The following is a 72,089-nucleotide window of genomic DNA, read 5'->3' as shown; positions in this document are numbered from 1 at the left end:
TAGAAAGGAACTGCTATGATCACCCTTCTGAGAAACTTCTTATATAAATCAAACCCAACAGAAAAGAAATATAATTTTCAAAATCCAACTCGGGGAAAATCCAATTTGCTATGATAAAGGACATAAAGGCGGGGAAGGTGTCAGCCTTATACATTCAGATATTCAAAATGCTGCTCTGCGGTCTGTACACTGCGAGTCATCTTAATCTGGAACCTTGCATGTAATTGTAGTTTGGCACGGTAAGTAATTTATCACATGCAAATGGCTTTTAAAAACCTACACCAACGTGGTAATAAATAAAAGAGCCTTCGCACTTTCTCCTCATTGTTCATGCTTGTCTTCTTCTATCTTTACAAATGTTCCGGGCCCAACAGGTGTTCAGCAGCCATCTGGGCAAAGTCAAGAGTTGCACCGCCATTGGGGAAACAGCTGTGCTACATACTCCAGCGTTGCAAAGGGAAACATCTTGGGCTATGACTTTAATGTTGCCAGATGTGTGCATTCGGTTGAAGGGAGATTCGGCTGGAATTCTAAACAGCAACAGCGTGGGGATTGCAGGATCCATGTGGAGGCAGCAGATGCATCCCCATCGAACCTTCGAATTCCAGCAGTCTGAAAATAAAGCTTGGTGTCAACCATGGCTGAGCGGGCGGCACTCTCTCGCCTGCCGAGTCAGAAGGTTGGGGGGCGGGGGGGGATTCGAGCCCCGCTCGAGAGACTTGAGCACGTAAATTGAGGCAAACACTTCGGTTCAGTTCTGAGGGAGCACTGCACTGTCAGAGGTGCCGCCTTTCAGATGGAGGTGTTAAACCGAGGTCCTGACGACAATCAATTTTAAAAGGGACACATGGGTGTAGTGTGCACGCTACACAGATACGTTCTGGTGTTCCGGTCAGGAAACTACGTCAAATAGCCAAAGTGGCTCCCCTGACACCGCGAAAATACTGTCGGCTGCTATCAGCCCACCCCAGCCTGGCATTGTCCCACCCTACAACCCCCCCACTTGAGGACTAATTTGAGGGTCTCTGCCAGCATCCCGGATGCCCATTTGGCTTGCACAGCTTGCCGGGCGCTCTGCCCACCAGCCACCCAATTCCCAAAATCAATCCCAAAGTGACATTGCCAATTTGCATCAAGTTAGTTCCACGCTCACTGGAGGAAGCAGATTGAGATTGAGACTGCCCAAACTCCATTCCAACAAAACCCTTACAACCAGCAGAGGAAAAAGATTTAGCAGCTCTGGACAATATTTATCCCTCAACCATAAGATTACATCGGATATACAGCACAGAATCAGGCCATTCGGCCCAACCAGTCCATGCCGGCATTTATCCTCCACTCGAGCCTCCTTCCATCTTTCCTCATCTAACCCTCTATTCCCTTCTCTCTCATACGCTTATCTAGCCTCCCCTTAAATACATCCATACTATTTGCTTCAACCACTCCCTGTGGTAGCGAGTTCCATATTCTCACCACTCTGAGTAACGAAGTTTTTTCCTAATTCCCTATTTGATTCCTTTACTAAAGACAGATTATCAGGTCATTATCACATTGCTGTTTGTGGGAGCTTGCTGAGCGCAAATTGGCTGCTGTGTTTCCCATATTACAACAGTGACTACACTTCAAAAGTCCTTCAGTGGCTGTAAAGCACTTTGGGACATCCCGAGGTCGAGAGAGGTGCTATATAAATGCAAGTTTTTCTTTCAGCGTGGGCTGGATTTCAACAGAGATCCCAGAGCGGAGAGGCGAGTATCTAACTCACTGCGCCACCCAATTCCCCTCCATTTTGTTGGAGGGACGACCAAGAAAGAGAATGTGAGGACCTTGAACATCACGATTATTGGATATTTTTCACAGGTAAGCCTGATTCAGATAAAGAGAAAAGGGAAAAAGGGAAAAGAAAGAGAAAAAAGAAAGAGAAAAAGGAAAAAAAAAGAGAAAAAGGAAAAGAGAGAGAGAAAGAGAGAGAAAGAGAGAAAGAGAGAGAGAAAGAGAGAGAGAGAGAGAGAGAGAGAGAGAGGAGAGAGAGAGAGAGAGAAAGATAATGATCAGATAATCTGTTTCAGTGATGTTGATTGAGGATAAATATTGGCCAGGACACAGGGAATAATTACCCTGCTCTTCTTTGAAATAGTGCCATGGGATCTTTTACATCCACCTGAGGGGGCAGACGGGGCCTCGGTTGAACGTCTCATCTGAAAGACGGCAGCTCCAACAGTGCAGCATTCCCTCAGCACTGCACGGTCAGGCTAAATTTTTGTGCTCATGTCTCTGGAGTGGGGCTTGAACCCACAACCTTCTGACTCAGAGGCAAGTGCTACCCACTGAGCCACCGCCAACACTAGATATCAAGCATATCGCGCAAGCAGTGTCTGAATGCAGCAAGCTTCTCAGGCTGCTTCCTTAACCATCTACGATCCCCACAACTTGCATATTAAAAGGATTAGAGTAAACTGATCCATCAAGAAAAAAAAAAGTGGTGACAAGTTCACAAAAAACTGTGGGAAATTCATCCAAAGTCAATACTGTAAAGCTCGAGGGGACAGTGAAGTTCCCTTTAATTTTTTTGTTGGGTGCGTGGCCCCTTTAAGGGGCTGCGAGGCTCGTACAAATAACCGCGCATGCACGAGCTTTGCCGATTTAAAATCCGGTGAGCGGCCTGCAGGGAAACTCCAGATGGCCGCATAGCTCAACAGGAACATTGGTGATGAGCCATAAATCTTAATCCTAACTGACCTTCAATTTAATATTCATAACTGGACGTGCCTACCCCTAAGGAATGTTTTCTACATCCTTTGGAGTGCGGTCTGTTTAAAAAAACAACATTCTCGCGACGTTGGGAAAGTTGCATTTATTGCCGATCCCCGGGGGGCCGAGGAGATGTGTTCTTATAACAGTCAAGCCAAACACCAAGAATTAGGAGCAGGAGTAGGCCATTTGGCCCTCTGAGCCTGCTCCGCAATTCGATATCATGGCTGATCTTCTACCTCAATTCCACTTTCCCGCCCGATCCCCATATCCCTCGAATCCCTCATCTATCTTTCAGATAAGACATTAAACCGAGGCCCCGTCTGCACTCTCCTGACGTAAAAGATCCCGAGGCACTATTTCGCAGACGAGCAGGGGAGTTATCCTGGCCAATATTTATCCCTCAATCAACATAACAAACAAACAGATTATCTGGTCATTATCACATTGCTGTTTGTGGGAGCTTGTTGTGCGCAAATTGGCTGCCACGTTTCCTACATTACAACAGTGACTGCATTGCAAAAGTGCTTCATTGGCTGTAAAGCACTTTGAGACATCCGGTGGTCATGAAAGGCACTATATAAATGCAAGTCTTTCTTTCATTAATTTCCAAAAATCTAATCGATCTCTATCTTAAATATACTCAATGGCTTTGCAGCCGAATGCATTGTTCGGCTACCTCAGCAGGCAGCAGGAGTCCACCATACAATATAGGATTGGAGACATGCGCAGGGGTTTGATAGGGCAGGATCTCTTCCCCGAACCAGTTGGATTTTTAAACTGACGGCATTTCATGGTTATATTTCCAAGTGCCAGTTCAGGGAATGCCAACAATGTTCCCCAAAGGGTGCGCGGCCCCTTTAACTGGCTGAGCGGCCCATTCAAATTAATGGGCATGCGCAGACTTTCATATTGTAAAGCCGGTGAGCAACCTGTGTGGGAGCTCTCGACTGCCACGCAGCTTAAAGGGAACATTGGTTTGCCAACCTTCCAGGATTGCCCTGGAGTCTCCAAAAATTGAAGATTAATCTGCTGGACCCAGCTGTGAGTAACTCGAGAGAAAAAAAATCATAGGGGCATTAAAAAAAACATTATGCACTTTTAAAAAAAAACGTAAGAAATAGGAGCAGGAGTAGGCTGTATGGCTCCTCGAGCCTGCTCCGCCATTCAAGGTGACAAGGTGGATGCAGAGAAAGAATGTTTCCACTGATAGAGGAGACGAGAATGAGGGGATATAATCTTAGAATAAGGGGCCGCCCATTTAAAACTGAGATGACGAGGAATTTCTTGAGGGTTGTAAATCTGTGGAATTTGCTGGCTCAGAGAGCTGTGGAAGCGGGACATTAAATAAATTTAAGACCGAGATAGACAGTTTCTTAACCCATATGGAATAAGGGGTTATGGGGAGCAGGCAGGGAAGTGGACCTGAGTCCATGATCAGATCAGCCATGATCTTATTAAATGGTGGAACAGGTTCGAGGGGTCGTATGGCCGACTCCTGCTCCTATTTATGATGTTCTTATAGCTGAGCTTCCATCTCAACTCCACTTTCCCGCCCTATCCCCATATTCCTCGATTTCCTTAGTGTCCAAAAATCTCACGATCTCAGTCTTGAACATATTCAACTGCTCAGCATCTGCAGCTCTCTGGGGTACAGAATGTCAAAAAATTGCAACCCTCCGAGTTAACACCTTCGTTAATTAGTTATAAAAATATTGGTGATCGGGGAACAAAAAGGTTATTTGAGTGGGCGGGTTAGTTGGAGGTGATGTGCTGAAACCTCCAGGATTATGTTCCACTCGAGTTGGCAACTCCCGTGCCAGTCCACAGGTTTTTTGAAATCAATCCACAACCTGTAGGTTGTTACACGAGTACTATAAACCACTGGCCTTGCTAGTGACGTTTATGTCCCGTGCATGAATAAATAAGAAAAAAAAAAGTTACTAAACTACTATAAATCACAGTCGGGAATCCATTCACTCCGCATAATTCAGTCATTTGTTTCAGAGCACGAATAGAAAAAAAAGCAATATTTTACCATCTAACCCAAATCTTCGCAAAGCACACTACTCTTGACAGGTATTTCATATTCGGCAGGCAGGAAAGCATTCAAACTCCAGCATTCAAATTCACATTCCAGTGTCAGCTGTGGCTCAGTGGGTAGCACACTCGCCTCCGAGTCAGAAGGCTTGTGGCTGCACTGTCGGAGGTGCTGTCTTTCGGAAGAGACAATAAACCGAGACCCTGTCTGCCCTCTCAGGTAGATGTAAAAGATCCCATGGTACTATTTTGAAGAAGAGCATGGGAGTTATCCCTGGTGGCCGGGCCAATATTTATCCCCCAAATCAACATAATTGGTCATTATTATATTGCTGTCTGTGGGAGCTTGCTGTGTGCAAACCGGCTGCCGCATTTCCCACGTTACAACTGTGACTACACTCCAAAAAGTACTTCATTGGCTTTGAGACATCTGTTGATAAATGCAAGTCTTTTTTTTCTTTTTCTGGGAACCTCAATATTGCTGCCCAGTATCACACAATTGCCACCAATATAATGGTTTATGCTAACTGTAATTTCTAGGTTACAAGAGTAACATAATATTTATGATATCATTGGTTGGTTAAATATTGAGTTTTCAGGAAAGCAGAGAAAATAAATATGGAAAGATACAATTTTTTTTCCAATACCTTCATGGATTTTGTGCTCGATTTAGTTCTGCTCCATTATTTCCAATCTACAATCTGCTCAGAACGCATCACTTCTCTTCAATTTTAGAAGTTTTGAATATTAATGACTTGGATTTGGGTGCACAGGGCACAATTTCAAAATTTGCAGATGACACAAAACTTGGAAGGAAGTATAGTGAACAGTGAGGAGGATAGTAATAGACTTCAAGAGGACATAGACAGGCTGGTGGAATGGGCGAACATGTGGCTGATGAAATTTAATGCAGAAAAGTGCAGAGTGATAGAAACATAGAAAATAGGTGCAGGGGTAGGCCATTCGGCCCTTCGAGCCTGCACCACCATTCAATAAGATCATGGCTGATCATTCACCTCAGTACCCCTTTCCTGCTTTCTCTCCATACCCCTTGATCCCTTTAGCCGTAAGGGCCATATCTAACTCCCTCTTGAATATATCCAATGAACTGGCATCAACAACTCTCTGCGGTAGGGAATTCCACAGGTTAACAACTCTGAGTGAAGAAGTTTCTCCTCATCTCAGTCCTAAATGCTTACCCCTTATCCTTAGACTATGTCCCCTGGTTCTGTACTTCCCCAACATCAGGAACATTCTTCCTGCATCTAACCTGTCCAGTCCCGTCAGAATTTTATATGTTTCTATGAGATCCCCTCTCATCTTTCTAAACTCCTGTCGATCCAGTCTCTCCTCATATGTCAGTCCTGCCATCCAGGAATCAGTCTGGTGAACCTTCGCTGCACTCTCTCAATAGCAAGAGCGTCCTTCCTCAGATTAGGAGACCAAAACTGAACACAATATTCCAGGTGAGGCCTCACTAAGGCCCTGTACAACTGCAGTAAGACCTCCCTGCTCCTATACTCAAATCCCCTAGCTATGAAGGCCAACATATCATTTGCCTTCTTCGCCTGCTGTATCTGCATGTCAACCTTCAATGACTAATGTACCATGACACCCAGGTCTCGTTGCATCTCCCCTTTTCAGATAATATTCTGCCTTCGTGTTTTTGCCACCAAAGTGGATAACCTCACATTTATCCACATTATACTGCATCTGCCACGCGTTTGCCCACTCACCTAACCTGTCCAAGTCAACCTGCAGCCTTTTAGCGTCCTCCTCACAGCTCACACCGTCACCCAGCTTAGTGTCATCTGCAAACTTGGGGATATTACACTCAATTCCCTCATCCAAATCATTTAGTTTATATTGCCTCTCTTGTTCTTACAATATACATTAAGAGGACACTCCTAAAGGGGGCGCAGGAACAGAGAGACCCGGGGGTCGTTGAGCACAAATCATTGAAGGTAGCAGGGCAGGTTGAGAAAGTGGTTAAAAAAACCACGGAGGATCCTGGGCTTCATAAATAGAGGCATTGAGTACAAAAGCAAATACGTTATGAACCACCTTTATAAATCACTGGTTCTGCCTCAACTGGAAAATTGTGTCCAATTCTGGGCACCGCACTTTAAGGATGTGAAGGCCTTAGAGAGGGTGCAGAAAAGGTTTACGAGAATGATTCCAGTTACGTGGATCAACTGGAGAAGCTGGGGTTGTTCTCCTTAGAGCAGAGAAGGTAGAGAGGAAATTTGACACAGGTTTTCAAAATCCTGAGGGGTTCAGACAGAGTAGATACAGAGAAACTGTTCCCATTGGCGGAAGGGTCGAGAACTAGAGGACACAGATTCAAGGGATTGGCAAAAGAACCAAAGGCAACATTGAAAACATAGAAACATAGAAATCTACAGCGCAGAAGGAGTTGTGTACAGACCTCCAAACAGTAATAGGGATGTTGGGGAGGGCATCAAACAGGAAATTAGGGGTGCATGCAATAAAGGTGTAGCAGTTATAATGGGTGACTTTAATATGCACATAGATTGGGCTAACCAAACTGGAAGCAATACGGTGGAGGAGGATTTCCTGGAGTGCATAAGGGATGGTTTTCTAGACCAATATGTTGAGGAACCAACTAGGGGGGAGGCCATCTTAGACTGGGTATTGTGTAATGAGAGAGGATTAATTAGCAATCTCATTGTGCGAGGCCCCTTGGGGAAGAGTGACCATAATATGGTGGAATTCTGCATTAGGATGGAGAACGAAACAGTTAATTCAGAGAACATGGTCCAGAATTTAAAGAAGGGTAATTTTGAAGGTATGAGGCGTGAATTGGCTAGGATAGATTGGCGAATGATACTTAGGGGGTTGACTGTGGATGGGCAATGGCAGACATTTAGAGACCGCATGGATGAATTACAACAATTGTACATTCCTGTCTGGCGTAAAAATAAAAAAGGGAAGGTGGCTCAACCGTGGCTATCTAGGGAAATCAGGGATAGTATTAAAGCCAAGGAAGTGGCATACAAATTGGCCAGAAATAGCAGCGAACCTGGGGACTGGGAGAAATTTAGAACTCAGCAGAGGAGGACAAAGGGTTTGATTAGGGCAGGGAAAATGGAGTACGAGAAGAAGCTTGCAGGGAACATTAAGGCGGATTGCAAAAGTTTCTATAGGTATGTAAAGAGAAAAAGGTTAATAAAGACAAACGTAGGTCCCCTGCAGTCAGAATCAGGGGAAGTCATAACAGGGAACAAAGAAATGGCAGACCAATTGAACAAGTACTTTGGTTCGGTATTCACTAAGGAGGATACAAACAACCTTCCGGATATAAAAGGGGTCAGAGGGTCTAGTAAGGAGGGGGAACTGAGGGAAATCTTTATTAGTCGGGAAATTGTGTTGGGGAAATTGATGGAATTGAAGGCCGATAAATCCCCAGGGCCTGATGGACTGCATCCCAGAGTACTTAAGGAGGTGGCCTTGGAAATAGCGGATGCATTGACAGTCATTTTCCAACATTCCATTGACTCTGGATCAGTTCCTATGGAGTGGAGGGTAGCCAATGTAACCCCATTTTTTTTAAAAAGGAGGGAGAGAGAAAACAGGGAATTATAGACCGGTCAGCCTGACCTCAGTAGTGGGTAAAATGATGGAATCAATTATTAAGGATGTCATAGCAGTGCATCTGGAAAATGGTGACATGATAGGTCCAAGTCAGCATGGATTTGTGAAAGGGAAATCATGCTTGACAAATCTTCTGGAATTTTTTGAGGATGTTTCCAGTAAAGTGGACAAAGGAGAACCAGTTGATGTGGTATATTTGGACTTTCAGAAGGCTTTCGACAAGGTCCCACACAAGAGATTAATGTGCAAAGTTAAAGCACATGGGATTGGGGGTAGTGTGCTGACGTGAATTGAGAACTGGTTGTCAGACAGGAAGCAAAGAGTAGGAGTAAACGGGCACTTTTCAGAATGGCAGGCAGTGACTAGTGGGGTGCCGCAAGGTTCTGTGCTGGGGCCCCAGCTGTTTACATTGTACATTAATGATTTAGACGAGGGGATTAAATGCAGTATCTCCAAATTTGCGGATGACACTAAGTTGGGTGGCAGTGTGAGCTGCGAGGAGGATGCTATTAGGCTGCAGAGTGACTTGGATAGGTTAGGTGAGTGGGCAAATGCATGGCAGATGAAGTATAATGTGGATAAATGTGAGGTTATCCACTTTGGTGGTAAAAACAGAGCGACAGACTATTATCTGAATGGTGACAGATTAGGAAAAAGGAAGGTGCAACGAGACCTGGGTGTCATGGTACATCAGTCATTGAAGGTTAGCATGCAGGTACCGCAGGCGGTTAAGAAAGCGAATGGAATGTTGGCCTTCATAGCGAGGGGATTTGAATACAGGGGCAGGGAGGTGTTGCTACAGTTGTACAGGGCCTTGGTGAGGCCACACCTGGAGTATTGTGTACAGTTTTGGTCTCCTAACTTGAGGAAGGACATTCTTGCTATTGAGGGAGTGCAGCGAAGGTTCACCAGACTGATTCCCGGGATGGCGGGACTGACCTATCAAGAAAGACTGGATCAACTGGACTTGTATTCACTGGAGTTCAGAAGAATGAGAGGGGACCTCATAGAAACGTTTAAAATTCTGACGGGTTTAGACAGGTTAGATGCAGGAAGAATGTTCCCAATGTTGGGGAAGTCCAGAACCAGGGGTCACAGTCTAAGGATAAGGGGTAAGCCATTTAGGACCGAGATGAGGAGAAACTTCTTCACCCAGAGAGTGGTGAACCTGTGGAATTCTCTACCACAGAAAGTAGTTGAGGCCAATTCACTAAATATATTCAAAAGGGAGTTCGATGAAGTACTTACTACTCAGGGGATCAAGGGTTATGGCGAGAAAGCAGGAAGGGGGTACTGAAGTTTCATGTTCAGCCATGAACTCATTGAATGGCGGTGCAGGCTAGAAGGGCCTATATTTTCTTTGTTTCTATGTTTCTATTTCGGCCCATCATGTCCGTGCCGGCCGACAAAGAGCCACACAGCCCTCAGTCAGCAGCCCTGAAGGTTACATATAAACCTATGAACAATGAACAATGGCGGAAAGGTAAAGGAACACCCAGCCCAACCACTCCGCCCCACACAACTGCGACACCCCTTACACTGAAACATTCTACACTCCACCCCAACCGGAGCCATGTGATCTCCTGGGAGAGGCAAAAACCAGATTAAAAACACAGGCCAATTAGGGAAAAAAAAAATCTGGAAAAATTCCTCTCCGACCCATCCAGGCAATCGAAACTAATCCAGGAGGAACATGAAGAAAAACTTTTACACACAGCGAGTGCTTAGGATCTGGAATTCACTGCCTGAAAGGATGGTGGAGCCAGACTCAATCGCGGCTTTCAAAAGGGAATTGGACCTGAAGGAAAAAAACTTGCAGGGCTACAGGGAAAGGGCGATGGGGTGGTGGGTTGGGGACTAGCTGAAGTACTCTTGTAGAGAGCCCACATGGGCTCGAGGGGCCGAATGGCCTCCTTCTGTGCTATAACCATTCTATGATTCTATGTTAACCACCAGTAGCAGTACAGTTGGGCTGATCTGGGAGTGGAGATGGTAAGTAAGCAGATTACTTCACCCAGTTCACTACAATTCTGCTTTATTGAACAAGGCATAAATCGATGCTCGGCTAACCAAAGGCCATTTCAAAAAGGTATAATCAAACCAGTGAGACACCTCGAACTATGAATAGTTGGATGTGAATAAGAGGACTGCAATTTAATCCGAGGGTTCAACTGACCATTATGTGGATCACCTGAACCCAGATATTGAATTATCGGTGTCACATCACTCATGTTTCAAACTAGGCAGTGAATTGGGGGTTAAAAACTGCAGGATAAACATAGCAGGCAATGACTGTGTATTAACCAATTACAGCACCAAAACAGGCCCTTCATGTCACAAGTTACGACATACCCAGAGGACGTCTGTGATTACTGCTGTTGTGTGCCCTTAATCAGGGAACTCTGACCTCCTCCAATTCTGGCCTCTTGCACATCCCTGACTTCCTTTGCCTCACCATTGGTGGCTGTGCCTTCAACTGCCTGGGCCTTAAGCTCTGGAATTCCCTCCTTAAACCTCTCCATCTCCCTCTCCTCCTTTAAGACGCTCTTTAAAACCTACTTTGACCTCTCCTAATGTCTCCTCCTTTGGCTTGGTGTCAATTTTTTAAAATCCGATTATGCTCCTGTGAAGCGAAGCACCTTAGGACATTTGAGGCACTGTAGAAATGCAAGTACCTGTAGTTGCTATCTCAGTATACAAGACAACATGGTCCCATCTTCAGGAACTAAATAAGGCGGTTTTAAAATTAGTATCACAGAAAATGGAGAGAATAGGTATGTTGTAATTTTTTTTTTAATTCATTTTTAAATATTCAAATGCACATCATCTGAGAAGAAAAGGAAAAACAAAGGCATAATCTGAAATACAAGAGAAGATAAAAAACTGAAAATGCACAGGTCAGTCAGCATTTGAATGAGAAAGATAGGTTAATGTTTTGGGTAGAACCTTCAACAAAACCAGTTCTATTTTCTCAATTTGGTTAATCAAGGGGTAGAATTTGCCCTCCGCCCAAAACGAGGCACACCCACCATTTCTGAAGTGTTCTGGCCGCCACATAGCCGTCAAAATTCAGCTCTTCGTGGGTTTTTTCCAGCAGAGTGGCTGTCACTAGCAGGGCGTAAGTGGGGGCGGGACGGAAAGGCCGCCACTGTCTGTCATCAGCCCGCTGACGGATCACGACGTCTCTCCCCTTCAGTTAAAGGGGAGAGCCGTTGAGAGCTCTGCATTCATTTTAGTTTGGTCCACTGGGCCATCAGGGAAGGTTTTGGCCGGGCCAGTGGCCTGGCACCCAAGGGGTACCGGGCTGCTTGGCTGCCTGTTGCCGGTCTGGCCGAACCCCTGCAGCCATAATTGGTCGGCCCAAACTGACAGTCAGCCGACAAAATAAAAGTCGGCGGCGGCAGGACCGCCATTTCACAGAGTGCACCAACGGCACCGCTCCGGCAGGACAATTTCAGGTAAGCAGCAATTTCGGGAAGGGGTCCCCAAGGAAGGACAATTCACAAAATGGCGGCCCCTCCACGGAGAGTCGGCGGCCATTCCGCGCCGCTCCGTGGCCGCCGATTTCAGGCGATCAGGGGCCTTATCAAACGCCACTTTGGAACCAGAGAAGAACATCATTTAGGTTGTCACGTCAGTGCAGTACTGAGGGAGTGATGCAGTGTCAGAGGAGACGTTAAACTGAGGGTTCTTCTGCCGGTTCGGGGAGATGTAAAACATACTGGGATGGAAATTGCCCTTCGCCCCAACTAGGGGTGGCAACCTTCCGGGGACGGGACTTTCTGTGCCTGGCCCAGAAAGTCCCGCCCCCATGGCGGAATTGGGTCGTACTCCCCACAAAAGGGTGACAGCACGGCGCCGAGTCCAACACTACGCAGAGCATTCACGTCGCGCTCACGGGCTACAACGCCTCTCCCCTTCAATTACAGGGGAGGGCCGCTGCGCACTCTGCAGGCCCTTTGGTGGCCGCCACTGGGCCACGATCGACCAGGCCAGGAGCCCGACCACCCATAATGGAGTGCCGGGCTACACGATGGCGGCCCGGTCGATGAGGGTGCCGCCATTGTCCCTTGGTGACCTTCGTTGACATCCGCCTGCACCAGCCTCTTGGCCCCACAGGGCAATTCCCCCCCCCGCCCCCCAAACCTCCAGGGCAATTTCCCCAGAGGTGTTAGTGCCCCTCCCCCTCCCCTGGACGAAAACACCATTGCGCCCTGTTTAGTAGCCCCCCATAGGCACGAATGATGCAATAAAAAGTGGCAATTTCGGCACCACTGTGTCACAATTTGAAGAGGAACAGGGAAGTTTTTCCAGGTGCCCTGGCTAACATTTATCATTCAAACACCACCACAAATACATTAACCGGTCTTCTATCCAATTTGCTGTTTGTGGGAGCTTGCTGTACACAAGTTAGCTGCTGGGTTTGAATACAAAACAACAGTGATTACACTTCACAAGTAGTTCACTGGCTGTGGAAGCACATCGGGACGTCCCGTGGACATGAAAAACATGATATACCTGCAAGCTATTTTTCTCAGAGATGATTCTGAAGTAGAATTCAGTATGCTATAATGGAATAAAAGGAGGAGAACAGTGTATGGATATGACCTCCTTTAGTCAGTGTAAATGAGATACATCAATGCCGGAATATCTTTTCATATTGACAACATGACATGAAAGAAAATTGGCAAGTTAGAGATGACTTGCCTGGAATCTAACTTTTATTTTCAAAGAACCTGTCCATTTTGGGCAGAGGTGTTTTCTAATTGACTTGACACCTTCAATCAAAAGACAGGCATGTTCAAGGGCAGAAATTCTCAATGACTTTGCCATTAGCTAGATCTTGTTCAAGGGAAAGTCAAATCATTTTATGAAAGTATCTGATAAATTACCACTCATAAATCATCATACATTTCATTATAATAATGCTGAAGTGTATCCCTACATATTAAAAATAATGGAAGCTATGGGACAGATTTTTGGAATATTACCCAGCATCCTTCAAAGACTGATGGCATGACAATTTCTGCAATTAAACTTTTAACAACTTAAAAAAAAAATTTGAACAGAAAGTACAAAGTTCGAAGGGAAGGTCAAACATCTAAGCACAAAATAGTGCATAATTCAGGACGTTCCCGTGTCAGCAATGTTTGGCATTCTCGGAACTCCTACACAGCAAGCGAGCCCCAGGTGGGCAGAGGAAATGTTTCAAGGACACCCTCAAAGCCTCCTTGATAAAGTGCAACATCCCCACTGACACCTGGGAGTCCCTGGCCTAAGTGGAGAAAGAGCATCCGGGAGGACACTGAGCACCTTGAGTCTCATCGCCGAGAGCATACAGAAATCAAGCGCAGACAGTGGAAGGAGCGTGCAGCAAACCAGGCTCCCCACTCACCCTTTCCTTCAGCCACTGTCTGTCCCATCTGTGAGAGACTGTAATTCCCATATTTGACTGTTCAGTCACCTGAGAACTCACTTTTAGAGTGGAAGCAAGTCTTCCTCGATTTTGACTGCCTATGGTGATGATTTTGTGGATTGTGAGTGTAATGTATGCACCTGTGAGCATGCTCACAGGTTGATTGAGCTGTTAAGTTGTGAGTGGGTTAGCCAGTCACATGATGTTCACAAGACTCAATAAAACCCCAGCCAGTTGGGTTCAGGGGATTCACGATAAGGTAGGTGGTTGTGAGCCTGGTGGATGAACTGCTAATGTCTAATGTGATTGTTAAACCTTTTGCTAGTACTCAATAGCAATGCGTTGCTATGAATTCTTAAGCGAAGAACCCAAGAAGCAAATACATTTATATTTACAGCGAGGACAGTGCCAAAGGATCCTTACCTATCCAGTATCAAAAGTGGGCACATATGGTACTAATGGCTCTTCCCCTTTGACTCGTGTGTGGAGTTAGAAGCAGTTTTATTATTTCAGTCACTACACCGGGATATCATGTTGCTCAGAACGCATTACACGGAAAACAAAATGGAGCCCCTTTGATGTAACGAACAGAATCTCTCTATGAAACATGACAACGTGTGGCTTCAGAGAGGGTTGGGTAGGTGAGCAAGTGAAAGGGAGCTTAAGAATGGAGGCGATTTGCTGACTAAAGGCAATTCTGATTTGTGAAACAAGGAACACATGGCATGAAGCTCAAGATGAGTTCAAGGAGTTTTTCTGCAGGCACAAGAGGAGAGACAAAAGATATTTCGGCATTTGAATATACATTTGACTCTCGAGCTAAACTGAGTTTTTCTTGCAATGAAATCCTGAACAACCTTGTCGTTGCCCAAATTGGTACTAATTCCATTAATGCACAGCAATCCGGATGAAAGTAGGCAAGTTCAAAAGGCTGAAGTCTAATATAATTTACTCTCTTTTTCCAAGAATGGCAATTTGTTTGGGGCTGTTTCTTGAAGCACTTCCTACTCAAAAGTCCCCAGGAGGGTAACTGCTGTTTATCTCCTCTGGTTAGGGTGTCTAGAATGTAAATTATTTATTTGGCTCTAAACTACACAAAACCAACACATTTAATAAGATATTTCATTGCAAAAGTACATTGCAGCAAGCCTCCTGCAACACTCAACTACCCAGGGAGAAAAAACAACCGAGCATAGATTGCAAAATAAGCCGGAAACAGCCTTCGGAAAGGCTGGGGAAACCAGGCAGGGTCCTCCTCTCAACCTGACGGAACGGCAGGGATCACGTAACCATATAAATCTCGGCGACCCTTGACCACACGTCATTATCGGCTTCTGAATAGCCATACCTGGAAAACCCTTCATACCAGTGCATGCTTTCAGAATAAGGGGCTGCCAATTTGAGATGAGGAGGAATTTCTTCTCAGAGGATTGTGAATCTATGGAATTCTCTGCCCTAGAGAGCTGTGGAGGCTGGGTCATTGAGTATATTTAAGGTGGAGATGGACAGATTTTGTGAACAATTGGGGAGTCAAGGGTTATGGGGAGCAGGCAGGGAAGTGAAGTTGAGGCCAAGATCAGATCACAGCCATGATCTTATTGAATGGCGGAGTAGGCTCGAGGGGCCAAATGGCCTACTGATTCTATTTCTTATGTTCTTATGTTTTTCCTGCAAGGATTCTACAATCACAGCACACTGTCTTCAGGAAAAAAATACAAACTTGAAAATACAACCAAAAAAGGACCATATATTTGAAAGGCAACATTTCTGTTTAACGTTCCTCTTGCTACCTTTCAATTTCCATGGAGAACTCGAAGTTAACAGTAACACACAATTCTGAACAGGTTGGAGCAGCACAGATGGAGGTTCTCCCCCCATGCATGCATACAATCTGCTTGGAGGTTTGTGATTCAGATCAGATCCAGAGCCACAAACACTGGGTGAATTGACAATTCTGTATGAGAGTACAGGAGGAAGTTTGGAGAAAAAATAAATAATTGATAATGAAAAACATATTGAAAATCATTTCCATTTTATTCCCTTGCCAGCATCACCACCACCAACTTGCATTTATATAGCGCCTTTAACGTAGAAATGTCCCAAGGCACTTCACAGGAGATTAAAAAATTGACACCGAGCCGCACAAGGAGAAATTAGGGCAGGTGACCAAAAGCTTGATTAAAAAGAGGTAGGTTTTAAGGAGCATCTTGAAGGAGGAGAGAGAGGTAGCGAGGCAGAGAAGTTTATGCAGGGAGTTCCAGAGCTTGGGGCCTAGGCAACAGAAGGCACGGCCACCCATGGTTGAGCAATTACAATCAGGGATGCTCAGGAGGGCAGAATTAGAGGAGCGAAGACATCTCGGTAGACTAGCTATTGAAGCTAGCTTGCTCAGTGCCACGCCGAGCCAAACTGATCCCTACTCCATTCAGTGATAGTTCATTACAGCCAGGAAAGTAGCTCTATAGCTACAATTGGCCTCAAAAACTCTGAAAATGCACAAGAAAAGGGTAAGTGGCCATGTGTGCATCTTAATTGCTATCCAGTGAATCCTGGTGGGACACTGTAGGTCAGGTATTGAGAGAAAGAGAAAGAGCAAGTGAAAGCTGCCATGTAACAATTAACAAAGTACTTGCATTCATATAGCGCCTTTCACAACCTCAGGACATTCCAAAGCGCTTTACAGTCAATGCAACTGTTGGCACTGTTGTAATGTAGGAAATGTGGGAGCAAATTGGCAACAAGGTCCCACAAACAGCAATGTGATAGTGACCAGATAATCTGTTTGTGATGGTAATTGAAGATGATCTTTTCGAATACTGTAGTCCCATCCACCCAAGAGGGCAGGCTGGGCTTCATTTTAACATCTCATTCAATGGCACCTCCAGCAGTGCAGTACTCCCTCAGTACTGCATTAAAGGTGTCTGCCTAGATTATGTCCTCAAGTCTTGAAATGGGGCCTAAACCCAGGAGCTTGTGGCTCAGAGGAAAGAATGCTGCCACAGCAAGTCATCAAATAAGCTTACTACTTTACTGTAATATCAACAATGATAACTTTACAGCGCCTTTACATAGTAAAACATCCCAAGGTGCTTCACAGCAGTGTTATAAGATGAAAGAAAGAAATTTGACACCGAGCCACATAAGTAGAAATTAGGGCAGGTGACCAAAAGCTTGGTCAAAGAGGTAGGTTTTAAGGAGTGACTTAAAAGGAGGAAAGAGGGGGAAGAGGTTTAGGCAGGGAGTTCCAGAGCTTGGGGCCTAGGCAGCTGAAGACATGGCCACCAATGGTTGAGCATTGGTTATAATCAGGGATACTCAAAAAGGGCAGAATTTGAGGAGCACAGATATCTCGGGGGCTTGTGAGGCTGAAGGAGATTACAGCGATAGGGAGGGGCGAGGCCATGGAGGAATTTGTAAACAAAGCTGAGAACTTTGAAATCGAGACGTTGCTTAACTGGGAGATATCACTGGTACCCCCTGTATGAAAACAGGAATGCACGATTACCGTGAGCTGTGGGACTTGAACCCACAGCCAGGTAGTTAGGAAGCCAGTAATCATTCAGCCAATGATTGGTCATTTTCAACAATGCAGTGGTTCCTGTGTATTTTTTCTACATTAACTAGAATGAGTAGCTCCTTGTTTTTTAAAAAAGGCCATTGTGGCCTGCAGCATTTGGCTCGATACACATCAATTCCTCCAATTTATTTTTAAACTCATTTTTTTCGTTGTCCATCAAAAAGTTTTTTAAAAATAAGTAGCTGACAAATTTAATTAAACCAACAATAGCTCTTGCTCTTCCTTCTGGTTTGACAACTTTGTGCTAATGTAAAGTGGCATGAAAGACTGCTCTTCACCCTAGCTTATCTACACAGGAATAGCCCTATTGGCCCTTCGAGCATGTTCCATTCAGGTCAGATCATGGCTGATCTGTACCTCTACTCCATTTACTCACCTTTGCTCCATCTCCCTTGATACCCTTAACTCAACAAAAATCTCTCACTAATTTTTCACTTTCCCACGCCAACTGTTAAATGATTATGCCATCTCCACTTACACCCTAGCTAGACTCATCTTTTGTTTCTTAACTTGTCCCATTACCATCTCCTTTTGCCTTGCACGGTCATCCCTTTTGCCTCTTAATCTCTTCAGGTCAGGAGCACAGATGTGGTGGCTCGTGGCCAGGATGCAGCTTTGTTTAATCTGGGCTGACCCTTTAACTGCACTGCACAAGGACACACTGTGGTGAAGTGATCAAAGTTTACAACAGCTTGTAAATTTCAGAGCCTAGCTCAGAAGAACTGGGCAATAAATGATTGGCTTTCTTCCTCCCTTTTTAATGTTGTTTTTTGTGACACTTTGCAGCATGATGGATGTGCACTCGACACAGGACTTTTCTATATTTAATGCTTTTGAGGAGATCCAAGGCAGATTTTGGGCTTTGAAAGATTTCTCAAAACTAAGACATTCATTCTGTAGAGCTGACCAATCCATACATTTTTAATCAAACTATGCCAGCAGGGGCCAAAAAAAAAGCCAGACTAAATTTGAAATTGCCTTTTACACAGAGAGCACTGTGAAACAGAAGTTCAACAATGGCAGCAGATCAGACCTGCAAACAAGGCTTCCCTGGAAACCCATCCCTCCATCGACCGTCTGCCGACAGGTGGGCTGTACGATCCTCCGCTGCTTCCCACCGACTTCCTGCCCAGAATGGGTGTATCAAAAATAAAAGACAATTGGCCAGTGGGGATTGGAATGAGGAGTTCAAATCACCAGGGCCTCATTACTGGAGTAGCAGGCAAGTTTGCAACTCAACTTGCTGCCCACCTGCCCAGAGTTAAAATTGGAGCCTAGATGTTGCTAGTATTGTTTCGGAGGAGCCTGAAGGGCTTATGAAAATCAAACTTAGACATTTTTATCTATATATTATGAAAACATTTCAATTAGCATTGAAATGCACAATCTGTGACCAATTGCAAGTTTTCTCTTCGCATAGAAAAGGACTTGGATTTATATAGCGCCTTTCACAACCACCGGACGTATCTAAGCGCTTTACAGCCAATTAAGTACTTTTGGAGTGTAGTCACTGTTGAAATGTGGGAAATGCGAGAGACAATTTGCGCATAAACAAGCTCCCACAAACAGCAATGTGATAAAGACCAGATAATCTGTTTTTGCTATATCACACTACACATTACCAGTTCATCCACCAGGCTCACAACCACCTGCCTCATCGTGGATCCCCCGAACCCAACTGGCTGGGGTTTTATGGAGTCTTGTGAACATCACGTGACTGGCTAAGCCACTCCCAACTCAATAGCTCTACAATTATTTTGTTGAATCTATAAATCAAGTGCCCTCTTATTAAAGGGGCACTAGAACCAACAAATTAACAAAAACATTTTTGTAATACGGTCAAATTGCCGGGGGTGATGATGCACTCCAGTCCCTCTGGTGCCCGCGAGCGTACTGGTGGACACCGCGTGCTCCATCGCAAGGGACACCTTGGCTCGAGTGTAATCATGGAAGAGGGGCAGGCAGTCGGGCTGAACGGCTCCCTTGACCGACCACTGCCTGGACCGGTTGATGGCCACCTTGGCTCAACAGCTTGACAAACCTGTAAGCATACTTTATACCCGCGGACTAATCAATGTGGGGGGGAAAACTTGAAATGTTTTGAACAGTGCTTGTATTGGATGATTCTTACTGACTGCACGGCTCTGATGTTTATGATCCCAGGGTCTGCGTATTTTTAAAAACACGGTTTGGATTTTTGAGCAGTGCAGCGCAACGGCTGCAAACACATGAGGAAGGAACAGTGTCGAGAAATGAAAAAGCAATGGTCAGCAGGACAGTGTGCACAGCAGACTCGCAATGTTACAATAACCAGCTCAATAAGTTCACTAAAGTCAAAACACCTGGGGCAAGATTAATCAATTATAATATCAAAAGAGCTGATAAATCGAGGCCAAAAAGTACAGTAGTGAGAGTTTTGAGAAGAACTGAGCCAGTGAACCGACCCATTGAGGCCTGATATTTGCAAGACTGCTTGGAACCAATACAGGTGAGTGATGGGAATTACACAAAGAACGGTCTTTGGTGTGATTACCAAGTCTCTGAATAACACGTCCAGTAGCTGAAGTTACATTCTAAAATGAGTTTCAGTAAACATTTTTAACATGAACTTTACTTTTAAACCCAGGCTGACAACTCAAGATATCTGTGCTCCTTAACTGTTTCTCTATCACATCCCATCGCAGATTCCCAAGCATTTCTTCTCACTATTGATGTTGGTCTAGCTGGCCTGTTATTACCAGATTAACAGCTCAACCAAACCATCAATAACTACCCATTTGGCCCAGAAGCAGTGTACGTGGAATTTTTCCAGTTTTCTTCATTATAAATTCTTTACTAACTTTGACAATTGCTTTGGATTGTTTAGCTCCACTTACCACAAACCTCCTTATTACCATTACTCTCCAGCAAGCTGGAGGGATAAATGCACTGTGAATAATTGATTAAACACCACATTGCAAGGTCCAGTGGGATCTCTGTGGAAAGATTCACAGAATACTGCAGTGGGTTGGGTGTAATATACTCCCTCCTGCAGTATCATGGGCACCATACTTTTGGAGTGTAGTCACTGTTGTAATGTGGGAAGCACTGCAGCCAATCTGCGCACAGCAAGCTCCCACAAAACAGCAATATGATAATGACCAGTTTATCTGTTTTAGTGATGTTGATTGAGGGATAAATATTGGCCAGAACACCGGGGATAACTCCCCCGCTCTTTCAAAATAGCGCCATGGGATCTTTTACGTCCACCTGCGAGAGCAGACGGGGCCTCGGTTTAACGTCTCATCCAAAAGACGGCAGTGCAGCATTCCCTCAGCACTGCACTGGAATGTCAGCCTAGATTTTTGTACTCAAGTCTCTGGAGTGGGACTTAGACTTGAACTCACAACCTTCTAGCTTAGAGGCGAGAGTGCTACCCACTGAGCCACAGCCGACACTTTTTGGAACTAGATGGCAGCTGGTAACTGCTGAACCTTTACCCCCAGTAAGAGTCAAGGCTTTTGGAAGAGAAAGAAAAAGCATTCTAAATTATTCACTCATATTTCAGCTTCGACAGAATAATTGTGAAGATTGACAAGGATACATTCACCATCTGACTGCCTGCTCCCCTCAACGTTGCCATCTCAACTACAGTGTGGAGTTTCTCAATCCAATATAAAATTGCGCTTTTCATTTTTACAAAATATAATTTACTTTCAAGTATATGCTGGGCTTGTAGCCAATACTTCCCCGACAAAACAAAAGATCAAATACTGCCCTGACAGCCTTTGAATAAGCCCACTTGTTGCTGTTCGCTAAAAGGCCCTTCACCTTGCAGCAATGAAAATGGAATAGTGTGTACAAGGTTTATTCATCTCCAAGGGGAGTGACTATCATTAACATCTCCACAACAAAGCAATCTTGCAGCAAATAATATAGTCCCCTCACTGCCATCGGTCATGGATCTGATCAGTGCAATGGGAGAATATAAATGAGGCAATCCCAGTGCCCCCAGAAGCAAGATGTGCCACCTCAAGTGATTTTTCTGCTGCACCAGTATAATGTATGCACCGGTGAGTATGCTCGCAGGCTTGTAGAGCTGTTGAGTTGGGAGTGGCTTAGCCAGTCATGTGATGTTCACAAGACTCAATAAAACCCTAGCGAGTTGGGTTCGGGGGATCCACGATGAGGCGTGTGGTTGTGAGCCTGGTGGATGAACTGGTAATGTGTAGTGTGATTGTTAAACCTTTTACTAATAAACCAACTAATTCTCAACAGCAATGTGTTGCTATGAATTCTCAAGCAAAGATCATCATAATCATCATCACAGGCAGTCCCTCGAAGCGAAGATGACTTGCTTCCATGCCAAAAAGGGATGAGTTCACAGGTGTTTCAATGTTCCAGATCCCTACATCTTGAAGGGTGGAAGATGCCTGTGCATGGATTTTTTTTTACGTGTGGTGACCGTTGCACACCAGCCACTACATGTGCTCGACAGAGCTAGGTCTTGGTCCAGTCGCAAAGATGACTGGAGACCAGCTCTGCTGCACGGACCTAGCACACACACATATTGCAGTGTGGGCTGGCCTGTGCTGACCCTGGGCCCCCGTCTCTTCTGAGCCCCAAAATCACGCCTCTCCTGGGCCCCAGTCACTTCCATCTACAAACACTTGCCGCTCCTTCTCCCCTGCTGCTGTGCCTGCCCGCACTGCAATCAGTGACCTGGCTTCGTAGCCATCGCCCTCCTGCAGCAGCACGCGCTGCTCCCTGCAGTGGTATGCCACCGCACGCTGCTCCCTCCAATGGCCCCGGCCTGCTGATGGTCTTATATTACCCTCAACTGAATACAAATCCCTCCAGTACCAAACTGCAAAGAACCCATGAAGCAAATACATTACAACCAGAGATACATCTGAGGAGCCACCGATGGCAGTAGGAGCCACCAAAGGCTGCCATTTTCTGGCTCAGCCTTCAGCCCATCATTGCCGGTCAGCCATGTAGCTTTTGTGCAGCCAATGTCTGATCTCCAGGACTGGTTTTGATCGTCAGAGAGGGATTGAAGAGAGATTTCCCCTTTATTGGCCCTGGGTATTTCACGTTTCCCAGGAGATGAAGTGGTTTCAGCATTGTCGGGGGGAGGGAAATATCTAATCATGATATCCCGGACACAATACGCATGGGGCAAGCTTGACGGACCAGCTAGTCTTTGCCTGCCCATGGTGTTTGTATGTTTTTGTCATTTCTAGCCTGTGCTTTTGCATCCCTCGTCACTGAGGAAGTGTCAAGAACATAATAGGAGCAGGAGTCGGCCATTTGGCCCCTCGAGCCTGCTCTGCCATTCAACAATATCATTGCTGATCTGATCACGGACTCCGCTCCACTTCCCCGCTCGCTCCCCATAACCCTTTACTCCCTTATCGCTCAAAGATCTGTCGATTTCCACCTTAAATATATTCAATGACCCAGCCTCCAGCTCTCTGGGGCAGAGAATTCCACAGATTTACAACCCTCTGAGGAGAATTTCCTCCTCATCTCAGTTTTAAATGGGCGGCTCCTTACTCTAAGACTATGTCCCCTATGAGTGGAAATATCTGCGCTGCATCCACCTTGTTGAGCCCCCTCATTATCTTTTATGCTTCAATAAGATCATCTTTCTTCTGAACTCAAATGTGTATAGACCCAACCTACTCAACCTATCTTCATAAGTCAACCTCCTCAGCTCCGAAATCAACCTAGTGAACCTTCTCTGAACAGTCTCCAATGCAAGTATATCCTTCCTTAGATACGGAGACCAAAACTGTACGCAGTACTCCAGGTGTGGCCTCACCAATATACCCTGTATAGTCTGCAGTAATGTATTAATGCAATGCAGAGAAGCAGATCTTCCTCTCTGTATATGGAGATGAAGGACATGGTTGCAGCTGGCACCACTAGCATGGGTCTTGGCACAATGTGAAGCGTCTCCATAAATCTACTGTCATGCTACAGGAGCAGAGGTGGAAACAGACACATTGTTCGCTGCCCGCTAAACTCTTCAGTGCAAATGAGCAGAGATCCATGGAGCCCATGACAGCACAAACAACAACAACAACAACAACTCGTGTTTACACAGCGCCTTTAAAATGGCAAAATGTCAAGGCGCTTTGCAGGTGCATTGTCAAACAAAATTTGGCACCGAACCACACAAGGAAATATTAGGACTGATGAGGTAGGTTTTATGGAATGTCTTAAAGGAGGAAAGAGAGGTAGAGAAGTGGAGAGGTTTAAGAAGGGAATTCCAGAGCTCAGGACCTTGGCAGCCAATGGTGAAGGGATTAAAATCAGGGACGTGCAGGGGCCAGAATTGGAGGAGCGCAGAGATCGCAGTGGACTGTAGGAGGTTACAAAGAGGGGTGGGACCATGGAGGATTTTGAACATAAGGATGAGAATTTTTTTTTTTTTTTTAAATCGAGGCATTGCCAGACCAGGAACCAATGTAGGTCAGCGAGCGCAGGGGTGATGGGTGCAAGGTAGGATATGGGTAACAAGAGTTTTGGATGAGCTCACATTTACAGACCCATGGATCATTGGGTCTACGAATGCCGTGTCTGTTCAAGACCGCTGGTTTCAGTGAAGTAAACTTAGAGCTGATTCCATGTTTGCATTCTGGTGCATTACATAAGGGTGCCCAAAAATAAAACACCCCAAATCAACGTTGTAAACTACAGGTTGAACCTCTCTTATCTGGAACCCTCGGGACCTGGCCTGTTCCGTCCGGATAAGGGATTTTTCCGGCTGAGGGGAGGTCACGTTAAATTGGATGGTACAGGTACTGGGCAAGGGGATATTGGGGCTGGCTGGCTTGGGGCTGGGAGTGCGGCAGAGAGATCATGGTGGGGGAGAAACGGTGGCTTGCGGGATCAGGCCAGCGATTGCGGGAGTCGGCAGCGAGGAAGGACTTCAATTTGTTCATGTCGGAATTCTGCGCATGCGCCGGGAATGGTTTCAGACGAGGTGTGGTTTCCAGATAAGGGAGTTCTGGATAAGGGAGGTTCAACCCGTACCTGTCCCCTAAGCAAGGAAAGTACGCTGCCATTGTACGCACAGAGTCACATCAGCACCCGCCCCTACTTATACAACCCCCCCACCATTTGTTCTGTCCATTCTTATCAAAGATAGCTGCTTATATCACGTAAATGGCCCTAAACATGTCAGTACTTTAGGAGTCAATTACAAGGGCCCCCTTCATCGGAAACAATTGTGTTATTCTGCACAAATGCATATTCTTATAAGAATCACTTACTTTCTGTAAACTAAATCAGATTGCAAAAAGAAAACTACATAACATGTGGACTTGAGGAATATAAAGATGCAAATCTCCTACATAGCAGACAATGTGGATCATTAGCTGAAAGCAGGAGATGTTGCAGCTCCACAATCCCTACACGCTAAGTAATCATGACAGAATACCTGCTGAGACAGTACAAGGCAGAGACGGAAAGACTAGAGCCCCCTCCGCATGGCCCTTAATTGCAATTAATACATATTGCACTTGAAATTTGTTGAATACTGAATTTTAAAAAAGGGATGGAGATCAATGTTTTACTTTTTGTGTCAACTCTGCGGGCTTTGGGAGTCAAACAATTTGCTACTTTTGCAATCATCACACAATATCCACAACAATTATAGAGTATGCCTGTTAGAGAATTATTTTAAACCAAAAAGAATAGTAAACATACTAAACAGTGTAACAGTATGTTGGAGCACCCTCACCCCCCCCCCACCTCTGGCTAAACACCAAGGTTGCAATTATTCTATACAATAGCCACAAACGACGTTGATCTACCTTAACCTCAATCACACCCAATAACCTGAAAGTGAGAATATGGGTTGTTGCCATACAAGTTCACGTTCCTATAAAATTATGCCTCTTGTTTCAATAGGGCCATTAAACCATTTATTTTTCATAGAGGTGTACAAAATTATGAGGGGCCTAGATAGGGTGGATAGGAAGGACATATTTCCCTGAGCAGAGGTGTCAACAACCAGGGGGCACAGATTTAAAGTAATTGGTCGGAGGGTTAGAGGGGATTTGAGGGGAAATTTCTTCACCCAGAGGTTGGTGGGGGTCTCGAACTCACTGCCTGAAAGGGTAGTAGAGGCAGAAACCCTCACCACATTTAAAAAGTACAGGTATAATGTCCCGAAACCTCGGGACCGAGGCCATTCTGGTTTTTCCCTGATTTTGGAGAAGAAATCAGACGTCCCGAATCGGGAAACTCCTGGGCTGAGTCGCGGGCATTTCCGGATTCTGGAGCATTACATCCGACGGCCTGAATCCAGGAACCTCGAGGCCGGGTCGGGCTGCGTATTTTTTTGGATTCTTGCTTGGAAAAAGGTGTGGACAGCTTAAAAGTCTGGTTTTCGGGAAATATTTCCGGATTCTGGACAACGACTTGCAATCCGCACAATGTCCGGTTTATGGTCAATTACGGTTTTTAGAACTCCGGATTTTGGACGTTCTACCTGGATATGCACTTGAAGTGCGGTAACCTACAGGGCTACAAACCAAGAGCTGGAAAGTGGGATTAGGCTGAATAGCTCTTTGTCAGCCGACACGGACATGATGAGCCGAAATAGCCTCCTTCTGTACTATACATTTCTATGATTATGTACATATTAATTAGTGATTTAATCTGAGAGTAATTTCTAGGCTATGTTCTTCAGATTGTTGGGAGATATTTTCGTGCTGGTAGTAAAAGCTGATGCAAGAAGAACTTTGCTTCAAGGTATGCTGTCATGCTGTCTTAAGACCCACAGCCCCGACAAATCAGTCAAACTTACGTATTGTCCAATAAATATCAATGATTTGCATGTGGACATCACTCGCAAGTTTGTATTTTTACTATTTTATTCTTGAATGTGGACAACACAGGCAAGGATGCATTTATTGCCCCTCCTTAATTGCCCTGAGCTGGTGAGGGTGGGCCTTCTCTTTGACCCGCTGCAGTCCGTGTGGTGAAGGGGCTCCCACGATGAGGTTAGGGAGGAAATGCCAGGATCATCATCGGCGGTCCCTCGAATTGAGGATGACTTGCTTCCACGCCAAAAAGAGATGAGTTCACAAGTGTTTCAATGAAGGACCTAATATTCCAAGTCCTGAACTGCATATTGAAGGGTGGAAGATGTCTGTGCGTGGATTTAAAAAAAAACGTGTGGTGGCCGTTGTACACCAGCTACCACATGGACTTGACAGAACTAGGTCTTGGTCCAGTGGCAAGGATTAACCAGGACGACTGGAGACCAGCTCTGCTGCACGGACCGAGCGCGCACACATATCGCAGTGTGGGCTGGCCCGTGCTGCCCCTGGGCCCTCGCCTCTCCTGGGCCCTGATTCACTAAAATATACACAGGCTGGGTATAGTCATTCTTTTCAGCTCCCTGAAACATGGATGATTCTAACCTATTCATTGATACAAGTTGCAGATACAGAAGAGTACAACAGGAGGCTGCCAGCGGGAGTCTGTATCCATGGATCAGTGGTGGAGGTCAATGGAAAATTCAGGCGCTGCCCTTGGCACTCAATTCCTTGATCCCTGCTCCCACTCCCAGTGAGGGTCCACACTTGGTTCCTGCTCCCATGGATATGCCAGGATACTGACCAGTCAACAACAAAGGTACCGCTATCTGGCCAACTCAGAATGGTGAGTGACTGGACGTGGTGATGGTCCCACAACAGCAAAACATAAGAAATTTGGCCCCTCGAGCCTGCTCCGCCATTCAATAAGATCATGGCTGATCTGATCTTGGCCTCAACTACACTTCCCCGCCCGCTCCCCATAACCCTCGACTCCCTTATGCCAAAATCTGGCAATCACCACTTTAAATATATTCAATGACCCAGCCTCCTCAGCTTGCTGGGGTAGAGAATTCCAAAGATTCACAACCCTCAGAGAAGAAATTCCTCCTCATTTCCATCTTAAGTGGGCAACCCCTTATTCTGAACCTATGCCCCCCTAGTTCTAGATTCCCCCATGAGGGGGAAACATCCTCTCAGCATCTACCCTGTTGAGCCCCTCATTATTTTATATGTTTCAGTAAAATCACCTCTCATTCTTCTGAACTTCAATGAGTATAGGCCTAACCTACTCAACCTATCTTCATAAGTCAACCACTTCATCTCAGGAATCAACCTAGTGAACCTTCTCTGGACTACCTCCAATGCAAGTATATCCCTTCTTAAATACGGAGACCAAAACTATACACAATAATCTAGGTGTGGTCTCACCAATACCCTGTACAGATATAGCAGGACTTCCCTACTTTTATACTCCATCCCCCTTGCAATAAAAACATGGCAGTTCTTGTTCTCGCCAGTAGAGGTTGCCAGGGGGAACAAGGTGCTTTTAGAAGTTAAAACAGAGACTCTGCAATGCTGTTGCACATTTAGCTGACATATCTGACTATTCTAGAAGACTGTGGCGATGTTGTTTACCTTCATAAAGTAATTAATCGTGTGTGAAGGATGGAGGAATGTTGCAACACTAGATAAATGCAAACACCATTACGATTATTCATCCACGTGCAATAATCGCATATTAAAATTGTAAAAAATTATCTTAAGCCTATTTTTTCTGATTAATTGTTCAAGAATAATCATAAAATGTAGATTTTCAGTTACGTGCTAGACATACAGCTCATGATTAATTCAAAAAGCTGTTCTCCCAATAATGATATAAAATGTGCCAATTTCCTAAGAAAGTGACTAATTCAACCACAAATCAATTAATATTTAGAACCAGTTCAGAATTTACTTGTGAATGACTATTTTACACTTTACATCTTAAAACGAAAATTGTGGAAGATCACATCAGTAGTCAAGGTTAAAGTTGGCCAGGCTGCATTTATCATTTATCCCCAATTGTCCTGATCGCAATGGTTTTTGAATTACTTGCTTGGACAAGGGTGGTGGAAGCAGATTCAATAATAACATTCGAAAAAGAACTGGATAAATATTTGAAGGGAAAGAATTTACAGGGCAATGGGGAAAGAGCAAGGTTTTTATGGACAGCTCTATCAAAGAGCCGGCATAGGCACGATGGGCCAAATGGTGTCCTGTGCTGTATCGTTGGGCACTACAGAGGGCATTAATTGTCAGCCCTGTTGTACAGGGCTGGAGTCATGCGTCAATCAATTCAGGTAGAGGTGGCAGGTTCCCATCCCCAAAAGCCATGATTAACAAGTTGGGTTTTTACAACAATCCAGCAGGTTTTGTGCTGCTGTCCTACAAGTTACCAGATTTTTCAAAAAAATTTCACAACTTTCCATGGTGGGAATTGAACTCACGACCTCTGGCTTACTAGTCCGTTAGTATTACCACCATCATACTACAGATATTTAGGTGGACTTTGTTGTCTATTGAACTAAATCAGAAATTACTGATGCTCCATGTACAACTATATAATTATTAACCCATTTGCCCCATGTAATGTATTTGCTTCATGGGTTCTTTGCTTAAGAATTCATAGCAACACATTGCTATCAAGAACTAGTTGGTTTATTAGCAAAGGTTTAACATCACACTACACATTACCAGTTCCTCCACCAGGCTCACAACCACCTGCCTCATCGTGGATCTCCCGAACCCAACTGGCTGGGGTTTTATTGAGTCTTGTGAACATCACATGACTGGCCATGCCACTCCCAACTCAACAGCTCGACAACTATTTTGAGCATAACTTTAAATCAAGAGTCCCCTTTTGATAAGGGCACTGGAACCCACAAATTTCCAAATAAAACTTTAAAGGAAACTTAAACCAAATTAAAATTTGGTTGCTGGGGGTAATGACAACATCTCCACAACTATTTTGGTAGAAACTTTCATTCAAGTGCCCCCTTTTTTGTGGGCACCAAAAACCACAAATTAATAATTGAACATAAAAGGGAATTTTTGTCAAATCAAATTAAAATTCTGTTCCTGGTTGAAATGACACACTCCAGTCCCTCCAGTGCCCACCTCTCGCGGAAGGCCACGAGCGTACCGATGAACACCTCGTGCTCCATCTCCAGGGACACCCTGGCACAAGCGTAACCGCTGAAGAGAGGCAGGCAGTCGGGCTGAATGAGCCCCTGCTGCCTGGACTAGTTAATGGCCACCTTGGCTCAACAGCTCGACAAACCTGTGAGCATACTCAAAAAGGTGCAGACATTATACCCTAGAATGCTAAATTGAAAATGAAAGCATGCATCATGGCACAAGAATCAACAATATTTTCTCAAAAAAAAAGGTAAAACCACACCCCTGAATTTGCGGTCGGTGGGTGTACCTCCGGAGTACCCGTTCGACCCACGAAACATCCACGAACTTACCTGCTGCCTCCAAAGCTATGGAGAATTCGGGTCTCGGGCCTGTGTAAAGGCCCAAGGACGCAGGCGGTTCGGAAACATTCCTGGGATCGTGTGGGCCAGGACCTCCAATAAGAAAGGAGGATTCCATTTCCGAACAGAATCACCAAAAATATCCCCAAATAATTAAACAATTTAGATATCTCTAATGAATAGAAATGATCTGCTTCTCAAATTTAATAAAAAGTCCACTTCATTACAGCAAATACAATAAAACATTTAATTCTTTGAAAAATAATTTCAAATGTTTTAATTTGGACCAATATTTGCATAAACTAATTTCAAGTAGTTGTGCATGATTTTTAATTTACGATTTATAATCACCCTTACACTGGCGAAAGCAGGACCTATGACTGCTTTTATCAGCCACAAAAATCTTGAGAGCAAATAGCCCGACTCTGCACCAGCAAAAGTGATTTGCTTGACAGATGGAAACCCGGAACTTGCGGGGCCTTTCAGAAGGCTTCCGCTGAGTGTACGCCATTGAAGACACAGGCACCTAAAATCCGGTCGGAGGCTTCTTTCGAACAAACGCCTTTGATCGGAGAATTTTAACTAAATTGCCTGGTGGTCCCCAAGTCCGGTGAGGAGACCTTCTCTTCCCGTGCTGCGGAGTGCGCTCCCGTCCTCCCGGTTCCCACGCAGACGGTGCAGTCACGTGTGACTGCTCAACCAATCAGGTAAAGCATTCCACAACATTCTCATTAATAGCAATGAGAACTCCGTATCTACAAGTTCTCATTGCTATGAGAAAAAAAAACACTAAACACAATAAAAAAATAAACACACCTCACAATTAAAATTAATTGAAATTAAAGTTAATAAATGTCTTAGAAAAAATATATATTCAGATTTTTTTAAAGTTTTGTAATTAGGGTTAAAAATAAACTTGCCTTAGTGGGCAGGGTTTTTAACATTAAAATGGGTTTTTTTTTTATTTTATTTTTATATGTTTTTGTATGTTTTAAAACTCTTACACTGGTAAAAGTAGGCTATGCACCTGGTAAAAGCAGGTGCAAGAGTTTTCAAGACATTCGCTGATCAAGAGATGGGTAAATAGCTCAATCTTGCCCATGCGAATGTCCTGGCTGTGGGGATACAAACGATCGATCAAGCCAGAGCTTGATAGATTGAAAAAGCCGGTTTTCAGCGCATGCGCATTGCACGCCGAAAACTGGCTTTTGCGATGCCTTCCCGCGTCCGTACACAATCCATACGGATCCAGGGAGGCCGGGATTTCTGCCCCACAGTAAATTCTGGCCCCATCTTTCTGTTTATAGTGGAGGCTGACAGACCTTCAAACAGCTCCTTTCCATTCATTTCAGGTCTCAGCAGATTGGTCGATAGCAAGTCAGAGTAGCTCATGTATGTCCCTGAAATTGGGCGAGATAGCAGATTAATAGGAGAAATAAAGAGCGCCGATCAAATTTCAGATATTTCAGGAATCATCAAAATTAAAATCAAACTCTGAAATGGTTATCTCCCCGATCAATACTGCTCAAGTGAAAATCCCTGAAGCAACGTCAGTAATCTATACTTATCATAGTCAGGGTGACGTGTGGAATTCTGCCTGCAATCAACAGGAAATATTGCACTTTAAAGCTCATAAAGCAAGATAAATATTGTATTATAGCAGATACTGCACTCTTAATTGCCTTATAATTTGACTTTAAAATTATCGTTAAAAAAAAACTTGCTGGATCATTGATGAAATAACAGCAACACTGTGATTGCCTGTAATGGCATGTTCCTGCTGCTACTGCAGCTGTTTCTTGCTTGCCCCATTTTCTTGCCTTGCCTCTGAGGCGGTGGTGTATGGTTCCACAGACACAGCCAGCCATCTGGTACTGCGTCAAGTCACTACTCGTCACTTCTGAGCTTCGTCGGAAAGTCAGCCCCGCTGAGAAGAATAGCTGAGCCAATTCTGAATTCGCCCAACGTCTACTCATGTGCATTTTCCACCTGAGGCCACTCGACAGCCAATCGGGAGAGGATGCCCTGGTTGAATGTTCCCCTCCCTATTTGTCAGCTGTGGCCCAGTGGGTAACTCTCTCTCGCCTCGGGGTCAGAAGGTTGCGGGTTCACGACCCACTCCAGGGACTTGAGCACATAAATCTAGGCCGACACTCCTAGTGCAGTGCCGAGGGAGCGCTGCACTGTCAGAGGTGCCGTCTTTCGGGTGAGACATTAAACCGAGGCCCCATCTGCCCTCTCGAGTGGGAGCTTGCTGTGCACAAATTAGCCCCGCATTTCCCACATTACAACAGTGACTACACTTCAAAAATATTTAATTGGCTGTAAAACACTTTGAGACGTCTGGTGGTCGTGAAAGGCGCTATATAAATGCAGGTCTTTCTTTCTCTTCTCTGTGTATATTCTGCAAGGTGCATCCTGACTGAAGGGACAGAAGTGGAGGCTCGATATCTGTAGGGCCCAGTGTGCAAGGAGGACAATGGGTGCGACTGACCAATAAAGGAGGGCCACTCTATGCAATAACAGAGCATAAAACAGTAAAAGATTATACACGGGCATGTTCACCCTGTGGTAGGAAAATCAGTGTCTTCAGAAAGTGCCACATTGTCAAGACTTTGAGACGAGCTACAAAGCAGCCACACAACTTCAAAAGACATGGCTAGGTCAAAAAACCAACCTTGAGTGTAGATCTATAACACCTAGTTACACAAAGGCTGATCAGAAGTTGTAGGTGTTCCTAATGTTCCAGCACTCATGGGTGGAAACATTGAGAGAATAAATTGAGGAGTTTTCCCTCATTTCTTACAGGGAAAATTGCACGCTATCATAAATAAGTATTGACTCAGTAACACTTTAGCCTCAAGAGTCAGGATTTTGGTGTCAAGTTCTACTCCCAGGCTTCAGCATGTAATTTGGGTTAAAACTTCTGTGTAGTATTGAGGGAGTGCTGCATTGCTAGAGGGGTCGTCAGCAGATAGGCTATTAAACGGAGGCCCCTCTTTTTGTTCTGCTGGTTCAGATGGATGTTGAAGATCCCGTGGCACTGTTCAAAGAGGAGCAAGGAGTTCTCCCACGATCCTGATTGATATTCTTCCCACAACCACGCCACGGCTAAGAGGAGATTGAAGAGAGCTTTTTAAAATTATGATAAGCTTTCGCTATTCATCCTGATGGGACTGAAGGCCGATAAATCCCCAGGGCCTGATAGTCTGCATCCCAGAGTACTTAAGGAAGTGGCCCTAGAAATAGTGGATGCATTGGTGATCATTTTCCAACATTCCATGGACTCTGGATCAGTTCCTATAAATTGGAGGGTAGCTAATGTAACCCCACTTTTTAAAAAAGGAGGGAGAGAAAACAGGGTATTATAGACCAGTTAGCCTGACATCGGTGGTGGGCAAAATGCTGGAATCAATTATTAAAGATGTAATAGCTGCTTATTTGGAAAGCAGTGACAGGATCGGTCCAAGTCAGCATGGATTTATGAAAGGGAAATCAAGTTTAACCAATCTTCTAGAATTTTTTGAGGATGTAACTAGTAGAGTGGATAAGGGAGAACCAGTGGATGTGGTGTATTTGGACTTTCAAAAGGCTTTTGACAAGGTCCCACACAAGAGATTAGTGTGCAAAATTAAGGCACATGATATTGGGGGTAATGTACTGACCTGGATAGAAAACTGGTTGGCAGACAGTGGGAATAAACGGATCCTTTTCAGAATGGCAGGCAGTGACTAGTGGGGTGCCGCAGGGCTCAGTGCTGGGACCCCAGTTATTTACAATATACATCAATGATTTAGATGAAGGAATTGAATGTAATATCTCCAAGTTTTCAGATGACACTAAGCTGGGTGGCAGTGTGAGCTGTGAAGAGGATGCTAAGAGGCTGCAGGGTGACTTGGACAGGTTAGGTGAATGGGAAAATGCATGGCAGATGCAGTATAATGCAGATAAGTGTGAGGTTATCCATTTTGGTGGCAAAAACAGGAAGGCAGATTATCTGAATGGTGACAGATTAATAAAAGGGGAGGTGCACTGAGTGAGACCTGGGTGCCATGGTACATCAGTCACTGAAGGTAGGCATGCAGGTACAACAGGCAGTAAAGAAAGTAAATGGCATGCTGGCCTTCATAGCGAGGGGATTTGAGTATAGGAGCAGGGAGGTCTTACTGCAGTTGACACACCTTGAGCATTGTATGCAGTTTTGGTCTTGTAATCGGAGGAAGGACATGCTTGCTATTGAGGGAGTGCAGCGAAGGTTCACCAGACTAATTCCCGGAATTGCAGGACTGACATATGAAGAAAGACTGGAACAACTAGGCTTATACTCACTGGAATTTAGAAGAATGAGAGGGGATCTCATAGAAACATATAAAATTATAATGGGACTGGACAGGTTAGATGCAGGAAGAATGTTCTTGATGTTGGGGGAAGTCCAGAACCAGGGGTCACAATCTAAGGATAAGGGGTAAGCCATATAGGACCGAGATGAGGAGAAACTTTTTCACCCAGAGAATTGTGAACCTGTGGAATTCTCTACCACAGAAAGTTGTTGAGTTCAGTTCATTGGATATATTCAAGAGGGAGTTAGATGTGGCCCTTATGGCTAAGGAGATCAGAAGGTATGGAGAGAAGGCGGGAGTGGGATACTGAAGTTGTATGATCAGCCATGATCATATTGAATGGCGGTGCAGGGTCAAAGGGCTGAATGGCATACTCCTGCACCTATTTTCTATGTTTCTATCCTGTTTAAACTATTTCCTCTGGTTGGGGGAGTCAGCAACAATAGGTGATCAGATTTTCTCAAAAAAATATTCGTTCATGGGATCTGGACATCGCTGGCAAGGCCAGCATTTATTGCCCGTCCCTAATTGCCCTTGAGAAGGTGGTGGTGAGCCGCCTTCTTGAACCGCTGCAGTCCGTGTGGTGAAGGTGCTCCCAAAGTGCTGTTAGGGAGGGAGTTCCAGGATTTTGACCAGCAGCGATGAAGGAAAAGTGATCTATTTCCATGTCAGGATGGTGTGTAACTTGATGGGGAAATTGCAGGTGATGGTGTCCCCATGCACCTGCTGCCCTTGTCCTTCTAGGTGGTAGAGGTCGCAGGTTTGGGAGGTGCTGTCGAAGAAGCCTTGGTGAGTTGCTGCAGTGTACCTTGTAGATGGTGCACACTGCAGCCACGGTGCGCCGATGGTGGAGGGAGTGAATGTTTCAGCTGAAGAATGGGGTGCCAATCAAGCGGGCTGCTTTGTCCAGGATCGAGCTTCTTGAGTGTTGTTGGAGCTGCAGTCAAAACCTCTCCTCACCCTGTTAATGATTCTGTTAGAGGTATTAAAAAAAATTCCTGTGGCAAACTATTCTATTTTCAAAAACAACCTGTATTTGTATAGCACCTTATATGCTCAGTACATCCCGAAATTCTTTACAACCAACGGATAAACTTTTAAATGCAGTCACTGTCATTATGTAGTCGAACTGTGCACAGCAAGATCCCACAAACAGCAAATGAATGAAAGGCCAAATAATCTGTTCGTGGTGCCATTGGTTTAGAAAGAAATGGTGGCCAGGATACTAGGAGAATTCCCTGCACTTCTTCAAATAGTGCTATGGCATCTTTTACAAATTCCTGGGCAGGCAGTTGGGGCCTCGGTTTAACATCTCATTGGAAGGGTTGCACCTTGGACAGTGCAGAACTCCCTCAGTCCTGCACTTTACTGCCAGCCTATTTTACCCATAATTCAGTAGTGGGGCTTAGATTCACAAGCTTCCAACTCTGAAGAGAGAATGGGGTCAACTGAGCCAAGCCAACAGTTAAGGTAACAAGCAGTTCTATCGAAAGGTCATCGATCTGAAACGTTAACTCTGTTTCTCTCTTCACAGACGCTGCCTGACCCGCCGAGTATTTCCGGCATTTTCTGTTTTTATTTCAGATTTCCAGTGTGCGCAGAATTTTGCTTTGGTTGAAACAGTAGGAGTCAGAGACCACTGCACTTTTTAAAGGGAAGACTAGATAACAATAGCGAGAGAGTAGGGCAGAGGGATTACTTTTGGGTTGGTCTCATCATCATAGGCAGTCCCCACCAAAAAGGGATGAGTTCACAGGTGTTTCAATGAAGGACCTAATATTCCAGATCCTGAACTACATCCTGAAGAGTGGAAGATGCCTGTGCGTGGATTTTTTTTTAATGTGTGGTGGTCGTTTAGCAAAGAGATGGCAGGAGACAGGTTAGGCCGAATGGCCCCCTTCTGTGCTGCATGCCCCTATTGCAAGCAACACCATCAAAAATAGATGAATCCATTATTTATCTCACTGCTATTTGGGGAAACTGGTGTGCAAAATGCTACTCCTACAAGTGCCAACATGACACATTGAGAAATAACACATGTGTGAAGTCCTTCAGAACACTTCGGAGATACGATAAATGCAAATTCTTTGTTCCTTCTTCCACCTCCATCCACCCACTCCCCCCAAATCAGTTCATACTGACACTTTTCCCAACCTCCCTTCCATATCTTCTCCAATTCCATCCCGTTTCACATTGGCACAGTGCTTCCCCGATTCATCCCCTCTTTGTTCTGGGTTAGCAACAGTCTGCTGCACACAAGAGGACAGGAATTCCTTACCTTGGGATAGTTTCCCAGCCACATTATGTAGCGGAGTGATTTGGTTCTCTGGAACAGCAGCAGACTGGGGCGAGAAAGAAAGACGTGCATTTATATAGCGCCTTGCACGACCATCGGACACCTTAAAGCGTTTTACAGCCAATTAAGTAGTTTTGAAGTGTAGTCACCGCTGTAATGTGGAAAACGCGGTGAACCCACAAACTTCTGACCCAGAGGCGAGTGTGCCACCCACCGAGCCACAGCTGACACGAGTGGGAAGCAGCACTGACGAGCATTAAATCAGAAAAACTGTGGAAAATTCAGACGATTGGCTTATAGCCAATTAAGTTAACATAACAACGTAATAGAAGCAGGAGTAGGCCATTTGGCCCCTCGAGCTTGCTCTGCCATTCAATAAGATCATGGCTGATGTGATCATGGACTCAGCTCCACTTCCCTTCCTGCTCCCCATAACCCTTTTTGGTCAAATATCTGCCTATCTCCGCCTTAAATATATTCAATGACCCAGCCTCCACAGCTCTCTGGGACAGAGAATTCCACAGATTTACAACCCACAGAGAAGAAATTCCTCCTCATTTCCATTTTAAATGGGTGACCCATTGTTCTAAGACCATGTTCCCTAGTTTTAGTTTTTCCTATGAGTGGAAATATCCTTTCTGCATCCACCTTGTTGAGCCCCCTCATTATCTTAGAAGTTTCAATAAGATCACCTCTCATTCTTCTGAACTCCAATGTGTATAGGCCCAACCTATCTTCATGAGTCAACCCCCTCATCTCCGGAATCAACCGAATGAACCTTCTCTGAACAGCCTCCAAAGCAAGTATATCCTTCCTTAAATACAGAGACCAAAACTGTACACAGTACTCCAGGTGTGGCCTCACCAATATCCTGTACAGTTGTAGCAGGACTTCCCGCTTTTATACTCTATCCCCCTTGCAATAAAGGCCAACATTCCATTTGCCTTCCTGATTATTTGCTGTACCTGCATACTAACCGTGTTTCATGCACAAGGACCCCAGGTCTCTCTGTACTGCAGCACTTAGCAATTTTTTCTCTATTTAAATTATAATTTGCTTTTAGGTTAGAGCTACTTGGAATAAAATACAAAATGATTACCTACTGTTAACTCGCCATAATGCCTGGTTTTATAATGAAATATTTATCTTAGTCTAGCCATAGAGAACTAAGTAGCTCTTGCTGATGGAAGAACTAGAATAATGAGCGTCAATATTTTTACATTGGTTTTGAATCCATTAGATTATCAAAGCAACAGTCAAAGCAACTCCAAAGCTGGAATTATTGGCATTAGCTGCTCAGCAGCAGAACTAAACAACATATATTGTAACATTATTAGCATTATATTAATCTGATCAAATTACAATTTTTAAATATGTCAAGAACAATTTTGCCATGTTAATAAACCCAGTTTTAAACAAACCTTACAGATCATAGAATGATTACAGCACAGAAGGAGGCCATTCGGGGTTCTGTGCTGGGGCCCCAGCTGTTTACATTATACATTAATGATTTAGACGAAGGGATTAAATGTAGTATCTCCAAATTTGCGGATGACACTAAGTTGGGTGGCAGTGTGAGCTGCGAGGAGGATGCTATGAGGCTACAGAGTGACTTGGATAGGTTAGGTGAGTGGGCAAATGCATGGCAAATGAAGTATAATGTGGATAAATGTGAGGTTATCCACTTTGGTGGTAAAAACAGAGAGACAGACTATTATCTGAATGGTGACAGATTAGGAAAAGGGAAGGTGCAACGAGACCTGGGTGTCATGGTACATCAGTCATTGAAGGTTGGCATGCAGGTACAGCAGGCGGTTAAGAAAGCAAATGGCATGTTGGCCTTCATAGCGAGGGGATTTGAGTACAGGGGCAGGGAGGTGTTGCTACAGTTGTACAGGGCCTTGGTGAGGCCACACCTGGAGTATTGTGTACAGTTTTGGTCTCCTAACTTGAGGAAGGACATACTTGCTGTTGAGGGAGTGCAGCGAAGATTCACCAGACTGATTCCCGGGATGGTGGGACTGACCTATCAAGAAAGACTGAATCAACTGGGCTTGTATTCACTGGAGTTCAGAAGAGTGAGAGGGGACCTCATAGAAACGTTTAAAATTCTGACGGGTTTGGACAGGTTGGATGCAGGAAGAATGTTCCCAATGTTGGGGAAGTCCAGAACCAGGGGTCACAGTCTAAGGATAAGGGGTAAGCCATTTAGGACCGAGATAAGGAGAAACTTCTTCACCCAGAGAGTGGTGAACCTGTGGAATTCTCTACCACGGGAAGTAGTTGAGGCCAATTCACTAAATATATTCAAAAGGGAGTTAGATGAAGTCCTTACTACTCGGGGGATCAAGGGGTATGGCGTGAAAGCAGGAAGTGGGTACTGAAGTTTCATGTTCAGCCATGAACTCATTGAATGGCGGTGCAGGCTAGAAGGGCTGAATGGCCTACTCCTGCACCTATTTTCTATGTTTCTATGTTTCTATCAAATCCACAGCATTGGACAACGTTTCATACCTCAGGAGCCTACTATCAGCAAGGGCAGACATCGATGATGACGTCGAACACCACCTCCAGTATGCCAGTACAGCCTTCGTTCGCCTGAGGAAGAGAGTGGACCTCAAATCTGGCACCAAGCTTATTGTCTACAGGGCTGTAGTGATACACGCCCTCCTGTATGGCTGAGACATGGACTATCTACAGTAGACACCTCAAATTGCTGGAGAAGTACCACCAGCACTGCCTCTGCAAGATCCTGCAAATCCCCTGCGAGAATAGATGCACCAACATCAGTGTTCTCCATCAGGCCAAAATCTCCAGCATCAAAGCACCGACCACACTCGACCAGCTTCGTTGGGCAGGCCACATTGTCCACATGCTCGACACAAGACTCCCAAAGCAAGCGCTCTACTCGGAACTCCTACACGGCAAGCGAGCCGCAGGTGGGCAGAGGAAACGTTTCAAGGATACCCCCAAAGCCTCCTTGATAAAGTGCAACCTGGGAGTCCCTGGCCAAAGACCGCCCTAAGTAGAAGAATAGCATCAAAGAGGGCACTGAGCACCTCGAGTCTCGTCGCCGAGAGCATGCAGAAAACAAGCGCAGACAGCGGAAGGAGCTTTTGGCAAACCAGACTCCCCACCCACCCTTTCCCCCACCCACTGTCTGTCCCACCTGTGACGGACTGTAATTCCAGTATTGGACAGTACAGTCACCTGAGAACTCACTTTTAGAGTGGAAACAAGTTGTCCTCGATTTTGAGGGACTGCCCATGATGGATGCTTTTGTACTCTATACCTCTGTTTTTAAGTCCAGGTTCCCAGAAGCTTTTTTAACTGCTTTCTGAACCTGCCCTGCCACCTTCGATGATTTGTGCACAAATATCCCCAGGTCTCTCTGTTCACGTACCCCCTTTAGGATTGCATCCTTCAGTTTATATTGATGCTTAATATGTTTCTGGTGAATCATACAATAAGCCACATAGCCACATCCACATAAATACCGTGGCAACAAGAGCGGGTCAGGGGCTGGGTATTCTGCGATGAGTGTCTCACCTCCCGACTCTCCAAAGCCTTTCCACCATCTACAAGGCACAAGTCAGGAGTGTGATGGAATACTCTCCACTTGCCTGGAGGAGTGCAGCTCCAACAACACTCAAGAAACTCAACACCATCCAGGAAAAAGCAGCCTGCTTGATTGGTACCCCATCCACCACCTTAAACATTCACTCCCTCCACCTGCAGTGCACCGTGGCTGCAGTGTGTCCCATCCACAAGATGCATGGAGGCAACTTGCCAAGGCTTCTTCGGTGACCTCTACTACCTAGAGGAAGGACAGGGCAACAGGCGCATGGGAGCACAATCACCTGCAAGTTCCCCTCCAAGTCACACACCATCCTGACTTGGAAATATATCGCCGTTCCTTCATCATCGCTGGGTCAAAATCCTGAAACTCCCTCCCTAACTGCACTGTGGGAGTACCTTCACCACACGGGCTGCTGTGGTTCAAGGGGGCGGCTCACCACCACCTTCTCAAGGGCAATTGGGGATGGGCAATAAATGCTGGCCGCGCCAGCGACGCCCACATCCTAGAATGAATTTTTTAAAGAAAGATCGGATAGGCTGTTGATGACCTATTGAACCTTCATTCTCCACGTGCTTCAATGCCTCTAATTGGCAGTTACAGAAAAGGCAGGGACTTCAATATACTCATCCAGCCGTACAACCCCACTGAATGGAGCAGGATAAGGACTTACCTCGCCTGTGGTGAGGGGCTAGCTACCAGAGGCCACAAGTGAATGGCTGCAATTTTCCATCCATTGATTTAAATTAAAATTAAAAAAAGAAAGACTTGCATTTATATAATGCCTTTCACGACATCCCAAAGCTCTTTACAGCCAATGAAGTACTGTTTGAAGTGTAGTCACTGTTGTAATGTGGGAAACATGGCGGCAATTTGCACACAGCAAGCTCTATATTTGTTATGTTGATTGAGGAACAAATATTGACCAGGACACCGGGGTTAACTCCCCTGCTCTTCTTCGAAATAGTATCATGGGATCTTTTACTTCCACTTGAGAGAGCAGACGGGGCCTCGGTTTAACGTCTTATCTGAAAGATGGCATCTCCGGCAGTGCAGCATTCCCTCAGTACTTCACTCGTCAGCCTATGTTTTTCCTGTTCAAGTCTCTGGAGTGGGACTTGAACCCACAACCTTCTGGCTCACAGGCAAGAGTGCTGCCCACTGAGCCATGGCTAACACCTGAAATGGATGAAAATCATGGGCAACATGCCTGTGATATTCCAATCTGCCCTTGTAAAGGGCCTGGTACTTCACTGTGGGCCCGGACTTAAGAAGCTGATGAATTTCCCAACACGTCTCAAAAAAATAGCCAAAGTACTTCACGTACACTGAAGTACTTTGAAGTGAGGTAAATATTGTATATGTAAATATGGCAACTAAAATACATGAGGTAAATGACCAATTTAAACTTTAAACTCTGTTCCCTAGCCACCGACTCCATCCCTCTCCCCAACTCCTGTCTGAGGCTGAACCCAACCTTGGTGTCATATTTGACCCCAAAATGAGCTTTCGACCACATATCCGCAGCATAACTAAGACCGCCTATTTCCACCTGCGTAACATCGCCCATCTCCGCCCTTGCCTCAGCTCATCTGCTGCTGAAGCCCTCATCCATGACTAGGTTACCTCTAGACTGGACTATTCCAATGCACTCCTGGCTGGCCTCCCATATTCTACCCTACGTAAACTAGAGGTGATCCAAAACTCGGCTGCCCGTGTCCTAACTCGCACCAAGTTCCGTTCACCCATCACCCCTGTGCTCATTGGTTTCCAGTTAAGCAATGCCTCGATATCAAAATTCTCATCCTTATTTTTTAAATCCCTCCATGGCCTCGCCCCTCCCTATCTCTAATCTCCTCCAGCTGTGCTCCCCCCCCCCCACCACCCCAGAGATGTCTGCGCTCCTCGAATTCTGCCTTCCTGAACATCCCTGATTATAGTCGTTTACCCATTGGTGGCCGTGCCTTCTGTTGCCTAGGCCCCAAGCTCTGGAACTCCCTGCCTAAACCTCTCCGCCTCCCGACCTCTCTTTCCTTCTTCAAGACGCTCCTTAAAACCTACCTCTTTGACCAAGCTTTTGATCATCTGCGCTAATTTCTACTTATGTGGCTCGGTGTCAAATTTTTAATCTCTTAATACTCCTGTGAAGCACCTTGGGACTTTTCACTACGTTAAAGACGCTATCTATAAATACAAGTTGTTATTGCTTTCTTTGGTGAGGGGGCAGGGGGCGGATTTAGCCAGGACCCTGGCAAAACTCCCTCCTCCTCCTGGTTTATTACTATGTACTTGGGCAGTCTGCCAGGGTCTCGGTTTATCGTCACCTCAAACAATGCAGTGTTGGCAGCACTGTGCCCGAGTGTCAGACTAGATTACAGGTTCACACGTTGGGAGCAGATGATTTTGAAGCAGTTTTAACATTTAAACAGGGCTTATCATTTGGGAAAGCCTAGATATATACCGTCCATCTGTAAGTGGAATCTTCTGTTGCCAATGCTTGTACATTGAGTAATGCCCCTCATTCGGTGCAGCGCTCAATCTTAATTTGCCTATGGTTTCTCTTCCTCCACAGTTCTGTCAGGCTTTTTGCTGTTTGGATTTTCTGGGGGTTTTTTTACTCAAGGGCGAGCACAAGTTAATCATCTGCTTGGTCTTGTTTCCCCCTCCTCCTGCTATGGTTTGCATTCACAAAACATTTTCCAATGGCCTTCAGGAGATAAGTGTACACAAGGGAGGCCAGTCGGCTCATCCCTTCAAGAAGAAATGTGGACAGTTCCACCCCACCCCTCACAGCATCCAACTGTCTCTTGAATAGCTGTAATTCAATGAGCTGTAGCTCAGTGGGCAGCACTCTCTCGCCTCTGAGTCAGAAGGTTGTGGGTCCAAGTCCCACTCCAGGGACTTGAGCTCAAAAGTCTAGGCTGACACTCCCAGTGCAGTGCTGAGGGAGCGCTGCACTGTCTTTCGGATGAGACATTAAACCGAGGCCCCGTCTGCTCTCTCAAGTGGCCGTAAATGATCCCATGGCACTATTTCGAAGAAGAGCGGGGGAGTTATTCATGGTGTCCTCGCCAATATTTATCCCTTAATCAACACAACAAAAAACAGATTATCAGGTCATTATCACATTGCTGTTTGTGGGAGCTTGCTTGGGCACAAGTTCGCTGCCGCGTTTCCCACATTACAACAGTGACTACACTCTAGAAGTACTTCATTGGCAGTAAAGTGCTTTGAGACATCCGGTGGTTGTGAAAGGCGCTATATAAAAAAGTACAAATCAGACTCCCCACCCACCCTTTCCTTCAACCACTGTCTGCCCCACCTGTGACAGAGACTGTAATTTCCGTATTGGACTGTACAGCCACCTAAGAACTCACTTTTAGAGCGGAAGCAAGTCTTCCTCGATTTCGAGGGACTGTCTATGATGATGATATATAAATGCAAGTCTTTCCTTTTTTAAAAAAATGTCACCTCCACAATACTGACTCAGGAATATCGAGTGTTGATAACACTGAAGAAATTCTTCCTAACAAGAGCCCTAAATTTATCTTTCATTAGTTTGACCTTCCCTCCCCTTTGCCAGTGTATCACGGTTCCATCTCAAAGTACCTCTCTGAATTTTTGTTTTAATACTTTTCTCGTCAGCTTGTTTCCTTGGCTTGCGTGCCTGCCTCGAGAGTTGGAAGACCGTGAGCTGAAGCCCCACTGCAGGACTTGAGCACATAAATGAGGTTACCAGCTCGGCCCACTCCTGAGGGTTTGAATCTGCCACCTCTGAGCAGAGACATTGAACCATCTGCCCAACTTCAAACCATCCCATGGCTCTATTTGAAGAGCCAAGAACTCGGCCTGTGCCCTGACCAACATTAATCCAATGCCATCAAAAATAGAACAACTGCTCTTTCATCCTATTTACTCTACGTAACCAGGCTTGCCACACTTGCCTACATAACAGTAGCTAAACATCAAAGACTAATTCATTGGTTGTGAAGCACTTTGGGATATCCTGAGGAGGAGAAAGGCACTATACAAGTGTGTGAGTTCTTGCTGCTTTCTCTTGGTATATTTTTATAAAAGTCCCTTCTCAATTGCCTTCTTTTGAAGCTGAAGAGTGTGTTTCTCCAATCTTTCCTCACATCAACTGTTCTGACAATGGGAACAAGCCTCATGTCTCTTCTCGATCATCCCCAGTGGGTCTCAGCTCTATCATCCCCAGTGCTCGAGTCTTGCCTTATGCTTTGCTGATTAAATTGGACAAGTTGTGGTCTGACCAGAGCAAAGTACAATCTCAGTACAACCTCCTACGACTTGATTTAGCAATCGCGCCGAACTTTCTGCTGGCCCTTACCTCAAGAGACTGAACTGGATTGTACAGTTTTCTTACTCCGAATCGCTGCAGACTGAATACCCTTGGTGCTAGGTACAGCCAGGTTTACTGCTCAAGTGACATTTTCAGTGCCTAGAACCGTCACCACCAATTATTTTATCAAACATGCTCCCTATTCCTGTCCAATGCTATAAAGCTTGAAAGCCTGACTAATGGCAGTAACCTTTATTGGGAGCTTGGTGATTTTCTTCTGATGGTTTGGAATAAGCACAAAGCAATAAGATACTTATTAAAAAGCCGTCCTATTTCTAAAAAAAGGGAACATTTTCCAAATGTAAATGTACTCTTCTCATCTGCCACTCTCCGCCCGTGATGTACTAATCTTCTTCATTGCCACCCTCGCACAGAAAGACAGCTGCAACTTAGTGACGCAATGACATCTTTGTGCTCTGAATTCACTCCAATTATGTTGTGGGATGAATTGAAAGTGCTGGCGACAATAGAGAAACATTCACACAGTTTTCTTTGCTCAGACTCCTAGGACCATACAAAATGCCGACACGTAGCATCCAACACCTACACCCATTAAGGCTTGGCCCCCCCCAGCAGGACAAACATAAACCATGCTCTGTTGAAATGTTCCATGTCACTGGCAGAAGCACTACCACTCATTTATATTACAACTATGAAAGAGCCAGGGTTGGTGTAACAGTGCTGTAATAATAATAATATTAAAATAGACTTGCATTTATATAGCGCCTTTCACGACCAATGGACGCCCAAAGAGCTTTACAGCCAATGAAATACTTTTTGAAGTGTAGCCCTGTTGTAATGCGACAGCCAATTTGCGCACAGCAAGCTCCCACAAACAGCAATGTGATAACGAACAGATAATCTATTTTTAGATGTTGGTTGAGGGGTAAATATTGGCCAGGAAACCGCGGATAACTCCCCTGCTCTTTTTCGAAATACCGCTATAGGATCTTTTACATTCACCTGAGAGAGCAGACGGGGCCTCGGATTAATGTCTCAATCAAAAGATGGCACCTCCGACAGTGCAGCACTCCCTCAACACATCACTGGCAGTGTCAGCCTAGATTTATGTGCTCCTCTCTGGATTTGGATTTGGACTTGAACCCACAACCTTCTGACTCCGAGGTGAGAGTGCTACCCACCCATTCATTCATCGGCAGTCCCTTGGAATTGAGGAAGACTTGCTTCTACTCAAAATGAGTTCTTAGGTGGCTGAACAGTCCAATAAGAGAACCACAGTCCCTGTCACATGTGGGACAGATAGTTGTTGAGGGAAAGGGTGGGTGGGACTGGTTTGCCGCACGCTCTTGGTTTCTGCATGCTCTCGGCGATGAGACTAGAGGTGCTCACCGCCCTCCTGGATGCACTTCCTGCAGTTAGGGCAGTCTCTTGCCAGGGGCTCCCAGGTGTTGGTGGGGATGTTGCATTTTATCAAAGAGGCTTTGAGGGTGGCCTTAATGTTTTCTCTGCCCGCCTTTAGCTCGTTTGCCATGAAGGAGTTCCGAGTAGAGCGCTTGCTTTGGGAGTCTCGTGTCGGGCATGCGAACAATGTGGCCCGCCCAGCGGAGCTGGTCGAGTGTGGTCAGTGCTTCAATGCTGGGGATGTTGGCCTGGTTGAGGACGCTAATGTTGGTGCGCCTGTCCTCCCAGGGGATTTGTAGGATCTTGCGGAGACACTGAGCCATGGCTGACACACATCTCATTTCTTTCATAATGTTATTATGCCTCTCTTAGCTGATGGGAAGTCAGACAGTGGGTTACACCGACCTCCAGCTTTGTACCTCAAGGCTTTGTGGCTTGACTGGTGATAAGCCAGCCAGTTTCGGAGAGGAACACAGATACTCGGGGGGGTTACATAAGAAATAGGAACAGGAGAAGGCCATACGGCCCCTCGAGCCTGCTCCACCATTCAATATCATAGCTGATCTGATCATGGGCTCAGCTCCACTTCCTCGCCTGCTCCCCATAACCCTTTATCGCTCAAGAAACTGTCTATTTCTGTCTTAAATTTATTCAATATTTCAGCTTCCACAGCTCTCCGAGGCAGCAAATTCCACAGATTTACAACCCTGAGAGAAGAAATTCCTCCTCATTTCTGTTTTAAATGGGCGGCCCCTTATTCTAAGATCATGCCCTTTAGTTCCAGTCTCCCACATCAGTGGAAACGTCCTCTCTGCATCCACCTTGTCAAGCCCCCTCACAATCTTACACGTTTCGATAAGATCACCTCTCATTCTTCTGAATTCCAATGAGTAGAGGCCCAACTTACTCAACCTTTCCTCATAAATTAACCCCCTCATCCCCGGAATCAACCTCGTGAATCTTCTCTGAACTGCTTCAAAGCAAGTATATCCTTTCATAAATATAGAAACCAATACTGTACGCAGGGTTGTAGGTTACAGAGATAGGGAGGGTCAAAACCATGAAGGGATTTGAACACGAGGATAAGAATTTTAAACTGGAGACATTGGGGTAGTGGGAGCCAATGTAGGTCAGGGAACACAGGGATAATGGGTTAACAGGACTTGATGCAGGTTAGGGTACGGGCAGCAGAGTTTTGGATCAGCGCAAGTTTTTGGAGGATGATAAATGAGGCCAGCCAAAAGATCATCAAAATAGTCGAGTCTAGGGGTAACAGCAGCATGGATGAGGGTTTTTGTATCAGATAGATTGAGGCAGGGCAGAGATGGGAGCAGGGGGTCTTTGTGATGGGGGATCAGAAGCTCAGCTCAGGGTTAAATCGTATGCGAAGTCAGCTTCTCAAAGACCGTGACAATGGAGGAGGATTGCTATTGGTGGTGAGGGTAGAGTTTGTAGCGGAGGACAAACAGGATTGCTTTGGTCTTCCCAGCATTTAACTGGATCAAACTGCATGTCGGACAAGCAGGAGAGAGAGAGAGAGAGAGAGAGACACACACACACAGAGACAGAGAGAGAGAGACAGAGATTCTCTATTGGAAGCACTCTCATCCCAGAGTGGGGCTTGAACCCACAACCTTCTGACAAAGACCTGTGCACTGACTTTGGCTGACATTTCAGTGCATCACTTAGGGAGGGCTGCACTGTCTGAGGTGTCGCCTTTTTGATGAGACATTAAACCAGGGTCCCAACCATTTTAGGTGGGCGGAGATCTCACGTGACACTATTCGAAGAGGAGCTGGTCCTGGCAAATGTTTATTTCTTTAACCCACGCCACCAAAAACAGATTAACTGGTCCAGTTTCTGATAGGCTTTGCACAAACTGGCTGTCACACACCCATAGAACAATGACTACACTTAAAAGTAATTCTTTGGCTGTGGAGCGATCTGGGACATTCTGCAGAGATGAAAGATGCTATCTTTTCTTCTTCACACGAATGATTGCGAGAATCTGGATCGCACTACCCCAGAGAAGCAGAATCAACTGAAGTAGGTAATTACTTGTGAAGCAAGGGTATGAAGAGAAACAGGGAATTGGGATTTTAAAAAAAATTCAAGAGCTATCACGGCCAATAAAATAGTTGATCAGGCTAAAATGCTCTTGTTCCACGTTTCTCTTGGAAAGTGGGGCAGCAAGCAAGTTTTCCCATTACATCGGTTCCTCACCTTCACTTCTCATTGACTCGTTATATTGCTTTACCCATTTCTCTGCCAGTACTAATACTAAATGATCTGCAGATTCACTGAAGCTTTGGGACTCGGTTGTGGTTTGGGTTCGAATTTGTATCTATGCCAACTGACTTTTAACCGCAACTCCCAATCAGACGAGCAATTTCCAACACAATGGAAACCACAATTCACAGCTTACATAAGAACATAAGAAATAGGAGCAAGAGTAGGCCATAAGGCCCCTTGAGCCTGCTCCGCCATTCAATAAGATCATAGCTGATCTGATCATGAACTCAGCTCCACTTCCCTGCCCTTTCCCTATAACCCCTTCTAAATTGCAGGGCTGAGAGAGATCATTCTAACCTTTCTATCACCACCAATCACTTAATTTTGTTGTATTCCCACCTTACAAACAGTGACCCAGAGGCCTCCTGGCTCCTATTGTCTGATGGGAACCAGAACAGGCTCAGCAGTTCAAACTCTGGATGGCCTTTCCTCCCTAACAGAGGCTAACTGTGACCTTCCTGCCCTGACTGAAATTAGCTAACTCAACAGCAGAGAAAGAAAAGAAAGAGACTTGCATTTATATTAGCGCCTTTAATGACCACCGGATGTCCCAATGCGCTTTATAGCCAATGAAGTACTTTTTGGAGAGTAGCCACTGTTGTAATGTAGGAAACGCGGCAGCCAACTTGCGCACAAGCGAGCTCTCACAAACAGCAATGTGGTAATGACCAAATAATCTGTTTTTTGTTATGTTGATTGAGGGATAAATATTGGTCAGGACACTGGGGAGAACTCCCCTGCTCTTCTTTGAAATAATGCCATGGGATCTTTACGTCCACCTGAGAGAGCAGACGTGGCCTCAGTTTAATGTCTCATCCGAAAGCACTGCACTGGAGCCGATTTCCTTGCCACTGGATCAAGACCTCGATCTGCCACCGTGTGGTGGCTGGTGTGCAACGGCGACCACACGTTAAAAAAATCCATGCACAGGCATCTTCCACCCTTCATTGAAATACCTGTGAACTTTTTGGCATGGAAGCAGGTCATTGTCGCTTCGAGGGATTGCCTATGATGATGCACTGGAGCTTCAGCTTAGATTTATGTGCTCAAGTTCCTGGAGTGGGACTTGAACCCACAACCTTCTGACTCAGAGACGAGTGTGCTACCTACTGAGCCACAGCTGACACGGAGGAGTACGGAAGCATTGGCATAATGAACCTTACTGTACGAGAGCATTTCCAGAAAGTATTTTCAGAATTGTGCACACACACAGCACACACTGGGGAAATGGCTGTATTAATGTACAGTACTTTGAAGCACAGGCACACACACAAGCCAGGGAGATAAAATGGAGAAAGGCCATCATTTCTTCGAATATCACACAGGAGCCAGTGAACTACAAAAGCCCTTTCAAGTGACCTTTGCAAGCCTTACGCACAACAGAGAATAAGGGACAATTAGTGGCATGGAGTGTTTCAGTGAGATTGAGATGCAGCCTGCCTTCCTAGTCATACATGCTACAATAATCAGCGTTGCGTTTGAAACAGAGAAGATAAAAGCATTTATACGGCTTCCTGTGGTGACTTCAAACAAAGGTAAATAGTTTGAAAATGATATTCTTGGCACTTTAATTATACTAAACAGGCTATAACCCTCAGGGAACATTTCAGGATGGTGGACTCATTAGCAAAAGGCTAGAGTATCCATCAGTACCCACAGCAACTGCAGAGAACGCGAATCCTGGCACTTTTTCAGGGTATTTGTTTTTTTCTATACATGTTGTCTGGGGCATTTAAGTCTGTGATTATGGAATTGGCTTTAAATCTTGAAGCACCAAGCTTACCATCGCACGTTGCTGCCAGATGCAGGACTGGCTGATCAAAGGTGCCAGTCTTTGGGAGAGATGGTAAAGTGAGCCCTGTGTCTCTCTCTCCCCCAGGGATTCAGGTGACTGTTGAAAGCTCCACTGCACTGTTGGAAGAGCAAGAGTTCTCCTGGTCTCCTGACCCACATCCTTCCCTCAACCAACAGCACAAAACAAAACTGATCGTTCATCCCATTGCTGTTTGTGCCAACATGACAGATATGTTTGCCTACGTTAAAGTATTTTACTGCACGTGAAGTGCTTGGAGATGTTTCCAAGCGATGTAATTAGATACTTCCCACCCCCAGCGCGCTTGACAGAGTTTCAAATTGAGAAATAATAATTTTGGCATTTAATTGTTTTCTCTTCTCCTCCCATTTGTGATTCAGACCAGTGTCCAGTGCACATGAATTTTACTTCCTAATTGTAACTTCAAACGGTCCATATTCCCATGCTGTTGTCTGCACATATAGCGGATAGAATGCCTGTTCACTGGGAGGCACGATTAATGGAGCAATATGAAGATTCCAATCCAACAGGCTAAACAAGTGCTGACAAAATTCATCACACAAATAATTGCAAGACTGGAGTGCCAGCTCGCAAACCCACTGAGCCCATCGCTATTAAGGCTTCATCTCTCCTGCTACACATCTCAATTTTGCTTTCTTCTTTTTTCACCTCTTGCATCTCCCTCAATCCCTGGGAGCACATTGCTGGCTCCTCAGGAGTTTTGGACGTTGGGTGGGTGATTAATGTCTCAGTTGAAGATGGCATGACCCACAATGCACTTCTTCAGTGCTGCCCTGGAACATCGTGGCCCCACCCCCCCCTTGCGACCTGCGCGAGAACAGCTCCGCAGGTCGAGCTATAAAGGAGCTGGAGTGGCATACCACTTCAACCTCCAGCGCGAGCTGCTCCAAGTGTGCGACAATTTTGAGATGGGTGATGTCATCAAAACCCTGGTCGCCGTTTTGGAGCGTGGGCAAGAACATCGGCAGGGTCCAGATACAGAGGAGTGGGAAGGTCGGGGCGGATGAGCGCGAGTGTTTGTGGCGAGATGCGGTGAATGCTTATGGCGGAGGAGCGGCAAGAAATCGTGGCGGAGGTGCGACAGATGAGGGTACGGGGCCCAGAAGAGCCGAGGGCCCAGGGGCAGCATGCCCCAGCCCACACTGCGATACTTGTGCGTGCTAGGTCCGTGCAGCAGAACAGGTCTCCAGTCCTCTTGGTTAATCCTTGCCACTGGACCAAGACCTAGCTCTATCAAGCCCATGTGGTGGCTGGTGTGCAACGGCCACCACATGTTAAAAACAATTCACGCACAGGCATCTTCCACCCCCTCAATTGGAGTTCAGGACTGGAACATCAGGCCCTTCATCAAAACACCTGTGAACTCATGGAAGCAAGTCATCCTCGTTCGAGGGACCTCCTATGATGATGATAACATACCTTTGTGATGCATACCTATACAGGTAGGATTAGGATTTAGGTTTAATCTCATGATTAAAATTTTTTGATTTCTTTGTACTGAATGATACGGTTAAAGTGGTTCATTCCCAAGATGCTTTACAGTTTGATGTGTCAAGGAGCTGGTTTAGCTTATACTAGTTACCAATTGTTTGCTGAAACACAGGATGCAAGATTCTGGATTTGTTTTGTGGCCACTTAGTTAGCCAATGGTATGGACCAATGGTCAACAGCAAATGAAGATGTGACATCTGTTGTGTTTGAAGGAAATTGATCCTTTTGAGGAGTCTTGTTCAATAACACCCGTTTTTGCTGATTTATTGTTACTAACATTATAGTGGGATTCTCCCAAAACAAAGATTCCAAGCTTTTCTGCACCATTTGTAGAGAAAATTAGCAGTGAAAGTGCAACAAAGTTCTATACCCAGGGAAAGAGCACACGGTTGTATGTTTTATTTCTCTATATGTCAAACCTTTAAAGATAGTGTGTATTTGGTCTCGCAAAATAAAAAGATTTTTGCATTAATAACCTGGAGTTAGGTATTGAACTTGTTTCACAGGCTAGATTACGTGCTCAAGACCTGGAGTGGGACTTGAACCCACAACCCTCTGACTTGAGATACAGCCTCACGTCAACTTTAATATTGCAGCAAACCAGTTTCTGCTTCTCTGCAGCACCAGTGAGGCTGACGTGTGAACAGAGATTGCATTGAACCCTTGAAATGTCCCTCAACAAATAGCATCCAGCTAACTCAAGGATTTGACCTATTTAGACAGATACTCCCCACAAGGAGTATCTCAGCAGCCGCTTTAGAAAGGTGACAGGCCAGGTTAAACTGTACCAGTTAAACTGTGCTCCAGATCCCAAAATGCCCATGAATGTGCTACAGGTGATCAGATGTTGGGAACAGGAACCAAAAGTATTCAAGAAACAAAAGGTAAGTATAACCATGCTTGGGTTCTAAAATCCAGTAGACTGTCGAGAAGAAAAAACAGGGAAGTTAACGCTCAGCTAGGAGTTGCACATAGTTTAGAGCGAGGGGAACAAGAGAGTTAGGAGTAGGAGATGGTGTGGCCAGCCTCGACTTCAGCACAGTGAGGGTCAGGGTGCAGAAATGTGCTTGGAGTTTAGGAGGAGTGAGAGGATATTTCAGGAGGACCAATGGAAAATAAATGGTAGACAGAACAAAATGGGAGGCTTAAAGATCAGCTGTCAGATACAGTTCTGGGCTCTCTAATTCAATTATGAAATAATTCTACTGTAGAAATTAACCTTTTGCTTCCCACTAAGAGGCTTAAATGTTTTCATATAGTTGTTTTATTTTCAACAAATAGGGCACACCGAGGCTTGGTTTGGTAAATTCCATGGAGTTGGTAATCTCTGTTCCAAGTAACATTTGTGTGAATGTGATTACTAAAGAAGCTTTGCTACAACATCCTGCATATCATAGAAAATGTTTTGTTCGGACCATCAGTCTTATTCTTTAAGCATACACAGCATCGTACTACCACTTCCTACAGTCCAAAGTCACACTCCAGAACTGCACTAGCACCATCTGGCAAATTTGGCAGACCCTTCGGAGTTAGATCAAAAAGATGTACCACAGCAGCAGAGATGTGGGCGGGGATTCCAGCAAGTGCAATCCCTAGTTTGGGTTCAGTTCTGCAAGTACAACCTCCTGTCCATACCCAGGAGGGGTGTAAATGGTTACAGCAGAAGAGAGAGGAAACATGGAAAATATAGAAAAGCACAGAAAGCTCTAATGGCCCGGGGAGTATGGTGTAAGAAAAAGGCAGGCGGCATTGGTAGGACACTGAGAAGTGCAGAGGAACAAAGGGACCTTGGAGTGCAGGTCCACAGATCCCTGAAGGTAGCAGGCCAGGTAGAAGGCAGACTGAATACTTGCATTCTATACCTCGGCTAATAAAGATAAGAGCAGGGAGGTTATGCTTGAACTGTATAAGACACTAGTTAGGCCACAGCTAGAGTACTGCGTGCAGTTCTGGTCACCACATTACAGGAGAAATGTGAATGCACTGGAGAGGGTAGAGAGGAGATTTACAAGGATGTTGCCTGGACTGGAGAATTTTAGTTATAAGGATAGATTGGATAGGCAGGATTTGTTTTTTTTTGGAACAGGGGAGGCTGAGGCGAGACTTAATTGAGGTGTGTAAAATTATGAGGGACCTGGATAGAGTGGATAGAAAGGATCTATTTCCCTTAGCAGAGGGGTCAACAACCGGGGGGCACATATTTAAAATAAGTGGGGGGAGGTTTAGAGGAGATGAGGGGAAATTTCTTCACCCAGAGAGTGGTGGGGGTCTGGAACTCACTGCCTGAAAGGGTGGTAGAGGTAGAAACCCTCACCACATTTAAAAAGTGCTTAGATGTGCACTTTTAGCACCATAACCTACAGGGCTACAGACCAAGAGCTGGAAAGTGGGATGAGGTTGGTTCGCTCTGTCGGCCGGCACGGACACGGTGGGCCAAAATGGCCTCCATCTGTGCCGTAGATTTCTATGATTCTATGACACCAGATATGGAAACCATGCACCAATAGGGGATCAGCATTACCAAGCAACAGCCCACTACCTCCCCTGTTCACCAAAGAGCAGGTGCACCCATCCTATATTGCAATCACTTGCTGTTCAATCCAAGAGAAAATGGGAGCTATAGTTAACATCTGAAGTTATCGAAATCAATATTTCAGGCATATAGCTGTAAAGCAGCACACTTTAAGAACATAAGAAATAGGAGCAGGAGTAGGCCACCTGGCCCCTCGAGACTGATTCGCCATTTAATAAGATTATGGCTGATCTGACCATGGACTCAGCTCCACTTCCCTGCCCGCTCCCCATAACCATTTATTCCCTTATCACTCAAAAATCTGTCTATCTCCGCCTTAAATATATTCAATGACCCAGCCCCCACAGTTCTCTGGGGCAGAGAATTCCATAGATTTACAACCCTCAGAAGAAATTCCATCTCATCTCGGTTTTAAATGGGCGGCCCCTTAATCTGACACTATGTCCCCTAGTTTTAGTTTCCCCCTATGAGTGGAAATATCCGCTCTGCATCCACCTTGTCGAGCCCTCTCATTACCTTATATGTTTTGATAAGATCACCTCTCATTCTTCTGAACTCCATTTGCCTTCCTGATTATTTGCTGTACCAGCATACCAACTTTGTGAGTTTCATGCACAAGGACCCCCAGGTCCCTCTGTACTGCACCTCTCATTCTTCTGCACTCCAATGTGTATCGGCCCAACCTATCTTCATAAGTCAGCCCCCTCATCTCTGGAATCAACCTTTTGCCTCCAATGCAAGTCATCATCATCATCATAGTATCCTTCTTTAAATACAGAGACCAAAACTGTACGCAGTACTCCAGGTGTAGCCTCACCAATACCCTGTACAGTTGTAGCAGGACTTCTCTGCTTTTATATTCTATCCCCCTTGCAATAAAGGCCAACATTCCATTTGCCTTCCTGATTACTTGCTGCATCTGCATACTAACTTTTTGCGTTTCATGCACAAGGACCCCCAGGTCCCTCTGTACTGCAGCACTTTGCAATTTTTCTCCATTTAAAATTATAATTTGCTTTTCTATTTTTTCTGCCAAAGTGGAGAAACTCACATTTTCCCACATTGTACACCAAATTTTTGCCCACTCACTAGTCTGTCGATATCCCTTTGCAGATTGTGTGTCCTCCTCACAATTTGCTTTCCTACCCATCTTTGTATCATCAGCAAACTTGGCTACATTACACTCTGTCCCTTCATCCAAGTCATTAATATAGATTGTTAATAGTTGAGAACTCAACACTAATCCCTGCGGCACCCAACTAGTCACTGTTTGCCAACCGGAAAATGACCCATTTATCCCGATTCTCTGTTTTGTGTTAGTTAGCCAATCCTCTATCCATGCTAATATATTACCCCCAATCCCGTGAACTTTTATCTTGCGCAGTAACCTTTTGTGTGGCACCTTATCGCATGCTTTCTGGAAAACCAAATAAACCACATCCACTGGTTCCCCCTTATCCACTCTGCTCATTACATCCTCAAAGAACTCCAGCAAATTTATCAAACATGATTTCCCCTTCATAAAACCATGCTGACTCTGCTTGATTTGGAAAAGCATAATTCAATGTCCTGCTCCTGCTTCCTTACAGCCCTCCTTTGATCACAGCACTCACTCTGCCTATTTAATCATCCCCTATTGTCCAGCTAATCACAGACCATTCTTTTTATCTTCCAACCACCTTTTCCCTGGCTTTGTTCCTCTGTATAAGCAGTGCATCTGCAACATTCATCCAGTTCTGATAAAAGGTCTTTGACTGTACCCTGGCACATTAAATCCTAAAGCATCCTGGAAAATTAACTTTAACCGTTTCATTCTTTATGTATATATATGCAGACTATAGACATACTCTCTGTGTCATCACTGTATAGTTGCATAAGATGGAGACTGGTTTACCTGATGTACCACCAATAAGGTTTACACTGTGTATATACTATGCTGGCACCACTAGAGGGTGCAACTGGTGAAGACCGGGGTTTCCTGCCCTGGTGGCAGGGACTGTATAAAAGGGTAGCCACCATGCAGCTGCCTCACTCTGGAGTTACGAATAAAGGACCAAGGTCACTACAGTTTTTGAGTACAACACATTGCCTCGTGGAGTCATTCATAGGTACATTACAGACATAACAACTGGCGACAAGAATACGGACTTTCACGCGATTATGGCTACCTTTGGCACACTAAAAGACTTTGCAGAGGGTGATGATTGGGATGCCTTCACGGAAAGGCTCGAGCTATATTTCGTGGCAAACGACCTGGCAGGGGAGGCGGACGCATCGGCGGAGAAGCATAAGGCTATACTGCTGACCAGTTGTGGGCCCGAGGTCTACCGCCTCATCAGGGACTTGCTGGCACCCATGAAGGCCAAGGATAAGAAATACGATGAGCTGACTGAACTAATTCGCGACCAACTAAAACCAAGAGAGAGCATCCTTACGGCCAGGTGCAGATTTAACACTCAGCGCAGACCTCAGGGCCAGGAGATTGCAAAATATGCTGCTGACCTCAGGAGACTTGTGGCACCGTGTGAGTTTGGTACGCATCTCAACAAAGCATTGCAAGACATCCTAGTTGTAAGAATTAGCCACGAGGGCCTCCTTCACAAGCTATTATCTGCCAACACCACAGTCAACCTGCAGAAGGCCATCAGCATCAGTCAGGCGTTCATGACCTCGATTTGCAGCACCAAGCAAATTATTCATCCTGTGGACTCAAACCCGGCAAGTACTGTACACAGAATGGTGCCTTTCACAGGCAAGACTGTAGAACATTGCTCTGCCCAGGGCAGAGAGCACAGACCTCAGGGTTCCAGAACTCAGAGTCCGCCGAGGGGTGCTAATTGAATAGCACCATGCTGGCGTTGTGGAGGAAACCATAGGGCTCACCAGTGTCAGTTTGCTGAGTACGTATGCAAAGCCTGTAACACGAAGGGCCACCTCATGTGTAAAAGAAATACGACTTATCGTCTAGCAGAGGAGTCAGTAGATGACTTTGAATCCAGCAGGGAGTATGATGATTTGGCCAGAGAGGCAGCTCAGCCTCAAGAAGGTGTATGGAGTGTATACCTGCACCACCGATTGTCCTCCAGTGAAGATGGAAGTCGAGATAAACGGCTTTCCAGTTTTCATGAAAGTGGACACGGGAGCGAGCCAGTCAGTGATGAGCCAGGATGCCTTTGAGAGGCTATGGAACGAAAAGCGACCTGAGCTGTTTCCAGTACAGGAAAGGTTGCGCACCTACATCAAGGAGCTGATCCCAGTCCTTGGTAGTGCGGATGTAAGTGTAATCCATAATGGCGTGGTGCACAAGTTACCTCTGTGGATTGTTGCAGGTGATGGTCCAACGCTACTTGGAAGAAGGTGGATGGGGAAGATCCAGTGGAAATTGGAAGACCTCTTCACTCCAGCAATCAATGTCCCCCGTGCTCAGAGGCAGAGCAAAACCTCACCTTCGCTTGGACCAGGCACCAGAGAACAGACCAGCGCAGCACCTGAGGCACAGACTGTCCATCATGGCAAAGGCCGAGAGTCCTGACAATATGAGCGAAACATAGAAAATAGGTGCCGGAGTAGGCCATTCGGCCCTTCGAGCCTGCACCACCATGCAACAAGATCATGGCTGATCACTCCCTGAGCACCTCCCTCCCGCATTCTCTCCATACCCCTTGATCCCCCCAACCATAAGGGCCATATCTAACGCCCACCCCACTAGCAGGGGGCGCAACGCTGCCATCAGACGACTAGGACCTTGTCTGGTTGCTCTGGAACCAGCGTCCTCGCATATCTGTACTGCTACCTCAGTAGTGACCATGACTGAGCCATGAATGCAATCTACCCCATCCTGGCACATGACCGTAAAACATAACGAATGTAAGTCACTGAACCAAGGTGTCACGATACAGACTATTTTTTTTTCTTCCTTTCTTTGTACTTGCACTGTGTCTGATCCTGTATGTTAATGTAAAGGTCCAGCTGCATGATCTTTCTGTGGGGGGGGGGTGGTAAAATGGATATAAATAGCCATGGACACACACACGGATCACACCCAGAACCCACTGGAACCTCCACTGCATCACTGAACCATCCAAACTGGTAGCCACGACCCAACATTATGGCAACATTGGGGGTTAACAGGGAGAGAGCCAAGCCAAAGCACAGCGAAGGTACAAGGGCTATTGGCACTTAAGACTGGGGAGAGCTAAGCCAGAGCACATTTGTGCAAAGGTAATTGGCACAAAGGACTTGGGGTAGAGTGATGTTATATCTGCAGACTTAGATATACTCTCTGTGTCATCACTGTATAGTTGCATAAGATGGAGACTTGTTTACCTGATGTACTGTCAACATGCATCTTGTGCGTGTGTTTGTACACACACAGGTAAGCACGTCAGAATTATATTTTTCATTAGATTGAATTTACACGGTACACTGGTTGGAATCATAATCATTGACGAATACTAGGAAGTGTTTTGATGTAGCATTGATTTATTTCTTGAACGTAGAAACTCCCCGGGATGTGATCCTGGCAGTTACACGACGATTGTGATCACTGCTGAACTTAGGCGGAGTTCATGGGGTCAAGAGGTGGGGCAAGCCTATGATGGCTTGGCCGAACATCTGCACTGCCCCTCTCCTCCAACCCACAAAAAAGGCCAGAAACATTGATCGAAGGTTACCAAGGTTTGGGGATAGGGCGAAGATGGGCTGGGCCAAAAAGATAAGGATGCTGCTCCCGTGGTACAGGGCTACTTAAAAAAATTCTGTGGCCCTGATGAGAGAAAGAGAAAGAGAAAGGGAAAAAGAGGAAAAGAGAAAAAGAAAAAAAAAGAGAGAGAGAGAGAAATTCTTAATTGACTCATCTCAAATGGTATCACCACTTAATGAAATCATAGACTCACTGGTCATAACATGGAATTGAGAATTGCTTGCGGGGAAAGAAAATCAATCAATTTTGTGTTTGTTGCAATTTCATTTTATGCTCTCGATGATGGAGGATTGTAGGTAAGCTTGAGCATAGGCTTTCTGGGTCTGTCTGCCTTGGATTTCTTTCACGCACATCATGATTTCTGGAAGGACACCGCTCCAATGGCCTCTCTCCATGTGCAGCTCTGAACAACAGTGTATTCAACAATGGAAGTGGTCATGGCCAGGCCCAATGATGTGCTTCCCGTTGTCTGTACATACCCTGCAACAGAGATGACCAGATGGCAAACAGAAAAAGAGGAAACCTGGTTGATTTCCACCACTGCACCACCCATCCCCCTCACTAGCCAGGGACATGGAGCTCAAATGGTAGGTCCTGAATGCAACCTCTTCTGGTAACTCTGCAAAGACCATCAATCTTTGGGACCTCCCCCATCAGATTAATGGAATGACCTGCAAAGGGTTAATGCCTGGCTAGTCCATCTTCCCGCCATTGTGGGGGAGGATTCACAATACAAAGGGTTGAACACAAGTAGGTTTTAGGGGCCAGTGCGCACCTGGAGTTTACAGAGAGGTACTTGTAATGCATTTGCTTCAAGGGTTCTTTGCTCCAGAATTCATAGCAACACATTGCTATTAAGAACTAGTTGGTTTATTAGCAAAAGTTTATCACACTACACATTACCAGTTCATCTACCAGGCTCACAACTGCATAACTCATCGTGGATCCCTTGAACCCAACTGGCTGGGGTTTTATGGAGTCTTGTGAACATCACCTGACTGGCTAAGCCACTCACAATGCAACAGCTCCACAAACCTGTGAGCATACTCACATGTGCATATATTACAGTAATAGGTGATTTTGTGCTTGTAGTATTTATAGAACTCCCAGATGGCCTATTCGATTTTGGTACAATACCTTACCATTGCATGAAACCCATCGAGCCAACAAGGGGAACCCAAATTGACCTCAAGCCATTTTTTCTTGGAACGGATATAAAACGTAACACATGCAGCATGATTTTTATCAGCTTCTAAAGTCCCGCTCATCATTCATGCTGTCTGGAACACTTCAATATCATCATACCACCAACAGACCTCAGTTTACAAGCTCTATTTCAATGAGCAAAGAACCCTTTCAACACTAACAACAAAAATACAGCATTTGATGTTGTTGCCAATGGTCAATGCTGGCTATGCTTATGCCAGTGAGATTGGGACTCGTGGCTAGTAACACAGGCATTTACAAAATAAAAGAGCATTTGCTCCCTCTAGCAACTCACAACAGCATCCTCAGGAGGTGGTACATTCGTGAGCGAGAGTCACTGCAGGAAACGTCAAGACAACGCAATTCATACACCTCACTCGTTGCAGTGTCAAATTATTATGAGGTCAAAGAGCATCGATGAACATTTTCAATTAACTTTTGTGGCGGAAATGTCCAAAGAGAGAAGAAGTGGGGGGAGATGAGCAATCCATCACAAGACATCTTTAATTATTAATCTTGTAGTACAAATGTAGTTGTCATTTTTAAGCTGAGTGAGCACATCTATGTAAGGAGATGTAATTTCCTTGTGTCTCCAATGTCACAATTGAACAAAATGTAGATCAGAATGCTGGATTGACCGCGGCGCATATCTGCGTAGTTACTTTCGAGCAACGGTCCAGTCAGGAAGAAATGTCAGCATTTTAATCTTCTTCCAAGACGCTTGGTGTGATTATTCGCTTGTTTCAGACGAGTCTGGGTGGAGACTCCACATGGACTCTCGGGGAATCAAGGGATATGGGGACCGGGCGGGAAAGTGGAGTTCAGGGAGATCAGCCATGATCTTATTGAATGGCAGAGCAGGCTCGAGGGGCTGTACGGTCTACTGCTGCTCCTATTTCTTATGGCAAAGTAGGAAAGACAGACAGGCTTGCATTTATATAGCACCTTTCACAGCCTCAGGATGTCCCAAAGTGCTTTACAGCCCATGACGTACTTTTTGAAGTGTAGCCGCTGTCACAGTGTAGGATTAGCTGCTGAATGGGACTCAAATAGGTCAAAGGATCTGGTTGCATTCAATAAATTTGGCATTTTATTTTTCAACTCTTTCCTGGTGAGATTTTAAGTTGAGAGAGAGAGAGCGGAGTCTCTACTTCTCAACCATTGACATCATGATTGTTATCTCTTGTGATTTAGATTTCCTCTTTTTAAATAAGAAGGGGTTATTTATTGGAATGGACACCTTTAGTCAGCATTGAGCACTCTCAATTCAATTATAGCACCATCACCGACAGGGGAATGCTCTCACGGTTCAGCCCCAAGTGGCAGGTGCGGAGGAAGAAGCAGGCCTCCTCTGCATGCAATGAAATCATAAACATGTACTTTCCAATCCAATTGATGACTTCATTGCATAGATCGCACAGGGAACTCCTCCCCCCGCCCGATATTCCTTAACCAAAATTTCAGTCGAGCATCTCATCCTCCAGCAATGTAAATTATTCCACCTCCCCCCAATCATCTTTTTGCACCAGATTGTCAATCAGCACTGCATTACAGGTACTTCATACTCACCGAATAAAACTCTCCCACTCCCTTGCAATCTGCAAGCTTTTAAAACCTACGTTTAGCATTGCCAAACCACTTATTGAATTGATCTCAGCTGGTCTCCTACTTTTCACAGCTGTTGTCCTGAAATGGAAACCCTGGAACTTCACCCGGGTGGGGTGAGGGGAAAGGGCGGGGGACAATTTTAACCCCAGCCACCTCAGCACAAGCCAGGCAGTTAAAACGCCCAGTGGTGACTCACAAGCCAATTTCCTGCCTGCGTTGCGGCGATCCAGACTTTAACCTGCAGGTGGGATAAAAGGCACCTGACCGAAGCTGACAGGGTCCTCCTTTAAATATGCAAATCGAGGTCCAATGACATAATGGGGCCCCACCTGCATAGACTAGCTGTCCTGCCAAGTGTAGGTGGGCACGATGATCCACGGCCAGAAGAGGCCCATATAAGAAGACAAGTTTCTTTTTAAACTTGTGAGGCCAGGAGGTGGTGGAGTGCTCCTCTGGGCTCCACATTGACATTTGAGGCTCCCCTCCTCGCGATTTACCTTCTTGCCTTCCTTTGGTGCCAGCAGCCAGTTCCTGCCGATCAAAAACTTCAGCCAGCTAAAAGACTTGCATTTATATAGCACCTTTCACGACCTTAGGACATCCTAAAGTGCTTTACAGCCAATGAAGTACTTTTCAAAGTGTACTCAATGTTGTAATGTGGGAAAGGGAGCAGCCAATTTGTGCACAGCAAGCTCCCTCAAACAGCAATGTGATAATGACCAGATAATCTGTTTGTGTTATGTTGATTGGGGGATAACTCCCCTGCTCTTCTTCAAAATAGTGCCATGGGATCTTTTACATCCACTTGAGAGAGAGCAGATGGGGCCTCAGCTTAGATTTTTGTGCTCAAGTTCCTGGAGTGGGACTTGAACCCACAACCTTCTGACTTTTAAACACAGACCAAGACTTGGTCTGTATGCTCCATTTCTCCCCGTTGGCTCGGAATGTGAAAATGCAATAAAAAAGGTGGAAAGCTGGCATTTTGCTAAACAGTAGAGAGATAGAATAAACACTGGTGTACCTCGTTAATCCACAGGCTTCATGCAATGAAAATGCCCAGTTTGGTAACGATGCTTTGTTCCGTCCCCATGGTGGAGACAAAGGGGTAGAAATTCATCTCCATCCGAAACGGGCGCACCTGCTGCTTTTTGCCGGCCATTACTGTCGCAATGGTTGCGGCGGCCATTGGATGGAAATTCAGCATTTGTTTGGTTGGCGGGAATCGGCAGTTTGCAGCGGGCTGGGTGCGGAGTGGCATTTGCACTGTGAAATTCACCCACTGCTGATTTACTGCCAATGAGCCAGCAGCTCCCTGGCCTTCTTAAAGGGCCGGGTTTGCAGCTGGGCCGAGCAGGTAAGGCGTTTGACTCAAAGACATGGCTAATGCATCAGATCAGGCCCTCAAATCGGGCACCAAGCTTGTGGTCTACAGGGTTGTAGTGATACCTGCCCTTTTGTGTGGCTCAGAGACATGGATCATCTACAGTAGACACCTCAAATCACTGGAAAAATACCACCAACGATGTCTCCGCAAGATCCTGCAAAGCCCATGGGAGGACAGACGCACCAACGGCAGTGTTCTCGATCAGGCCAACATCCCCAGCATCGAAGCACTGACCACACTCGACCAGCTCCACTGGGCGTGCCACATTGTTCGCTTGCCCGACAAGACTCCCAAAGAAAGTGCTCTACTCGGAACTCCTACACGGCAAGCGAGCGCCAGGTGGGCAGAGGAAACATTTCAAGGACACCCTCAAAGCCTCCTTGATAAAGTGCAACATCCCCACTGACACCTGGGAGTCCCTGGCCAAAGACCACCCTAAGTGGAGGAAGAGCATCCAGGAGGGCGCTGAGCACCTCGAGTCTCGTCGCCGAGAGCGTGCAGAAAACAAACGCAGGCAGCGGAAGGAGCATGCGGCAAACCAGACTCCTCACCCACCCTTTCCTCCACCCACTGTCTGTCTGTCCCACCTGCGAGAGACTGTAATTCCAGTATTCGACTGTACAGTCACCCAAGAACTCACTTTTAAAATGGAAGCAAGTCTCCCTCGATTTCGAGGGACTGCCGATGATGAGCAAGGAGGGCAACCAGATTTCTCAAACCTCCACAATCAGGCTTCTGGAGTACAGATTGGGGCCCCCAGCCCACTAGCATTCAATGCCGCTATGAAAAGGGCGAGTGAGAAAGTTTCGAAAACTCTGAAAAAGTTTCGGCCAAAATAAGAAATGGAGACGCAGGCAACACGCCTTTGAAGTCCGTTAGTGGTCTTGAGCCGGCACAAAAAACTGCCAGGGACACCGACAGGTGGCTGGTTGACTTTTAAAAATGAATTTAGCTTCCAAGGTGGAGGGGCTGCTGTGCACGCTCTGATGACTGTCTTTAACGGCGGGGAGGGGGGGGTGGGGTGGAGAAGAGCGGGGCGGAAGTGGGGGCAGTTCTCTACACTGCTGCAAAAACCCCCAAGGAAATTTTGCAAGTGGCGGCTATTCGGCCACAAATCGGCAGCCACACAACTCTGCCAGGTGGCTGCCGTTTTCCGGCGGTAACAGGCCTTATCTTTAGGCCAAATTCCGCGCCCTCAGTGGTCCGCCTGCTCTAGTTCACACATCGTGTGGATAGATAGGATTTAAAAAAAATTCTCTACAACTTAAGGGGTCATGAATTGGCACCAAGAAACATCTCTCCCTCATTGGCCTGTAGATGACCAGCTTTCCTTATGCCCCTTTCTCTATTTAATGCAGGTTATGTTTTTTCTGCGAGATAATGGGATCGTCGATTATGGGGAATGCTGATAATTACAAAAGGAGCTTGTCGGAATTCAGCTCATGGAACCTTTTGATAGAACAGTCAATTATGAACACAAAGTGTCACATAAATGTGACAATGAAATTAAAAGTATATATTCAGGATTGGAATGGGCGAACATTTTAATAATGTATCTAGAATCCATCCGTTACTTGTCAGAATTTTAAAGGTTTCCATTAGTACTTTAAATTGGAGATTTAATTCTAATGAAGCCAGTCAAGCCGACCACAACTTTCCTTCCATTAGCATTCTGGTCCATTTATGTTGCAATGGGTAAGCGAGCACTTTTCAAACAGAACTGCCTTCGTCTTGGAGCTCATTTTGCAAGAGTCAGCCCTCTGAGCTTTCATAAAGAGGGAAAAAAAAAGTCAGTCATAATTCCAGGCAAGTTCAGGTTTTATGTTCAGCTTTTTTTTTTATTGCCACAGTGCATTGATGGGTTTTCACCGATGCACTATTCTCCCCTGGCTCGGCTAGGAAATGCACTGCCATGTGTCCACTGAGCCACGTGGACGATCCCAGGCTTGGACCACGAAAGTGCTGGCTGCCTCGAGTCCAGGCAGAATTATTCTAGTGCAGTTTTGCCTCTTGTCCCCATCTCACTTTGTAAAGTCCTTGCTTTACAGCATGAAACCACACAAGGCACATTCCAGGGACAAGGCCACTCAGTGATCTTAACACTTTATTACAGGACTCCAGAAGTGATGAACCTGCATGGGACCTCCCTTTATATACCTGTGTGATCAGATAAGGAGTGTCTCCCACAAGTTCACCCCCCGTGGTCAAGGTGTGCATCTAAGTTGAGTGTATACAGTGGTGTTACATTGTAGTTACAAACATGACATCACTTTCCCCCCCCCCACCCCAAAGTCTTACTGGGATCATAGGTTTAGTCTTTCAGGTGGTCTACGCTCCCTCGTATAGCGCTGCAGTTGGGGCTCTGGTTGTTGGACACTGATGTGAGTATCTGTCACCTGTGGTGATTCCGGCCTGTCCGGGCTGACCTCAGGGACTGTGCATTCTTCTGATTGCTCTTATTGCACGTTTGCTGGCGGTAGTGTGAGCTCCATCTCATGGTCTTCTTCAGGTTCTTCTGTGTCCATGCTGAACCTTTTTCTTTTTAAAACTTGGTCCAGATGCTTACGGCATATCTGACCATTGTTGAGTTTTACCACGATGACCCTATTCTCCTCTGTGTCAATTACAGTACCCTCAAGCCATTTGGGCCCCATGGCGTGATTGAAGATGAATTACAGGATCATTTATTTCTATACATCTCCCCCTTTAATTACGGTCATGGTACTCATTTTGTGACTTGTGCTTGCCCTCATCTATGTCGGTCAGGACTGGGTGGATGAGGGACAACCGAGTTTTAAGTGTCCGTTTCATGAGTAGCTCTGCGGGCAGGACCCCCATGAGCGAATGCGGGCGGGATCTATAGGCCAGCAGGAGGCGCGATAGGCGGCATTGTAGGGAGGGTCCTTGAATCCTGAGTATACCTTGCTTAATGATTTGGACCGCACGTTCTGCCTGGCCATTGGAGGCCGGCTTGAACGGCGCAATCCTGACGTGGTTGATGCCATTGTCCGAAATAAACTCCCGGAATTCATAGCTCGTGAAACATGGGCTATTATCACTAACCAGGATGTCCGGCAAGCCATGGGTTGCAAAGATCGCACGTAGGCTTTCCACGGTGGTGGATGACGTGCATGAATTCAGGATGATGCACTCGATCCATTTCGAGTACGCATCTACTACAATGAGGAACATCTTCCCCATGAATGGGCCCACGTAGTCAATGTGAATGCGTGACCATGGCTTGGTGGGCCAGGGCCACGGGCTGAGTGGGGCCTCCCGAGGGGCACCACCCAGCTGGGCACACGTCGTGCACCTGCGAACAGTGTTCCAGGTCTGAGTCAATTCCAGGCCACCAAACGTGTGACCGGGCAATGGCCTTCATCACAATGCCTGGGTGCTCGCTGTGGAATTCCCTGATGAATGCCTCCCTGCCCTTCTGGGGCATGACTACCCAGCAGTAAGCAGTCGGCTTGGATGGAGAGCTCATCCATCAGTCTGTGGAATGGTCTGACCTCCTCAGGGCATGCTCCATGTGTGGGCGCCCAATCCCCAGTCAGGACACATTTCTTAATCAAGGATAGTAGGGGATCTCTGTTTGTCCAGATTTTGATCTGGCGGGCTGTGATGGGGGAGTCTGCACTGTCAAAGGCATCGACAGCCAAGACCAGCTTGGCGCTTTGCACAGCTGCCCCCTCGGTGGTGGTCAGTGGGAGTCTGCTGAGCGCATCAATGCAGTTTTCAGTGCCGGATGGAGTAGTCATAAGCAGCTAGCGGTGGGCTCTCACGCTGTATACGAGCTGATGCATTGGCATTGACAGCCTTGCTGTCCGACAACAGGCATGTGAGTGGCTTGTGGTCAGTCTCCAATTCAAACTTCCTACCGAAGAGGAACTGATGCATTTTTTTTTTAACACCATAGACACATGCAAGCGCTTCCTTCTCGACCATCCCATAGCCCCGTTCTGCTTGAGCACGCGACCTGGAGGCATAAACCACAGGTTGTAGCTGACCCTCAGCATTACCCTGTGCAACACGCAACCAACCCCATAGGACGATGCATCACATGTCAGAACTAAACGTTTACAGGGGTCGTACAGGGTCAACAACTTGTTTGACAAAGTAGGTTTCACACCCGATCAAAAGCCCGTTCCTGACAGTCCCCCCAAAACCAATCGCAATCCTTACGCAGGAGAACGAGTAGCGGCTCCAACAACGTACTCAAGTTCGGCAGAAAGTTCCCGAAATAGTTCAACAGTCCCAGGAATGAATGCAACTCCGATGTGTTGCAGGGCCTGGGTGCTTGTTGAATCGCCTCGGTTTTGGATTCGGTGAGCCGAATCCCATCTGCAGCAACCTCCTGCCCAGAAACTCAACCTCAGGAGCTAAGAACATGCATTTAGACTTCTTGAGTCGCAGGCCTACCTGGTCCAATCAACGTAGCACCTCCTCCAGGTTGTGGAGGTGTTCTTCGGTGACTCGACCAGTGATGAGGATGTCGTCCTGGAATACGATCATTCCTGGAATGGATTTAAGAAGGCTTTCCATGTTATGTTGAAAAATCGTGGCCACTGATCGAATGCTAAACGGGCACCTGTTATACGCAAACAGTCCCTTGTGCGTGGTGATGGTGGTCAGTAGTTTGGATTCGTCGGCCAGTTCCTGGGTCATATAGGCCGAGGTGAGGTCCAACTTGGTGAACAGATTGCCGCCTGCCAGCATGGCGAAGAGGTCCTCCACTCTTGGGAGCAGGTATTGGTCTTGTAGGGACACCCGATTGATGGTGGCTTTGTAGTCGCCACAGATCTTGACAGAGCCATCCGCTTTTAGAATGGGAACGATGGGGCTCGCCCAGTCGCTGAATTCAACAGGCGAGATGATGCCCTCTCGCAACAGCCGGTCTAATTCGCTCTCGATTTTTTCCCGCATCACATACGGCACCGCTCTGGCTTTGTGATGCACTGGCCTGGCGGCCAGGGGGATGTGTATCACTACTTTATTGCCTTTGAAAGTCCCAACACCCGGTTGGAATAGTGACTCCAATTGTTGTAGGACTTGTGAGCACGAACTTCGCTCCACCGAGGACATTGCGTGAACATCCCCCCATTTGCAGTTCATCTCGGCTAACCAGCTCCTCCCCAACAGTGCGGGACCATTGCCCGGGACAATCCAGAGCGGCAGCCGATTCACTAACCCATTGTGTGTGACAGCCATCATTGCACTGCCTAGCACTGGAATAATTTCTTTGGTGTAAGTCCGCAATTGTGTCTCAATATGTTCTAATTTGGGTCTACTGGCTTCGAGTGGCCATAGCTTCTCAAATTGCTGAACGCTCATGAGTGACTGGCTGCCCCAGTATCCAGCTCCATGCATACTGGGATACCGTTCAACAAAACCCTCATCATTGGTGGCGTTTTGGTGTATGAACTGCAAATATTCGCCGCATGGACCCGCTGAACCTTGCCGTCCATCGATTTGCCCAAAAAGTCATCCTACCTCAAAGAACGCTCTTCTGGTCCATCTGCCTCATATTAGTCTGGTTGCAGGTTTTCTGCACATTCGAACTAAATGGCCACTGAGATTGCAGATTCTGCAGACAAACTGTTGGAATCTGCAAGATCTGGCTGAGTGTTTTTCCCCACACCTCCAGCATGAGTTAAAGTTTCCATTGTTGGGGACAAAGGGACTATGGCCAGGAATTCCGCACTGACTGTCCCTTTGACTGCTCTTAAGTATCCTATTAGTGGGTGGCAATGGCCCCATCCTGGGCCGCATTGCCCACTGTGATGGCGTGAACAGTTGTTCAGCCTGCCATTGTCTCTGTTGAGGTCCTGCTCTGGGGTCTATTGCTGCCTGGTAAATGTCGGACTGCCCCTGCCTGCCTGCGGGGCTCGGAGTAGCATTGATGATGTTGACTCCCTGATCCATCACCGCGTTAGAGGCAGAATTGTGTGCGTAAATCATTTTCGTCTCTTCCTCCCCCGCCATGAAGCTTTGCGCTAACAACGCTGCCGCTTCCAAGGTAAAGTCCTTGGTCTCAATTAACTTGCGAAAAATTCCCACATGACCGATACCCTCGATAAAGAAGTCCCTTAGCATCTCCCCCCTGCAGACGTCTGTGAACTTAGAGGCTGCCCAAATGCCAGAGGTCCGCTACAAAGTCCAGTATGCTCTGTCCTTCATGACGTTGGTGGGTGTAGAATCTGTGTCGAGCGATGTGTATGCTGCTCGCCGGTTTGAGATGCTCCCCGATTAATTTGCTAAGCTCTTCAAAAGGATTTGTCCGACAGCTTTTCGGTTGCCACTTAGTCCTTCATGAGTGCATACGTCTTTGGCCCGCAGCTGGTCAGGAGATGAGCCCTTCGCTTGTCGGCCACTGCATCCCCCAGCCAGTCTTTCGTAACTAAGTTTTGTTGAAGCCTCTCGACAAAATCATCACAGTCTTCCCCAACACGGTACTGTTCCTCTGTGCTACCGGTAGCCATTCTCGTGGGTCGTGAATTCCCGGTTCTCGTCGCCAATGTAAAGTCCTTACTCTACAGCATGGAACCACACGAGGCACATTCCAGGGACAAGGCCACTCTGTGACTTTAACTCTATTACAGGACTCCAGAAGTGATGATCCTGCGTGGGACCTCCCTTTATATACCTGTGTGATCGGGTAAGGTGTGTCTCCCACAAGTTCACTCACTGTGGTCAAGGTGTGCATCTAAGTTGTATTTATACAGTAATACAGTGGTGTTACATTGTAGTTACAAACATGACACACTTCATTCTGTAGAAACATAGAAATCTACAGTGCAAAAGGAGGCCATTTCGGCCCACCGTCTCCGTGCCGGCCGACAAAGAGGCGCACGGCCCTTGGTCAGAAGGCCTGAAGGTTACATATAAACCGATGAACAATGAACAATGGCAGAAAGTTAAAAAGCACCCGGCCCACAACAGCGACACCCCTTGCACCAAAACATTCTACACTCCACCCCAACTGGAGCCATGTGATCTTCTGGGAGAGGCAAAAGAAAACATAAAAACCCAGGCCAATTGGGGAAAAAAAAAATCTGGGAAAGTTCCTCTCCGACCCATCCAGGTGATCGAAACTAGTTCAGGAGATCACCCTGGCCGTATTCAATTCGCTGCAGTACTTACCATCATATCTGCGCCAGCCAACAAGAGGTTATCCAGTCTAATCCCAATTAACAGCTCTAGGTCCGTAACCCTGCAAGTTACGGCACTTCAAGTGCCCATCCAAGCACCTTTTAAATGTGGTGAGGGTTTCTGCATCCATCACCCTTCCAGGCAGTGAGTTCCAGATCCCCACAGCCCACTGCATAATGAGGCCTCCTCTCAAATCCCCTCTGAACCTTCCACCAGCTACCTTAAAACTATGCCCCTTCGTAATTCATCCCTCCACCAAGGGAAATAGGCCCCTGCAATGCACTATGTCCAGGCCTCTCAATTTTGTACATCTCAATGAGGTCTCCTCTCAACCTCCTCTGTTCCTAAGAGAACAAACCCAGCCTATCCAATCTGTCCTCATAACTAAGATTCTCCATTCCAGGCAGCATCCTAGTAAATCTCCTTTGCACCCTCTCTAGTGCAATCACGTCCTTCCTCAAAGCCTCCCTGATAAAGTACGACATTCACCAATGACACCTGGGAATCTCTGGCCAAAGACCGCCCTAAGTGGAGAAAGTGCTTCCGGGAGGGCGTTGAACACTTCAAGTCTCAACGCCGAGAGGTCAAACAGCGGAAGGCAAACCCGTCCCACTCACCCCTTCCCTCGGCGACTGTCTGTCCCACCTGTGACAGTCTGTGGCTCTCATATTGGACTATTGAGCCACCAAAGAACTCACTTCAGGAGTGGAAGCAAGTCTTCCTTGATTCCAAGGGACTGCCTATAATGATGATGATGAGGAATATAGTACTTTAAGAACATCACATTCCTTCCCCGGCTGCCAGTGCTGTTAAATGGGCCATATTTTGCGGTCTGAACTTGCAAAATCCCACTAGATCAGTCCAGTTTGGTTTCAGGATAATATCCTTTGTGAGCACTCAGCTCAACTATTCCACGTATGGGTGGAAAAGCAATAAGACCGGAAAATTCATCGGAATATAAGAGTAAAGAAGTCTTGCTGCAATTGTACAGGGCCTTGCTGAGACTACACCTGGCGTATTGTGCACAGTTTTGGCCTCCTTATCGAAAGGAAGGATATACTTGCCTTGGAGGCGGTACAACGGAGGTCCACGAGATTGATTCCTGGGATGAGAGGGCTATCTTATGAGGAGAGATTATGTAGAATGGGCCTATACTCTGGAATTAAGAATAATGAGAGATGATCTGATTGAAATATACAAGATTCTGAAAGGAATTGACAGGGTAGATGCTGAGAGGCTGTTCCTCCTGGCTGGAGAGCCTAGAACTAGGGAGCACAGTCTCAGGATAAGGGGTCGGCCATTTAAGACAGAGATGAGGAGGAATTTCTTCACTCAGAGGGTGGTGAATCTTTGGAATTCTCTGCCCCAGAGGGCTGTGGATGCTGAGTCCCTGAATATATTCAAGATGGAGATTGATAGATTCTTGGAATCTAGGGATATGGAGATTGGGTGGGGAAAGTGAAGTTGAGGTCGATGATCAGCCATGATCTTATTGAATGGCGGAGCAGGCTCGAGGGGCCGTAGGGCCTACTCCTATTTCTTATGTTGTTATTTTCTAATACATCTTCCCTCAATTCCCCTTCTCAAGAAATGTTGATCCAACACCCTTATAGATGGCAATTAACCAGAATTAACTACCTTTGCTGGGTGACTGTTCCAGATGCCCTCAAACCAATACATCCAAAATAGATTTGCTGATCATGCATTCTCAGCGTTGTTAATGGGATTGCACTGTGCATAATATGACTGCTACCTATATAAAAAAAAAATGTGATTGCACCATCGCTGTATATGAAAACATTTTGGGACATTGAGACACCTGAAAAGGTGCTGTGTACATTATTCATGTGGGTGTTTGATGCAATTCCCAGTTCTACCGAGGTCCTTGTTCTAGAAAAATGTCAAATGGTTTCCTGGCACTGTTGTATAGAGTTGATACAAGTTGAGCCAACAATGAAGATGAGGTCAGAGGTACAGATCAAACCTTCATCTGTATTCTTCCATACTCAAAGAATCAGACAGATCTTCCAAATTTCAATCTAGCTCTGCTAATTATTGTCAACTTTCTGTTCGGTTTAGACAATCTCAATTAACTACCCAATGACCAACTACACTGGAGCCCTTGCCACCCCCTTATAGCCCTGTTCACAGCCACAGCTTCACAACAGTGTCCACACCAAGTGTCCAAGAAAGTGGGCAAGAGGATAGGAATATTGGTG

The sequence above is a fragment of the Pristiophorus japonicus genome, chromosome 3, assembly GCF_044704955.1.
Source record: "Pristiophorus japonicus isolate sPriJap1 chromosome 3, sPriJap1.hap1, whole genome shotgun sequence".
NCBI classification, from domain to species: Eukaryota; Metazoa; Chordata; class Chondrichthyes; family Pristiophoridae; genus Pristiophorus; species Pristiophorus japonicus.
This window is presented reverse-complemented; position numbering follows the sequence as displayed.